The sequence below is a fragment of the Mytilus trossulus genome, chromosome 3 (assembly GCF_036588685.1).
Source record: "Mytilus trossulus isolate FHL-02 chromosome 3, PNRI_Mtr1.1.1.hap1, whole genome shotgun sequence".
In the NCBI taxonomy this organism is placed as follows: domain Eukaryota; kingdom Metazoa; phylum Mollusca; class Bivalvia; order Mytilida; family Mytilidae; genus Mytilus; species Mytilus trossulus.
In genome coordinates, this window is record NC_086375.1 from 62414992 (window position 1) to 62487080 (window position 72089).

Consider the following 72089-nt stretch of genomic DNA (forward strand, 5'->3'; position numbering starts at 1 on the left):
AAATGTTTTACATAAGCTATTATACCGTTGATAAGGGGGAAACTATATATATTGAAGCGTGTTTCAATAATGAACAGCCGTTTCTTTATAGGCGATTTTTGCAGTGTTCTATATAGAACTAACTCATGTGGTAGCTCTAGAGCATACAAGCTATTAGTAGCCCCAGGGCGTACTCGCCACTAGCCTAGATGCCCTAGATCGTACAACACGCTAGTGACTCTACTGCGTACACGACACTAGTAGTTATAGAGCATACAGTATGCTTGTAATTTTACAAACAACACACTTTTAGTACTAAATGAGCAGCACGACGGATGGATCACATAAAGCAGGATCTGATTACTCTGCCGAAGCACCAGTAATCACCACAGGTTTTTTGTGGGATTCGTGTTGCTCAATATTTAGTTTTCTGTGGTTTGTGCTTTGTTTACTTTTGTTAGTTTGTTTGTTTGCTTGTCTGTTTGTTTTTCTTTCATTTAGCCATGACGTTATCATTTTGTTTTCAACTTATGAGTTTAAATGTCCCTTTGATATATTTCGCTTCCCTTTTAGAAGCTATATAGAGTGTACACTACTCTAGTAGCTCTAGAGCGTAAACAATACTAGTAGCTCTAAAGCAGACAAGACACTACTAGTAGTTCTAACGCGTACATGAGAATATGTTAAATTATCATACTATACAATTTATAAAGTTTGGTCTAGAACGTCACGAGAAAATGTACTAGTATACCAAAACAACCAACATACTATTATATGAAACGTAAACAGCGTGGGTTTGTGTAATAACTCTGGAAACATGATGCATTTAAAGCACCAATTCACCGAATACCGCTGTGTACTTGAAGACATGGAGAAGTCGAAAGTATCAATTTACTTGTACCTGACAGACATAATTTCATTCATTAGAGAGCTTACAAATATCAAGTCAGAATTAACGGTATTGTGTGTCAGTCTAATTAGGGAGATCCGCCTTCGTCTCATGAATAATTTGTTAGTTTAACTTTTTTATGTTACATTATCCTCTCACAGTCCCTTATTCGTGACCCTCATATCAAAGATTTTCCTTGTTAGTTCTCATTCATGGTATATTAATGCGAATGGTGAAACTGACACCCACATACAAGTATTAAAACACAAATATAAGTAATAAATATTTCTGATAGTTAATATAGTTAATATGAAAGATTGTTGTCTTTAATCAAAACAACCCCCTTCCCCCGAAAGCAAAGCTAGATGTTAATTTTTAATACCGAGAAGCACTGCATATAACATTTAGGAGATGGGGTATGATACCAATTTCAACAAGTTACCAAAAATTACTGGAAGTTGGCAACTAAAGGCAACATTGCTGTCATATCAAGCTATTCAATGCACACGAAAGGTTAACTTTGTTACATTGTAAAAAATCCAATTCAATCACTAACATATTAACAAATTTTCGAACAGACCTTACCTCAACAAAAGGTAAAAAGAGGTTTCAAAATAACTTTGAATAACTTGGCATTCGGAAGAGCACGAATTAACCAATGACATGTTTGCCTCAGACAGAGACTTGTCCTGATGTCACCCACTAACCAATCATTCTTCTGGGAACCGATTCAACTGAGAAATATAAGGTAGGTATTAAAAAATCAATTTAAACTTGAAAGTCTTGACATTCTAGCGCTTCATATAATGTTGGCATCAAGCCCACATAGAGACGGGTTCTTTTCAGTAACACGGGACATTTAAATTCACGAGAATCGTGGGTGAATTATAGTGTGTCAGGGCAGCTGTTTTTTTGTTTAATAGACCACGATACAATCAATTTTAGGCAGGTTTAGTTTGTTTGATTTCTGATCTTTTAAGTCTCATTGGAAATCGTACCACATCTCCAGGCATTTTAAAAATATAAATCTAGGGTAAGTCGTGAATAACTGTATTGCCTATTTACAGCTCCAAATTCTTTCAATTATAACATATACATTCATTATACCCTTGTCATTTCTTTTAAATCTTTATATATGAATACTGTAGGGAAACTAAAATTTCCAGAATTAATAAGTATAAAACCAGGGCTAGCACACACTTTAGAGGGAGCTAGCGTTTTTCACAAACTGATTCCATATAAGACAAACGTAAACTAGCTTGTCCTAAGACAATAACAATCGAAACCAAGACGTAAACTCACAAAACCAAAAGACATTTACATCAACAGTTATAAATAATAAATACGAAACAATACAAACTTGTTATTTTTTTTTATTATTTATAAAATTGAGAATGGAATGTGTCAAAAAAACCCAACAAATTGACCAAAGATCTGAAAACAGCACAAGTTCACCAATGGGTCTTCAACACACGGCGAGTGAGAGAACCGCACCTGGAAGCGGTCTTCAGCTGTCCCAGTAACAAAGATGTTTTATTTAAAGGCATGATAATTGGGACATGCGCATAGTTTGCATACTAAGTGAGTAGTGACAGAAGATGAAGACACATTGTTTATTAAAATTTATACAATAATTTTCACATCTCGTCCGTTTTCTGACTGTCTGCTTTGTGTGCGTGTTTAGTTTTTTTGTTGGTTTTTTTTTTTTTTTTAGGGAGGATGGGATGGTATACACTTTACCTATCAGGTTTAACCCGCCTATGCATTGGGAGGGTTGATTTTTGGGGTGGTGTAAATGTTGTATGTGTATATCACTAATAAATTAGATGCAAAGAAAACTTCATGAAAACAAAATAAACTTTATTAGTATTCGAACAAAAGATACAGAGTTATCTAGCAAACAGCAAGTACAAGCTTCATTTCTTATTTTATCCAATATTGGTAAATAATAATTTTTATATAACCTTCACTTTGTCACTTATATAAATAATATAACCAGTAACTAAGACATAGTATTTCAGTAACATTTAATTGCTAATGCATGATGTGGATGATCGACAGAAGCGGAATAGCTCATATTTCCTTTTCAGTATATAATATAATTTTCATTCCGAAATTGATAAAAAATCTTTTCAGTTATATATTGAGTCACAGAGATAAAATTTCAATTAAGGTAACACAAGTCAATTCCATATATGAAGAATGTGTTTTATGTCATAATTTTCTGCAAATTATTTAAATCAATTAAAGTTACATAACTGTTTCTTTACAATTATTGTTCTGATGCCAAATTGGTTCTATAAAGAAGAAGGAATAAAAAAAGAAAGACAAAGATCACTTTGTGATATATTGAAAATATAGCAAAACTGTAGTCATGGTTATGAAAGAGAAGAACTGATATTGATAGCGATGATACACATCCATTTTTACTATTAACCTTCGTCACTGCGCTTGATTTTAACAGCATATGCATATAGTCTTTGAAATTCGTTCGAACGCATCAAGTAATTACATTGTATTTGTGATAATCACTCCGACCTGAATATTCCGTTGAACTATCAGTATTCGATTTGAAGTGACTAAAAATGGCATCGTTGATCAATTTCCAATTTTGATGTTGACATCAGAAATTAAAAAAGTCCATATATCGTAAGCAGACAAGTTTTCACTCGGTGTTGTAGGTAGTCACATGTTTATTTTAGTTTAATGATAATGACATCTATCTGCAAAAGTTTTTCTAATGATGTTGATATTATACGAATGAGCAAGTACTATTTACGATAAATTAACATGTGATTGTGAACAAATCTAAAACAATAAGGGCGAAAAATCCGCAAAACTTCTAAAATATTAGATAAATCATCAATAAAAACTATCGAGAAGAAAACTTTTTGAAATATTTTCCTAAACGTTTATGTATGATAGCAAATTTTATTGGTTGGCAAACGTAACATTTTCGTTGCCATAAATTAATTACGAACCTACGCGTTTAAATAATAATCTTGATTTGCATTCTTAACAGCTTAGAATTATGTCCCCCTGGAATATTTCAACTGGAATTCGATACACTTATTCAATTCCATTTCTTGTTGAAAACTCTAGAGGATGTCCAAATTGATATTTGACGGCAATCTGTCCATAGCACTCGTGTAAACGTCACCAATAATAAAAGTTATCTGTAAACAGCACAAACAAATTGTGGAAGAAAACGACACTTTACGTAATGAATTACGAACTTCATTAATCATCTACTCTGTTTTCCTACTATTTAGATACTTTTTTTTATACCTATGTATGTTCTTATCCAGTTCATTTCAAAGGCAGTTACTCTCGAGAATATAAAAACCGCAAAAATGACCACATCTAAAAAAATGTTTTAAATTTTATTACTTATCCTATTTGAGATTGTCAAAGCATAATTAATAATGTTTTAACAATGATGTGCCAAATATTAGCCTGTCAAAGCAAGACTGATTATCGCTTCCAATGAAAAAGTTCACACTTAAATTTTTTGGTTTTGCTCTTGAAAAAATAAAAAATCTTAAAAATTTCAATGTCTTGTTTTGTTTCAAAATTACTAACAGAATCAGTTCATTTTAGTCAGGTTAATGAACAAACGGAACTCCAACAGAATAAGTCTTAAAACAACTTTTCAGAAAAAAAATACTTTTATATACTTGAGTGTTAGCGACCTTTTTTTGGTTTAGATCCCTTAATACTTTTACTTTTCAATAAATTCAGTTTATAATAAATCTTTAAATTCACTTGGAATGCGACAATTATTCCCTTGACCATTTATCCTTTTTTTCTATTCCTATATCACACTATTTTGTTTTTAACAAAATAAATATATTTTTGATGCATTTTAAACTTTATTGTTACAAAATATGTTTTTCTGAAGATCATTTTGAATAATATATGGCATATATTGTGACGTCAACATTACGTCACACTTGAAGACCACCTTCAATCAGCCTATTCAGCATGAATTGTACATCGAACCACTCTTCCTGAGGCATTCCCATTTTCAACAATGGTCTCTCGTCACCAGTCAGTACTGCCATAAAAGCTTGATGAAGATTTTCTTCTGTTTGTGGGTCCATTCCAACCATAAGTTTTACCTCTTCCAAATCTGACGACACTACGAAAAAAGAAATTTAGAAATGTAAAAAAATGTAAAAAAATGTAAAAAAAAATAATTTTGGATGTAACGCGTTTTCTGATCGGGCTGACAATGTTATGTCTATGAGCTGATAAATGCTTTTTTTCTATAATTAACATGTTCAAAAGATGTCATTTATTACAAAAATGTAATAAAATGGTTTTTTTTCTCTGATATTGAAAGTCTTATCAATCTTAAAAAATGTTTTATCTAATTAACTATGTATTAATTTGGCAAATTGTTCTCTTATACGTCACGTACTAAATCAACAATTGCTATAATATAGAAAGCACAATTTTGAGATTATATTTATTTTGTCTAGCTAATTCAAATCTATCTGACTGAGTAAATAAAAGGAATATGAAACGAAAACACAACTTATGAGATTAGTTATATTCTGGTCATGTATCCGTCAGATAAATAACTATTTTATGAAAACTTAGGCAAAATAAGGAAAGAAATCTATAACTCGTTTCTATTTCCATTTTTATTAATATCACATTTCTGATAATAAACAATTCAGATTGAATTATATAAGATAAAAAATAGTTTGTCATGGTTTTAACATAAAAACACATTGATTATACCTAATTAATATACCAAATAAAAAATATAAGGCGAATACAATATGATATTGTTTTGTTGTTTTGAATTATCAGAGACGAAATTGAATACTGGATGATATGAAATTGAAAAATTACCATGCAAAATAGTCTTTTTGAAAAATTACCATCTCTACGATTTGTTAATGAAGAAAAATCCCTATAAATGTTTGAGTTTTAATATATATTTATCCTAATCCGACAATGGCCTAGTAATCGGTATGTATATATAATTTATATGCGGCAGTGTTGCGGTAAGTAGAATTTAGACAAATTTCCATGCTCTGCTCAGGGATTATAAGTTTCCACGTTCCAAGAAGTCTTCACAACTGGTTGGCCATGTGCGCACTTACTGGTGAATTTTATGTACAAAACATCATCACAGGGTCATCCTAAGTGATAAGGGATTATGCAATATTTTACATAAAAATATGACATATTTTAAAGAATTTCTCCCACAATACTTACCAACCAGACTATGAGCTACTAACTCTGGTGATGCTCCATTAAATAATGCAGGGATTATCCAATGTTCATTTTTGATTAGAAAATCCTCCAGATCTCCTATTGAAGGTCTTTTTTCTATAATGTAAACAATGAATTATTGCAATATTATCCAAATAGAGCATTGTAATACAACATCTTGCTTTAGATATACATCCTTTCGTGTCTTAAACTAGTTCCAAATTGATTTTGTAAATTGTGAATCATAACATGTGTATTTTAAGGTTAGTATGCTTCTTTCACACGCCTGTGGGTCTTTTCATCACGCATCTTATTCATAGAAAAAACAAAGCATTTGTAGACCCTTAAGTTTCGAGAGGTCTAAGTAGCGAATCGATATTTTATCTTCGCCGACCAAATTTCGTGTCTTTAAAACTAGTATAAAAGTCAGTCTTTCTGAACCAAGTGTTGTTCGTGTTTTTTTGTGTTTTTTTTTCAAGGAGTCGGTGTGTGTTATCTTTTTATATATTATTACATGATATAAGTCCTGCCCATCATGTTAAGATACATAAATGTGTTAACTGTAGCATGTAATCTTGCCACTATTACCAGAACTGATAGTTTGATTTGATGTATGTACTCTACGTAGAGAAACACCAACTGCTTTGCGTTCAAAAGCATCAGAATTCACCTAGTTCATTATTGTTTCAGTTTCATTGATATCTCAGTGTTTTTAACTGTAGTGTCTTCGGGACAATTTTCTTTTTGTTTGTGTTTTGACCTCGGTAATGCTGTTGTCTTTCCTTCTTCGGCTTAATGATGTTTGCTTTTTATTAGCTCTTAGTATCATTTTTGCCTTGATTGATCCTTAGGCCCCCCCCCCCCCCCCTCCCCGCTAGAATGAAATCTATAATCTGTTGTAGATGCAAGCCAACAAGGTCACCATCCGCAGAAAGACATGTTACCCTCCCGAACATATTATTCTGGCTCCAAGCCGACAAAGTTTAACAAACACCTTTTTGCAGCAGACAAGTTCTGCTCTTTACTGAATTAAAATCGTGTGACGGCATTTGTATGTATTGCGGGAGATGATTTTTCTGTCGACACCAATTAGAGAACTCCCTGTATGAGCACCGCAAATGTAAAATGTTGTTTACTCACCTGGAAGGATGTGTATATTTATATTTTAACCGAAATCTGGTTACTATACCATCATAATAAAGTCATACTAACCGAGGATCAAACCGAATCAAAATTATCACACTTCCATGATAGTTCGAGTAGCGCCCTGGTGGCAAAAGAAGTGAGAATAGATTGTAATAGTTTTATAAACTTACTAGCATTACATAAAGCTGGACTTTCATCGAAGCCATCAGGACATTGCGGAATAGAATCACACACTTGTTCTAAAGCTATACATGTTGGTGACGATCGACAAAGAAATGGTTTATCTTCTTCGCAAGGGTTACCTGAAAAGTCAAAATAGTGTTAAAATACTTTGGGATACAAATAGAAGAAGAAAAGCAGACATGGAAAACATGGGTTTTCACTGAAGACTATATTTCTTCCGCAACTTGAAATAGCATGTATACTAATACATAAAATAAAGGTAACAGTATGAGATAAGTGTAAACAATACCATATAATGTAAAATATTGTGTTTTCCTACAATGTATGTGGAAAGATCTGAACACAAAATGTTGAAGTGTATAACATTTATAAGATTAAGTGTACAGCATTTTTTTAACCAATTGTCCAGTAGATGCCGGACAACACTTTCTAACCAAGTATAAACAGTAGATGACAATACTACGCTGTATGTCATAATACGCCGCATCTAAATATATGACAGTCTTTCAATTTGAATTCTTATTTGAGTGTACGATCAGCAGCAATTGCAGCTTTACTTTCCTTTCATGAATATTTATCCTTTTTTAAGTCTTTTTTATATATATAAAAACGTCGACAAAAGCATAAAATCATTAATGAGGTGTTTATGTTTAAGAAAATACAGACAACACAGGAATTCGTCATTAAAATGGGAACTTGGGCATTAAAATGAAATCTTGCAATTTGTAAAATGCACCAAGTTAACAAAAATATTGTGTGTCAATAGTGATGACCCTTTTTTGAACTGTACTCCCTTTATCTAAGCATGTTTATTCATTCATAGAAAACATATCTGATAAGTTATAATGCCTGATTTTAATAAGTTCTCTTTTATAAAAGAAACCCATGAAGTTAATTGAAAGATTATTATCAGAATTTTAAATGTTCATCCTACTCTTTAAGACATAAGAATGAGTTCGTTTGGTAAAATAAAATAAAAATCTGGCTTCTCTTCAATTCACTAATCTATGTCACAGATTTAAAATATTTTTTTCCCACTGTAATTCCTGATGATGAATAGGGATTAATTCTTGAAATGAAATGGCGCGTGGGATTTCATTCTGTCCTTTGTTTGACGGATTAGAAGGTTTTATAAACTAGTCTAATAATTTTTAGAGAAAAATCATCAAGTTTTTACAGTTGTTGATGTGTCGTGGAATGTATCGAGGAAACAATTTGACAAGATTATTAGTTTTACAACATTAAACATTATTACTAAGAGGATAAGAAGAACCAATAATGAAGAAAAACAACAAGCAACTGGAACTCTCTTAATTGTTACTTTGTAATATTGTTGAAGTGATAAAATCGATTTAGCTGTAATGACTTCTTTCAATTTTCATTGAACAGGGAGTGAGAGAGGGAGAGAGAAAATGATCCGTAAGAAAATAAATATCTAAGGCCTTCTGTTAACAAATCAAATCATAAGGACCAAGATATATACAGATCCCTCCCTCTCAGATAGACAAACTTGGCTGCACTCCATATATATCTATAATAAATACTTGTTATGCCATTCATATTATGAATGGTCAAATAAAAAAGAAAGGAAAGACATGTCTTTTAAGAAAATCAAAATGAAGTTCATTCCTGCTATAAAAAATCATATAAATTTCAAAACCGGGCTACGATTTTTCCCTCATGAATTTTGGTCCAAATTAACGCATCTTATACTGTGTTTTGTATGTTTAAAGAAACCAAAAACAGAACAGTGAAGATGAAATAAAGCAATATATCTAACCAATGACATGTTATAATATTGATAAACACGATGTTTAATCTTGGTAAAGAATGATCTTTACTCCTAATGATGTTTATCATCCATAAAAATCATTAATTGTTGTCAAAGAGTATATCCCTACTTTCGTACAATATCAAAAATGAGTAAGTTAAACTAACATGAATAACCTTTAATATATTCCTGTCTGTCCTGAGTCATAGTTGATTCATGAGCTGGGAATGTGAAAAAATACAAAAATACTTATTGGCCGTCAAAAATAAAAACACTGGAGAAAACAGAAAAGACAGTAAGAACTGTTTATGACCATTAATGCGAACTTATTAAAGGCTTAACATTCAGAAATGGGTTAAAGCAATATATATTTGAGGCAAAGTTTGATGTTATCGGCAAGAGTTTCAGTTTTCGAGACAAAGCTTGTTATAATCCTGAAAGGTATAACTATAATCTATATACTATAAATAAAGGTAACAGTAGTATACCACTGTTTATTGCTGTTAAAGCAATATATATTTGAGGCACAGTTTGATGTTATCGACAAGAGTTTCATTTTTCGAGACAAAGCTTGTTATAATCCTGAAAAGTATAACTATAATCTATATACTATAAATAAAGGCAACAGTAGTATACCGCTGTTCAAAACTTATAAATCCATGGACAAAAAACAAAATCGGGGTAACAAACTAAAACCGAGGGAAACGCATTAAATATAGGAGAACAACGACACAACACTAAAATGTTACACAGAAACGGACAAACCATCAGACAAAATCCCACGAGAATAACAAATATAACATCAAAACCAAATTCATGAACTTAGGATAGACCAATACTGTGACACGTCTTATCGCAATGTGAATTTACACTAAAAAATAAGAGAAAACAAACGACGCAAGATATATATATAACAAGTTGTGTACTTTGGTTACGTTCTGGTTGACATTGATATGTATGAGTTCTTTCTATTGTGGCCGTGGCTGATATGTCTTTTCTACATTAAAAAAATGCGTCGTGCGTCACACTAAACGGGATGTAATATGAATAAGTGGAATGGCAAACGCAATTATTTGGTTGGCCAACGCAATTATTCGGTTGGCCAACGCAATCTATTACGAAATTGCGATATTTCTATTGGCTATTCATTAGACAAATGAACGTATCGAAATTATTCAAGAACAATAAGAGAAATAGATTAAACAACTCGTGAGAATTTGGTATCTCTTGATACCAACCCTTTAGACATCCAATTCTCACTTGTCACTAATCCTATAATTATGCAAGGTCTCCTTCATAAATAACTGTTTCCTGTACCTTGCTGTCGAGTTAGAGAGCGCTTGTTGCATAAATATACAATAAAGAACAGTTAAATTGTAAATATTGTCTCATTTCAGACTTGTTATTCATCTAGGACGATATAAATTGTCGAAAAAGAGAGAAGAATATTTTTTAAATTTCAAAATGTATGGTTGATCTTAAATAAAACTTTTTTGTAAGCATGACTTATCATCTGGACACCGACATTGTGTCACCGTATTTGTTAAGTGACACGTTATCATTTCATTTTGAGGAGTGGTGCTGAAAATAGCAAAGACAGTAACTACTGATTCATGTGTCGATTTAGGACAAAACATGGTTGCCAAGTATTATCAAAGGGAATGGTCAGATATAATCCTGTTTAAACTTGTGGTGTGGCATATAATTCAGGAAATTAAAGTCTACAATTTATCTGAATAATCGATTTATACAAGACATTATCTGATAATGAACAAAAGTATGAAGTTCCGTTAATGGCGACAGTAGACTCAAGCAAGATCACACACAATAATGAAACTTTTTGTACTTCAACGTCAACTTTTACCAATTAAATCCATAAATTTTGTTAATCCATTAGTACTAAAGTTGCTTGAACTTTGTTTATTCTAAGCCAGAGTTGTAGATTATTTTATACGGCGAAGAATTAAAACAAACCATCAATTACATTTAAAAAAGTGTTTATACATAAGAGATATTAAAACATAGACATATTTCACAAACTGTATGCAACATTAATATCTAGACATTGCAATAGTGCACACTTTATACCATATTCCCATCAGTGTAACATCTTACGGGAATGAAATTACAGATACGAAATTAATGAGCGAGACAACACGCACCACAGACATAACCCTGGTTTTCTAGACAAGTGTAAGTGACAATTACAAAATTAATAACAATAAATAAACGTTAAGGAAGATCTTCAGACACTATTAATTGTTTGTTTTGATAACAAATATATAATGTGTCAATATAGGATACAAATAAAAGTGAAAACGAGGAAGAGTTTTAAGAGCGAATATTAGCTGTCTGTAACTTGTTATAATGTCAAAATTTCCAAAACAAAATATAAAATGACGAATTTAGATCAAAATCATACATTCTAGAACATCAGTGTGTATTCTTATTGGTAACTTTTGAATGACTGTATAGAATAAAGTCTAGTGAATGTTTTGATGTCTTTTAATTTTATTGTATTTCCAAAAGTATGATATCGACATTAATTAGATCAGGATCAGCCATCAAATTTATAATTTTAAAGTGCCATACTCGACTACTAGACACCTGCAGAACCAGAAACTTTGAGAGTCAAGGTGCATTAAGAAAACGGAAGAAATCATAGAAATTGGTTTTAATAAAACGACACAAACTGATAATTTTTACTTAGTATGATACAACAAATAAGTCAGCATTAAATTATCACAAGGCAAAGTGGAAAACACATACAATGTACACTATACCATAATGAAAAACAAAAAGACAAACTGTTTTAGTTAATAAAGCAGTTTACAGAAGAACTAAAGACACACGAATAGTACTATGCAACCATTTTTGTTAGGCAGTTTCTGCTCCACGAGTGACAACGATTGTATGGCTCAAGACAAATTCAAATTCAGTGTTTAGTCGAATGCAGTTAAAAGTCTTCATAAACGTAAAAAGATATTGGTTGATTCTACAACAAATGGACATTTTCTGATACACAAATATTATCTTACGTGACCAGTCCAGACATAAAGGCATTCATAAATCGGTAAAAAAGAAACCACACGTTTGTCAACTTAATTTTTTCCCCCGCCTAACAGAAATTCTCCTAGAAACATCGTTATGAACAATGTCAAGATAATGTTCTTGATGAACGTTCGTTAATGCTTTAAGCAAACACAAGGTCATATTCTTCTCTGTTTATGACACGAAGGCCATTGGATGTTGGAGGTGTACTAATTGATAATTTAGTCTTAGATTCATGATATTTTGTATTAGTTGTTAGTGGCTTTGATCTAGTTGTCAGAAACTGCGAGTGCTCTCAGATCAGTACTTAGTGTCTTTTTATGTTTATGTGATATACAAGTACCCAGCCACGTGACGTCCACCTTGAGTTTTTGTTAGATGTGTTTCTGATATGATATGATATATTTCTATTATGGATTACTATATACGTTGAACCACAAACGTCAAAATCATTCAATCGCGTAGTGGTATTAACTATTTTTGGATTCTCATAAATTCTACCTATAACTTTTGGACTAGTTTGAATATCGGTCTATTTCTGTAATTTATTCTTACATACTTTTGACTTTTTAACCCTGTATGCTTACATTGCCTATGTAAATTTTAAAACTGTTTGTATGCACATTGAATGACAAATGTATGTGACGTATAAAATTTTCTGACGTCAGACACTCAAATCAATTAATGTGTTCGTAAATAGAAGATGTTTTTGTGTTCGGTTAAATTGTCCCCTTTTAAAATTGTTATACGATGATGACTGATGTACCCATATTTTAACTATTTTATTAATTGTGACTGTTTATTTAACGCATCATGTAAATATAACGGAATTTGATGAGACTGTTATTAAAGTGAGAGGGTTAGCGCTATAGAACCATGTTCTCCTATTTATTTGTATTGTAGTCCTGTAATATTATGTTGTCATTACAATGTTATATTTAACTTTGCCATTAAAGTGCGAGGTTTGGCATGCCATAAAACCAGGTTCAACCCACCACTTTTATTCCCCTTTAAAAGTGTCCTGTACCAAGTCAGGAAGATGGTCATTGTTATATTATTGTTCGTTTCTCTGTGTGTTGCATTTTAACGTTGAGTCGTTTGTGTTTTCTCTTATTTTTGAGATATTGAGATAAGACGTGGCACGGTACTTGTCTATCCCAAATTCATGTATTTGGTTTTCATGTTATATTTGTTATTCTCGTGGTGTTTTGTCTGATGCTTGGTCCGTTTCGGTGTTGTGTCGTTGTTCTCCTCTTATATTTAATGCGTTTCGCTCGGTTTTGGTTTGTTACCCCGATTTTGTTTTTTGTCCATGGATTTATGAGTTTTGAACAGCGGTATACTACAGTTGCCTTTATTAATCCACCATTTTCTACATTTGAAAATGCCTGTACCAAGTCAGGAATATGACAGTTCTTGTCCATTCGTTTTTGATGCGTTTTGTTATTTGATTTTGCCATGTATTATGGACTTTTCTAATTGATTTTCCTCTGAGTTCAGTATTTTTGTGATTTTACTTTTTTATCTATTGGTATCCATCTGATGAGTTCAGCCTTTTTCTACTGATTTTTATAGTCCGTTCTTATGTTGTACTGTTACAACACTTTCCCAGGTTAGTATGACAGTTGGGATCCTGCTAAAATGTTTAACCCTGTCACATTCTGTTTTCAAAAAAATGTATGTCCCATTCAAAACGTGCAATGTAATCACCGAGCAGAAGGCGAGTGCAGCACGTGGCATGTTATGTGGTTGAAAGCTGTACCAAGAATATTTCTTTTAGGTCTTACCGTTTGACAATAACTACTCATCAAAGATGTTATTTGTTTGTTTCCCGATGTAATACCCTTCTCAGGTCATAGAATTTATTGACTTTCCATCATATTTAGTCAATAAGCACATTTTCTGACAGTTTAATTCCGTGACTACTGATTAATTGCTTTCTTTTTATAACATCCAGATATAGTAAATTACAACAAAGTAACTTAAGTATTCAGTATTCAACGTATATTTCCCAAAATGACAGTAATGGTAGAAATATCTACACTTGTATACAGTGTAGCACGAGATTTGAACATATTTTGTCAGTCTGGTCATAAAAGGTAACATTACGACAGTCATCCAGACAGAATATAAGAAAAACAAAAGCATTATTGCACTTTATGTATGATAATCTACTATTTATTCATTTGGATATTTGGAAATCGCAATTTGATGTCCATTTATTTCCTTGCCAAGTAATATCAGCTACATCAATGTAGATGTGACTGAAAGCAATAAGTTTTGCTTTTTGCATAAATTCACCAGAATCTATTAATTCCACCACACTCTGTTAATTCCCTATAACTTGTCATGGAAATTAATTAAAGCTAAAGATCGCATTAAAAGATTCTTTTGATTTGCACAATCATACCATATAGCAATTATTTTATTATAACTCTAATTCATATCAAAAGAAAGGTAAAGATTAGTATCATAAGGTAAAATTCGAGACTATGAAACAACAGATTGTTCGGAATGTTTTAAGACGTCTCTTACAGTTGTGTTAGTTGTGTCAAATATTAGACCTACACAAGTTTACCAATGTTCAAATTTCGAAAATCGTAAATGTTGGTCCTCAATGCTCTATAACTTCGTACTTTATTTGGCAATTTTTACTTTTTTGGATTCGAGCGTCACTGATGAGTCTTTTGAAGACGAAACGCGCGTCTGGCGTATTTACAAAATTTAGTCCTGGTATCTATGATGAGTTTATTTAGAAACATAAATCATGGTAACAAACAAAAACTGAGGAATATGTATAATTTCAAAAAGACAGTATTGAATTTGATGAGACTGTCGACAAAGTGAGACGTTTAGCGCTATAAAACCAGGTTTAATCCACCATTTTCTACATTTGAAAATGCCAGTACCAAGTCAGGAATATGACAGTTCTTGTCCGTTCGTTTTTATGTGTTTTGTCATTTGATTTTGCCATGCGATTATGGACTTTCTGATTTGATTTTCCTTTGAGTTCAGTTTTTTTGTGATTTTACTTTTTTTTTGCATGTCAGAAATAGCCTAATGACATTATAATTGAAAGTCCTGCGATAATGCTTTTATTTGCCCCTTCTTAAAATTTTTTTGGTGATATATCACTGAAATATTATACAATTCATGATCTTTTTTTTAATGTGTTGATATAAAACTACATTCCCATGGTTTCCGGAGGTCTATGGAGGCCATCATGACTTTCTTTTCAGTTACGGATTATCTCTGTCACAGATAATAACTATAAATATGTTCCAATTTTCGTTACATTTCCTTTCCTCTAAGACTACGTGTCACCAAATGTAAATGTTGTAATGTTTGTCTCGCCTTGATGTCGACGGCTCCAACACATTGTCATATAGTTTGTGATTATGTTAGTAAAAGAGAACCACTAATGGTTAATAAATGATGTTTGGTAAACAGTTGTAACTCATTTCCATAGATTTCATTTTGACCCGCCACATCAGTCAGGAATGGTAGACTATGACGTTTGAGCATGGGTATACATGCTACACAGACGAAGTATGTCTCTTTGTTAAGAGTTTAATTACATAAGTAATACGACTGATGTCTCTAGCGCCGCTATATGCCTACTATTTGACTGGGAAATTTTGGTGAGACTCGTATATAGCAGTTTTATGTGTAGTGTTCTTCATATCGGTTTCTTTCTTTGAGTCAGGTTTCCATCTTTGACTTGAAATTTTCATTGCGTCCATATTGATATCGTGTTTTTTTTTTTACATTTGTATTGAATAGAATATTTGAAAAATAAATACCTTTAAGGAAAAATCATATCTGTTAAATTGAATAATATACCAAGGCATGCAAGGAGGTTGTATGATCGCGCTGATATTACCAGTAAACTTTCTGATTTTCGGAATTTAAGATAATTATAAAACAAGTCACTGGAGTAGGAAAACAAGATTATGGTTAAAAAATAGATTTAAAAAAACTCAGATGTGATTAAAAGAATACCTTGAAAATAAGAACTCACCTGAACATTGATTATTTCGCTTTTCTATGTATGGACGTCGAATTTGTCTTAATCTGGAAAAGTCTATTTTCATTCCATATACACATGCACACAAAAGTCCCAATAAATACACTATTATTTCCTGCCGCCCTAACAATCGCATCTGAAAAAGAAAATTAAACAATTGAATAAAAAATACAATACAAATGAAAAAAAAACAGCATTGAGTCAGATAACTAAAAATAGTAGCTACTGAAACAACAACTACAACAAGAGCTGAACTACAACATACATAAGATAATTTCGATGGCACCATGATAAAGTAAATACACAAATATGCATTATACATTTACCATTATCTGTTACACTTTCGATACACAGAGCATAAATAACTTTTTAGAGACTACAGTATGAATTTCCCCGAAACGTTTTAGACACTGACAACAAACAGCAAAACAACTGCGCATTCTAATTAACTTATAACCAGTGACATCGTAATTGCAGTGGTTGGCTTATAAATTATTAAAACATTTTAATAAACGAGTTTCAGTATTGTTTAATGACATTGAAAATATGAAATTGCATAAATCATAGTTCTCATGAACTAGCAAAGCGTATGCATATATATTTGAAAAGTGCATGTGTCGATATGAAATCTAAAACTATTATTTTTAAGCACGTGCAACATTTTTGCAAATCATGGCCCTAAGGCATACTTAATATCATTTACAAGAATATGGTTTATGAATTGTCAAATTATTCCTTCCTTGACCCTCGAATCAATTGCTGTTCGAGCGTTCTGGTGAAACTTCAGACAGGGAAGTTAGCTTTTAAATGCGCTTTTCCTGTCCTGTTCTAATTAGTTATCAAAGGTACCAGGATTATGATTTTAATATGCCAGACGCGCGTTGTCTACATAAGACTCATCTGTGGCGCTCAGATCAAAATAGTTATCAAGCCAAACAAATACAAAGTTGAAAAGCATTGAGGACCCAAAATTTCCCAAAGTTATGCCAAATACGACTAAGGTAATCTATTCCTGGAATAAGAAAATCCTTAGGTTTTCGAAAAATTCAAAGTTTTGTAACAGGAAATTTATAAAAATGACCACATAATTGATATTCATGTCAACACCGAAGTGCTGACTACTTGGCTGGTTATACCCTCGGGGACGAAACGTCCACCAGCAGTGGCGTATATCTAGTGGTGTAAATAGTTATCAAAGGTACCAGGATTATAATTTTAATACGCCAGACGCGCGTTTCTTCTACATAAGACTCATCAGTGAAACATTGGCAATTTACATCATTTTGATAATTCTTTGAATATAGCATTACAATTTGGGAATTATCTATTTTATGTATGAATATTATAAACTTAAGGGGAATGGTTCAATACAAGGGAAGGGGTTTAATTGCTGACAAGACATAATTTCAAACACCTAAGCAAAAAATACTAAAGATGCCATGCTTGATAGTTAAAATGTTTAAAACTAATTAAATGGTGAAATTACATTTTGTGTTTTTCATTGTTGTTTATATGTATCAACTTTTAGCACTTTAAAATTGGTTTCATATTCAAATTTCTATGTTTGCTTATGATGCTGAGAATTCTGATGACATTTGCATACCTTTGTATATGATTGTAACACACTTGATTAGATACCTGCCAGACTATTACGAAGTGTTTTTAAAAGTATGTTAAAAATATCAACTGACTAGAAAGTGGAAATACCAATGACAATTAAGTTGTAGTGAATCGACAAACTAAAGTCAGGAAAAAAGACAGCGATGGTCATTTAATTGTATCATAAGCATCAATCCCATATTCCATCTCAATATGGTCAGTATCTGACCATTATGTTGATAATGTCATTGAAACATTAATTACCAAAAATGCCTATGAAAAACTGCATTAAAGTATTGATGGATATCAGATACTTTAAGGTCTTATATTTCTATCAAGCTATTTGTGGTTTTCCTCAACCAGTAATAATGACATCAACAATTCTCGATCTTTCATTCATGTAGAGAAAAGTAATGAGATGAAAGTTTATTTACAGCCTCAATAACGAAATAACAAGACAAGGTTATATATAAATCGTCAGGGGACACCTTTTCAAGCTTTTGTAATTGTAATGAACCCATTATGACGTCTTCTAAATGACAATTTCTGCTAAAATGCACGCACAAGAAGAATTTAGAATATGATTAGGATAAGTCCTTTGCATTTTCTACATCTGTACCAAGTCAGGAATATGACAGTTGGTTGTTTTTTTGGTGTGTTGAAGCTTTTGATTTTGCAATTTTCTCAAAGACCTTCCGTTTTGGATTTTCTATGAAGTTCGGTATTTTTGTTACTAAAAGTATTTCACTTTTGCATCATCAGAAAATAGTTAAAATGACAGCTGTTTTTGTTGTTTACATTTCCAATCCCATTGGTTTAATTGAGCTTGTGTCATTTGATCTGTATTTTAACCAAATAGAAAATGATAAAATGTTTTTCTTTTACTTTTCTTTATTGTTTGGACTTGTTATTGACACTGCAGTCCATTGTCTTATTCCTAACAACTCTTTGGGTTGGTTTATTAAATCTACTAAAAAATACAACAGCGGATATTAAACTGCAGACAAAATGATTAAATGAGCATTTGCATTATTTACAAACAATAACTTTATCACCATTTGACATTAGGAAATTGATACTGAAGAATTCGAACTGTCAATAACATGTCATCAAATATATATTTTTGCAATATAATGTGTGAATTCGAGGCAATCAGTATAAAGGGCTCTCAATGTAAGACGTTTTAATAATTTCAACATCGGAATATTCTAATTCAATCTGTTGAGATATCAACGGTAACCCCACCGCCTGCACTATATCCCATTCCGTTGATAACTCGATCAACTATAAAATATGGATGTTGTTTTTCGGGTGATGACTTTCTCCTTTGGCTTAATTTAGGACTGTTATATGGTAGATGAAGTACAGATACTTGTGAAGCTCGTCATTTTTACAACACAATGTTACTTCTGTCCATCTGATTTACAACATACCTTAAAAGATGGCAACATCATTGGCATATACCGTCACTTTAATTTTTAATGGTTAATTTTTATTTTAAGTATAAGTCATATAATGTCTGATCTGTGATACTAGAATGAACCCTGTCAGTTAAAGGCACTGTGTTTTGTCTTTGTTATTTAATTTGAAATATACCCATCATCAACCCATGCATGCATACATACTATGTTGATTCAAAAAGTGGGTAGATTACAAGCAAATGAAAATGTCAATTTCCTGGAGAAAACGAAATTCAAAAAATATTAATATTGAATTACATATTTTTAAGTATAGCATAATAAATTTTATAGGTGGCAACTGATATTATTTCTATTAATGTTTCATCATTAACCTTTAATTATACAACGCATTTTGAGGATGTATGTCTCATTACAATATCAATTTTCATATAAATCTTGCCTCGTGTTCCCCAGAGTATTTGATCAGAACAACTGCTGCCGAATGGAAGTTCGCCAATGAAAAGGATAACATTGAACAATTAGATGATATGTGATATAGTTGTATCATATGTAATGAACATGAAGCATACTTCAAATGCAATGTACCGCTTTCAATAAACAACTTGATATAATCTTTTGACGTTTGTGAATTATTTATCAAGGTTTTTTGAAAATTAAATTGATTGTTTGATTTTTCTGTTGCATGCCTATATTTAAAAATCCAATGTTATTTCAAAATTGAAATTTAAAATCAAAATTAAATGTTACCAAAAAGTGAATTTACGGAGCATTCTCTGGAGTTTGGAAAAAAAAACTTTCTGGAAGGTGCCGATACCCACATACTTTTGACATACAGCTTGTAAATAACTCATCATAGATACCAGGACTAAATTTTGTATATACGCCAGACGCGCGTTTCGTCTACAAAAGACTCATCAGTGACGCTCGAATCCAAAAGAGTTACAAAAGCCAAATAAAGTACGAAGTTGAAGAGCATTTGGGACCAAAATTCCTAAAAGTTTTGCCAACTACAGGTAAGGTAGTCTATGCCTGAGGAAGAAAAGCCTTAGTTTTTTCAAAAATTCAAAATTTTGTAAACAGTTAATTTATAAATATAAACATATCAATAATAATTCATGTCAGCACAAAAAGTGCTGACTACAGGCTGGTGATACCTCGGGAAATAAATCTACACCAGCAGTGGCATAACTTTCAAACAAGGAGAACTTTAATATTGCTTCGTAAGTGTATGTGATCCTTTGTTTGATATGAATAACGAAAAATATCAAATATGTTTGAAGGTTAAATAAATCATGAAATATTAATGACTTGTGGGTGGTATTGGAAGAACAATAATAAAATCAACACCAGAATTTTAATCTTTATAAAACAATAAAAGATGCAAATAAATCTAATCGTTATAATAAAATTCCAAAGTAACGATGAATTATCTGATATTAGTCAACTACGTTCTGGCCTTCCATGATAATTTAGATTTAAACTTTAAACAGTTCAACAATTAATAGAAAAGTTCAATTTAATTACTGAAGACTTGTTAAAGTTAATTAGATTGTTTTAGAGTGACGAGGTTTATTTCAATAAGCTTGGATAAACACGACTTTTCCAATAACTGTATGAGAATTTTTCTTGGATTCATTTAAAGTTAAAAGGGAAGAATTTTACCATTACCTCACCGTCATTTTGTGAAATTAAATGGCAATGAAAAAAATCTTTCATCATGTCAAACTGGGTATCATCACATGCACTTACGAAAAAGAGCTTAGGAATCTGAAATAGCCATACTAATTTTAATTCAAATTGAAAAAAATACACAATATCAATTATGTATCTTTTTGAACATTTCGCCTTACTAAGGGTTAAGATTAAGAAGAGAGCCGGATATACGTTAATGTGATTGAAACGACTTAAAAGAATAATCAAAAGACATATATAGGTGAACCATACAGTCCTCAACTGTCAATACTATATGTAAAGCGGAGTCGTACATCTTTTTTTTTTCTTTCTATTCTATTCTTTATTTACTTTAAACACTACAGTTTATCAGTATACATCCAACAGAGATTTCAAATGATCGATCTAGTTTCAATACCAAATACTTCAAAAAAACAAAACATATATTGCATAATAGAAATCGACGAAGACTACGTTGAAGCAACAATATTTTGCACATTAATAGTCGAATTTGGATTCTTTATAATAAGTTAAGTGATCTTTATATTTGCTTACCTCCCCTTTTTGTTCAGATTACTTATCTCCAAGACATATACTACTACTTTAATACACTGGTTCAAGAAACTTGATATTTAACAGAACTTTTCGAAAAATTTAATTATAATCTTGAAATGAAAATTAGTTGAATAAGAATAGGTCCAATTTTCGATTCTATTTATCAATTAGCTTTATTGAGGGTGGGCTGAACAAAATTTTCTATAAAATTACTTTATTTGAAAATTAAGCGGGATTTGAAGCCAATTATAAGGTTGATGATGACATACAGGCACTCGATCTGTACTTGTTTCATATTCAGCAATTACTGGTAGGTATTTCGGTATTTTTCTATTGATCATAGCGACATTTTGTAGATATTTCATAAATCATATAATTCTATCCCATATTAAAGACTTGAAGTCCACACAATTCAGCATTGGCATCGAATCTAGCATGCCATTTGGTGGAAAACTTAATTTACCTTTAAAGTACTATTATCTGTGTTGCATTTGCTGTTATAATCTGCAACTTTATTAATGCAGTGTTTCATTCAGTATTAAGAGCAGTTATAACGTTTAGGTTTTCATTCAGTTATAGTTCGAGTACCTATCTAACTGGTTTTAAAATGTTCTGTTAGGAATAAATGTCCAAATTATCAAAATTAATGAAAAGGCATGCTGTGGGATAGAAGAGTAGGGATGGAAATGATGACAACACTTTTCGCTTTCTTCTTCAATCGTTTGTAAAAGGCCATAAATGACTTCTAACACAATTTACTTTACTGTAAAACGGACGGATAATGAAGCTGCTATTATACGCTCAATTATTAAACAAAAGATTTATAGTTTAACAAAACACATGCGAGTTAACCAAGTCTCACAACACTATTAAATGATTCACACAAACACCGAACACGTCTATGGTATTCAGGTATTATATAATATTCAAATTTAATAAATAATTCACAAAATTTCCATGAAAATCAATAACCCAAATCGCGATCTGGATAACAAGTAAAGACTATACAGACAAGAGAACATTGTCAAATGAAAAATCGCATAATAAAGAACGTGCATACCAGAAAGCATTCAAATACTTTTCAGAAAATGTTTGTACCTAAACCCTTCCTCCGAAAGAATGGAATGCTAGTACTTTATATGTCGCACGGGAATTTAATTATCCAGATAAAAAGTATAAAGATATAAAGATGTGGTATAATTACTAATGTGACAACTACGTCAAGGTACGTCCTTCATCAATGAACAAAACTCATACCGAATAGTCTGCAATTAAAGGCAAATTAGGAAACGGTTCGACAAAGAATGCAAGCAAAACAGTGAAAGAAAAACAAAAAACGACATGTTTCTTTCAATATTTTCTTTTCGCCCAAAACGAGCGAGACGGTGTTTGTGTCTTTTAAGGCTTATAGAAATCCAAATAGGTTTGATATTAAACATGAAATTTTGGCATCCTTATAAGTTGTTTGTATCTACCAAGGCTGATAGGTATCAAAATAGGTTTGATTTCCTACAATGATCGTACAGGATGCAAAAATTTCATGTTTAATATCAAACCTATTTGGATGTCTATAGTTGTTACTCACATTGTGCGAAAAGGAAAAATTTAAAGAAAAATGCATAGTTTAGATTCACATGAATAAAATTCTCAATAAATCTATGTGTTTCCGACTATTTAACACATGTTACACACACCATGCACATTTCTCAATACAATGATCAGTGGAAGCTACAAACGTACGGACACACAACGATTACTGGAGAGAGTAGTAAAATTCCACTGTTTTATTTGTATACAGTGTATCCAACATTAACATTTATTATCATTTGACTTTGCCGTTTGATTAGGGACTTTCCGTTTTGAATTTTTCTCGGAGTTCAGCCTTTTTGTGATTTAAATTTTTATTGTATTTAGAAACATACATCTGAGATCCAGCACTATGGAAAATAAAATATACTAAGAAAGATAATATTACGTCTGCAAATCACCGTTAGATTTAAAATCTAAATAATGGGTTTATAAATATTTTTGCATAAGTTGTCAACATCTTCAGCAATAATAATCGCTACATTGTAAAGTCGCATAATTATCCTGTATCCATACATTAAAAAATCTATTAATGATATAAATATAAAATCAAAGTACTTTGCCAGTCACTGACCTAGCAGCGGAAATATCACTAATTCAATCAGTCTTGTCTGAAACTCACAGTGACTATAGCGTCAACTCACATTTTACAACAATGTAATACAAATTGCTATGTCTTCAAAAAAGGAATATATAACGAGCTACTAAAAAGCGGACACTGATTTCTTAAAAATGGAAAAACACGAATACGTGCACAACCTCAGACGAGGTTCTTTACGTACGTTATGTAGGTCCATTTTGTGTATTTCAGTACATGTTTGGGGTAAAATTTCAATCCTCCACGTTTTATCTCGATCAGCAATGATTTTTGATTGGTCACCAAAGAAAACTTTATGACTACGTTATCTAAAAATGGCGTCTTTTCCAGTTGTTTTAATTGTTTAATATGAAAATAAGGAGATTTGGTAATAGTTCACCATAATCTGATATCTTACTTAATTGAAAATATCTTTGGGACAGAAACAATTCAAAGTAATGTAACGACATGCTTGCATGGGGTCCCTACTTAAATTGTTTGACATACTACATTTGATTATGATATCAAGGGTAGTTGATGAGCAACAGTCTTTAATCAGTGTTATCTAAAACAGCAATTTTATAACTGCTAAATCGATTGAAAGTGTATTTACATTTTTTCTATTTAATATTAATTAAGCATTCGTCATGAATTGCACCCTGGTTTCTGTTATTCAGTGCAAAATGCAACGTTATTAATAAGGATAATAGAAGCTTTAATTGTGTCAATCTGGCATATTGGTCCGTGTCTCTCGAGGGTTGTCGTTTTTTCTATCAGAGGAGAGAACTTATGGTTTGCTGCTTTTCATCTTTTTTTATATGTCACGCTGAACATTGATGTCTATCGTTTGTACAGTGTCATGTCAGTATGTAGTTATATGCTGAACTCATATTTTTTCTTTGATTTACCATGCAGAATTAACACGAATAAAAAAGTATAAGTATCACTTTGATTGAATGATTGTTGGTTGCTTTACTTCCAGTGGCAAATATTTCATGCATGTTCAGGACGATTGAATCAAACTTGGACAGGGTTCCAGTACAATGGGAAAAACTGCAGTATTGTAGTCCACTCAAAATTGGCAAAAATATAAGGAATAGATATTCACAGACAGCCACTATCTATCTATTTATTTAGTTGATTTAGAAATGAATATTACCATTGTTTATATTGCAAATGCACATGAAATTGAACAGACATTACAGATGGCTTTAAAGGGACAATTGTAAGTTTACTGGCCTGCTATTACTCTTTTATTGATACTTAAAAATTCTATTTGACATTTAAATATTTGTTAAAATGCACATAATAGTAATACTCCAAATATCCAGATGACTTGCAACCATGTCATTATTTGTAAGTTACTGAATGCTCTTCGTTTGTTTCGAATTTCGAATTGACTGTTATAAGCGCCAGTGACGGGATACTATAGGGTTAAGAAGTGAATACGATTCATTTACTTATTTTGATACGATTAACTTGGGTGCTTTCCCTTCAAGAAGACGATAATCTCTATCAAATTCAAGCGTGAATTAACAAATATCATAATTTAAAAAAATTATAAATAATACTAGTTATAGAAGAGTTGAATGGCAAACTATACCTCACATTCAAATAGATTGGTTCAATTCCAATTTGCTTAACATTTTTCATGTTAGAATATAAGAATGCTCGTGCCTAATTTACTACTGAAGTAATGCTAAGTAAGGTCAGTTGTAACGCATACATGATTGCTAATATAAGACATTATTGACTTTCATTTCTCAAATCTCATTAGACTGGACATCTAGTGTGTTGACATCATGTCGACAGCTTGTCCTGTCTACCGATTATCAATATTCTTTTAAGCCCTAAGAACCCCAGACGTTTGACTTTGTACAAATCGAAATCATATGGTAATTACTTTATTGTCCTTTTGGTTTGTGACGGTCTTTAACTAGGAAGGAAAATGTCCTTTATGTATCGAATGGAAAAGCAAAGAATGCAGATCTTTAAGGCATCAGTAGGAATGTCTATCAATGATCAAAAGGCTAGTTAGACCACGATTTACAATTGTCAGAGTGATTGTGTTTACTGTTAAAATTAGAATTTCTTTGTCGCATAGAATACATTTAGAGTTATATCTAACGATTATTTACTCTTAAAAAGGCATGCTTTTCAATGTTGTTAAGAATTTTCATTGTTTCTTTGATTTAAGATATAACATATTGTTATAATGCAAATGTTCCTATTTCATTTGGATATTTCTTATTATGATATATATCCTACATTTATTGCCAAGAGGTGAATAAAATATGGTATTTTCACATTCTAGATATATATTAGCGATCTATGTGTTGTTTTATTCTTGTCCGGACTACGGTAAAACTATACATGCCAAGAATGAGCAAAACGTCAACGTTATTTTTGTTTAGAGGTAGCTTTGATAAAACATAAAAAAATAACTGTAATATTCTGAGATCGTAGTCTAAAGCAAATTATAATTTACTGTATCTGTTAACACATTTGAGGGATGATGTTCCTTATAATTTTTGACTTTACTAGTTGTCGTCACAATTAAACTAACAAACAGAGTCTTAATGATATCCTTACTTCCTGTCATAATATCAATTTATGTATTGTTTTTACAATTCAGTTATCACAGCCAGTCCTCTTGCACACAAAAAGGACGAAAAATATAACATTTTAACTTATCTCTTTAAGTAATTGCAATGAAAAAAATATTATTTGAACTCGGATTTGAATAAAAATACTAACTTAAAATTTATTCTTCCAATTAAGTTTAAGGAAAAAAAGGAGGCGATATTATTCCATGATCAAAAATTCGTACATGTTGTGTCCAGTTATTATATTACCGGCTTCCTTATTAAATTCAACACTAAATATGAATAATATGATCGTTTTACCAGAAACGTATATATGTCTCTGGTTTTACGCAAACGAGATCCGTGATTTTGCGTCCAATTAGTTTGATCTTAAATCAAAGGTTCTGATTACCTGACAGTGGGCACAGTTTATATATAACTCCTGACGGTGATGTTGTTAAAATGTAGGCAGCAAACCATTTGAAAAACTTTTGTTTTCATACCGCAATTCTTGTTTTGTTTCTTAAAAAGTGTTAAGATAGTGAATTAATAATTAAAGAATACACTTAAATTGTAGGTGGGTTAATCTTCCGTAATGTCATCTCCTATCCGTCATTTTATCTGTAATCAATAAATATTCACCCCATCCCTGTTACAACATTGACCTACAAGTGACCAGTGACATATCCATTTATATCTAGGAAAGTTAATATTTGTTGTATTATTCTTCCGGAGTAACAGAAATTGGACTGATCGACTAATCTCTAGTTTAACCAATAAAGTCTGTTGTTTTTACGATTGATTAATTTTGCTGTTATTATGACGGTCCCTAGCGGATTTCCTAGCTCAGCTAATTCTATTAACTCTTCCAACATCTGAAGTGATTATCACTATTAGCTAGCTCAACTCGAGTCAACGTTACTACTGGTGTCATATAAATCAGCCTTTTCCACGGCTTCTTCTTGTATAACTATTTAGAATAGTTGGAACATTGGGTACCCATATATAGGCTTAAGAAAATATATTCTATTTAACGCTAGCTATTCGGTTAATAAATAATGTAACTTGTATAATAAACAACTATCTATTCAGAATCGACAAGGTAACTGAACTTTCGTAAAATAATGACACCGATACATTTTATTTAGGTATTTGTTACAACAGATAGGCTAATTTTTGTATTAAAGAAACGTTTCCGTTTAATGACTTATGATCAGTCAATTAAAAAGAAAGTAATAGTTATATCAAAACAATAACAAATCAATTAAACTTTGTATCTTTCAGTTCATTGATAATATTTCATCTTTGTGACGTCCAACTAATTACAACATGCAGTTCTCTGTATTTCAACAATATCAAATAAATTGGTTTATTTCTGTTTTCTGTAAAAGGAAAACTGTCATTGAAAGGTTTTAAACTCATTGTTTTCTATTGATAATGATTTTGATGCCAAATTCGAAATCAAATTACTAAATAGCATTGAATAGTTTTGAAATATTGCAGGGCTATTTTAATAACGATGAAAACATTTAAAAAAAAAACCAAGATTGTGTATCTGTATTTGAATCGTTACTTCGAAGCTATCAATTCTGGCTACAATTCCACTGAAAAGCGGGTACCAATTGGCAGTGATGTTTTAATGCTCTCACCTGACGTGCAGCGCACTAAATCTTCTTCTAGCAGGTTTCAATGAATTACAACCTTAACGAAGAATGAGTTCTTGAATTGTTTGGTTTTGCAGTTTGTTTTACTTTACTTTTACTTTATCGATACTTTCAAAGTTTTGAAAGCGTAAAGGGTTAAATAATCCTTTTGACTTTTAACCAAAATTACGCCATGTTTGTTAGCTGAGAGCGAACCCCTCACCTCTTTTTATAGAAAAATCAGTCTTGACTTGTTCTTTTAAACTACAGACTTTCTAGTTCAAGGCCGGTAAACATTTTGGTGACCGATCCTTCTTCTTTAGATTTAAAATCCCCCGAATCACGGTACTTTACGCGGGTTTCTTCTTATTGTTTGATGTTTTTTTGTGGTAATATATATGAAAATTTTAGATAGGTTTTTCTCAGTCATTATGATGGATAGATACATCTTGTACTGGCAGTAAAGAAGGCATGCATATATACGGGGTATATATCTCCCAATTGATACGATATTCCCGTGCTTGCATTTCCTATCATGATTTTCTTGATAGAGGGTTACTGCTCACAAGGAAGCTATTAAACCAAGAGTTCCAAAAGGTGAAGTTGAAATCATTCCTTCGTAAATTTTACGGACGCCATCACGAGTTGGTTGACCGTTATGGAATAACCGTTTCACAAATGATATCGGATATGTTCCTTACGTCGTAACTACAACCCCCTTCCCTTTCATGAATGTCCCCTACCGAATTAGACTATTTACCGGATTTGTAAACACATAATCAACACGACGGGTGCCACATGTGAAGCAGGATCTGCTTACCCTTCCGGAGCACCTGAGATCACCCCTAGTTTTTGGTGGGGTTCGTGTTGTTTATTCTTTCGTTTTTTATGTTGTGTCATGTGTACTATTGTTTTTCTGTTTGTCATTTTCATTTTTAGCCATGGCGTTGTCAGTTTGTTTTAGATTTATGAGTTTGACTGTCCTTTTGGTATCTTTCGTCCCTCTTTTAAGAGACACATTTCTTAAAAAAGTTTTAATAGAAATATCTTTTCTAAAAATAAATTTCTTTCATCCTTTTCATAAATAGACTCTAAAGCATAACCTTGAATCTAACTTATTTTGATTTATATAAATGCTTTTCAAAAGCCATGAGGAAGCGCAAAACGCATTAATGATTTAAGGAGTTATCTTAACAGAGGTCTACCCTTATTATATAAATGTACAAGGGAAATGTACAAATGAAAAATCGATTTCCGTTGGTCAATTCCCGGAAAGGAATAACGACATGATAATGAAGCAAAACTTATGTTAGCGTGAGGAAAGGATGTTATAACTAACCATCAAGCCGTTTGATTAGCCAAAATCATGTCAAAGTAAGAACACAAAGAAGGGTTTAATACAGAATTCATAAGTTCAATTAAGTCATATCAAATTGATGCGATGTGTAGACAACATAAGATGTTTTAGTACTAAGTATCGTACTGTAAATTGTCTAATATCTATAACGCTTCATTTGGTTTTGTGATGGTTGACGGCCATATTCATTGAAGAAAAGGTTAACAAGTTGCCTTAAGAGGAAATGTAATATGATACTTCGAAAGACCTGACTCGATGACATTACAATAATTACAGTACATAAATTAAGATCCAAAATCTCTTTGTATACAGAGCTAGATATCAATAAAAATATCATTTATTGGTCCACTAGTCAAGGATATGTCCTTGTTCATATGCTACATAAAAACTTTCCTTCAAATTTTATAGCACGATTGTTTTTAATGTATTTTAAACTTTATATATGTCAAACAATTTATAGAACTCATTAAGAAGTACAACTATATTGTATTGTGAAAATACAACTCATAAATTTTTAAATCACTTAAAAATATCTTTAAAACTGATATCATCAAGATTGTTGTTTTTTTGTTTAATTGACATCATATTTATTATGTTTTGTTTTTTGTTTGTTTGTTTTTTATTTATTTATCAGACAAGCAACATTCCGACGGGAACCAACTGTGCCCCTCTTCTCATCGACTTGTTTTCTTTTACGTTTACATCATTTTTTTACAGATGGTCTTTAAGTGTCTTTCATTTTTACAGAAATTGACTTTGCCTGAACGTGGACCGCGAAGAGGACCATAAAACGTTGACGTAACAGTACTTTTATTCCGTTATCAACACAGAAGCAGGATAATAGGAGACTTTATTTGTAATATATATACTCTATAGACGAAACAACATAAGGTGTATAATAGTTATTTGTATAATAGTGGGCGCAATTCGTGATAGGAATCTTTTCATAATGATTTTCTTTTCTGGTAGTGATATTTTATTGGGAAGTCGTGTTATTTTTACTGATAAACCTTTGTATATCATCTTTTCAATACTTTTCCATTTTCAATACTATGTCGCTAAATGAAAATCAAGATGTCTTATCATGATATTCTAACTTGGGACACGACATGCTCATTCACATTACGGCTGTCTGACTTGTAATTAACAAATTCAAATATATCTTTTAACAGCATGGTAATTTTTTTTTCTTTTCAAAAGAAAGGGGGACATTACATGTGATATCCTGAATAATGGTCTGAATGTTCAACTTTGAGAAGGTCAAGAACTGTACAATCGTAGAATTATTTAAGCTGAAAAGACTGGAATATATTTCGATAATTATGACAAATGCTATTTCTTCTAGAAAATTAATAATCTTTATCACAGCGTGTCAATTACATGTTATTTTTCATTTTGTTATAAATTGTTCAATTATTGACTTCCGGAATAGAGCGTCTTCGATAATATATCACATTAACTACATATTGTTTTGTCAGGAATTTGCATTGCAATACAAGGCGTTATTGAAAACAGAAGACTTTTCAGACACTGAACCCCATTATCTTTAAATTTCCGGGGTTCAAAATTATCAGCCTACTTATTTATATAGATGTTTTAAATTGAAAAAGGTACTAGTAATTACCTTTTCGCTGCGATACATATGGTATTTATGCTAAATCTGAAAGATTTTAGCAAAACATGTGACATATTAAAGCAGTCTAGATACCACTGATAATCAAACTATATGGAACCTCTAATCCTTTCTTTTTATTTCATATTGTTAAAATATTCTATACAATGAGTTGATTGGTTGAGTTTTGGTGTTTGTTTCAGATTCTTTCTGTTTCCCCTTCATATGTCAACTTTAGTCACTACAGATGTGAAGTTCATTCACGCCAAAAGAGAAAATAGTACATTCATTCTGTATCGCTACATAATTTTTAATCGATCCTTAATGAAAATAAATGTAAATATTACCTTTTATTTTAAGCCATTCCTTCAATGCTTTCAAAGAATATTGCACGAAGGCGGATATTTGCTCGGAAACCTTTTGTTTGTTGTCTTTTAAGTTTGCGTACGATATTAAATTTCGTATCTGTTTTAAAGCCATTTAATCCCTGAAATCTATTGTAATAATTTAGTCATCAAACATACCAGTTTATGGTTTTTTCAAACTCATTTTGGAGTTTTTTCTAGAGATGATGTAGTCTGCAAGTGTCATTCCAGTGCAAACATTTCACTTGCAGCTGAAATGTGACACCAAACATATTTCAAATATTGACAAACTTAGACAAAAAATGCATATCCATAGAATTTCGGAAAATATTGGACCCAAACAACAGATCTCCTCTTAAGGATGCCAATCTTTGATCATGACATTTTGTACCTCAAGTGATATAGTCCTTGATCTTGAAAATGCTTATTTTTTTGAAGAAGGATCCAAAATATCGTCCACTTTGAAAATTTCCCTTAAGTCATTAGCGACCAACTTTTATCTTACTGCAAATTTTTGCTACTTAAAAGGAAAAGCTGACAAAATCATTTTGAATCTTTATAACTTATTAGGTATTATATTAACATTTAGAAAATAAATATATATGACAACTTTCTACTTAAACGATGTGTAAACCTAAAAAATTATAAAAGCAAATAAAAGTAAGAAAGAATTGGATTGCATTTCGATCTGTTGAAGTCCCAACAATTTCCTTTTCGATAAAAAAAAAATTAAACTAGTTGAAATAGTAAAAACAAAAAAATAAAATAAATATTTGCGCAAGGTAACAAGCTATATTTGATTAACAATTATTGCATACAAATCATAAAAACGCTCACTGTTTCCTTAAAAACAGCACCTACATGCATGTAACGTTCTTAGTACAAAGTGCACAATAGTAAAAAGACTGTCCAGACAAAACGATTACTTACATCGACCGGATGTCAATTCTGATATCGAAAGATATTAGACATAACGACGTACGTCCCGATGAGATTTGATCTGGTGCTATAATAATGGTTATCCATTTCTGTTTCTGACAAAAATAACGACAAATTTTGTAATATGAAGAGTTTATATATAGATGTGTATTAATAATTCAATCAAATTTGAGGCGAAATGTATATAGTTATTATTCAGTTTTTCATAAAATTAAGTATGGATTTCTAAAAATAGCACTGTATTCCTACATGTAAGAATATTTCCGTTTTTATGATAAAAAAAAATCACAAGGGCTCCAATACCAGCACCCCTCCCCGCCCAACCCAATGCAAACGACAAAATAAGCGTAACATTGTGTTGGCGTATCACTGCCGAATCGTCGTTCTATAGATATAAGCCTATAAGCACGATATCAGATTCTTGCCTTACACAATGTATTCTGAACTTGCAGATGCACAACCAAGCAGCGATAAAACAACTGATTAATTAATATAATGGATTGAAACATTATTTTATGACGAGTAAGGTAATGTTTATCCGATTAAATTGACATTACTTGGCAATGCATCGAGTTAGTTAGTAATTTTATTCATGTTAATTTCTTTTTTGGCGGCCAAAAGACTTTCTGGTTTATGTAATTCTATTTGCCATGAACTTTTAGGAAAATCACATGAGATTGCTTTATTGATTGATTGATTGATTGATTGATTGACAAGGCGTAACTGGTTTGCCAAAAAATATGCTTTTAATGAAGAGAAAAAATTAACAACCGATTACGCATGAAGAGTTCTACAAAGTGAGTAGATCGAGACAAAGAGAGTATCTGGAATTTCATTGACAAGGGCACTAAAAGGGGAAGTTTGTATTCTTAGGGGCTATGCACCAAATTTTACCAATACAGATAAATGAAAATGTAATTGATTTTTTGTATAGCATAATATGCCATTTTTAAATGGAATTTATTACTTTCAATTACCTGATAACAAGTTTCGGGTATTATGTATGCCATTTTAAAAGAAACACTTCTGACCAAACCTAGATTGACAATGGGAATAAGGGTGGTCAAAACTTTTTGTAATTTTCTTTTTGCAGACAGCATGACAAATTCCACAGAAAAAAAGTATAAACAAAAATACCCAGTTCCAAGGTAAATTCAAAACGGGAGAAGTCCATTAAATTTTACAAAATCAAACGTTAAGATTAAATGAAACAAACGGAACGAACGGGAAAAGTACCCTCTTTTTAACTTATAGAGGTGTTATTGCAAACAAAACAACATAGAACATTTTCAAGCAATAACTTAATAACTGTCATTGTTTAGCTAAACAAATGCATTCATCTATTAACAGCAGGTTACATTATTACGCTTTTCACATGTTTAGTGTAGGCATACATCCAATTCGATTAAAATAAATTCAATTGTAAAGAAGAGCTGAACAATTTGATTTTAAAACTATCACGACTGTTGCTATTCTACGACTATAATTTAAGATCGTTATACTTTTACGTTAATTAGATTCATCAGTTAGTGCCTTGCATTCGAAATTTCAATTCGCTATGTTTGGTTTTGCACCTCACACGGTTAGGTTTCAATATCATCAACTCTTCAACTTATTGCTGCAAGGTTTTCAAATTGGATATTTTTATTCAATGTCAAAAATCTAATTTCCAGGGGACGTTTTAATGTTTAAGACAACTGAAAGCACGTGGAAGGATATAAACAACACCTCTGTAAACTGAGGCTTTGGTAATATGAACTGTCGTAATAATGACAGGAAATATCGGGTGTCAAAAATGTTGAATAAATCAAAAATGGTCCACATGAAGTACTGCTTTTGGACAATCACAAGGGAAAATTGAGGTATGAAAAATGAAGATTATAAAAGAAAAATGACTTTTGTTCAGAACGTTTACCAATATTATTAAAATATTTAAAAATATCTCTGAAACATCTAAAACTGTGAACACATTTTGTTCGTCCAGAGATCTCTTCTGAATTAACCATAATCAGGATAGTTCAAAGTCAATAAATCGAAAGCAAAGGGTGTAGCAATACCTGAATACTTGCCGAGCTTTATCATCCAATAGGACTTAAATCGTATAGCCAACGCCATTGAAGCTTAACTGTGAATGTTTCACTGTTATTTTCTTCTTTCTACTTTTTTTATCAACGAAGAAAGTCTGGAATCAATTTCACAAAGAAACTTACGACTATAGAAGTCGCAAGTCATGAACAATTCAGTATACTAACGATCAATATTATGTCTTTTTGTGAACTTCTGAGCTAAAGATACCATTGGTGACTCCCAGCCACCGCCAGCGGTATGAACTTGGTGTTAAAGTGTTGTATAAACCATAGTTAGCATGACAACCATTTTAGTTTAATTCAAATTCTTCATTTAACATTTAACATATGATCCGATTATATAACCCTTCCTTCTCATGTCTTTAATTAAAGTAAGGAAAACGCAAATGTAAGAAAGGGAAATAATTAAGCAATAGATCAATATCATTGTAAACATTTAAATTGAAAATGTAACCACAACAGTTGATAAACTGGTAAACACCATTGATTAATTTACGTTTTAGGAAGTTTAAAATTACGTCATTAATCAAAGAAATAGCGTTAAATGGCATCTGAATTTTGTTAAAGCATTGTAAAATTGAGTCTGTAACTGACAGGCACAACAAAACATTTATACATCCTCAATAAACTCTAAATTTATTGAACATTACAAAGGACAGGACCGTTCGGTATCTTTTCTAATTTTAGGGAAAAAAAGCTACACCATGTTTTGTCTGAAATTATTGCATATTATCAGCAATGTATTTAAAAAATTATACGCATTGCTGAAATAAACGCAGTTGGGTGATAAGTTTCTGTGAATGTTTTTTTTGTAGCTTAGTATAATTTTAGCAGCCAAAACACAACTAGTATATATACATCTATCATGCGATACATGCATGTTTATGTTTAGGAGTGGCGTAAATATCAATAGAAACAAATAAGAAAATAAAGTTAATGAAATTAAGTTCAGTGGCAATAATTTAGTTTTTGTATAGACAGTCATTTATTGATTATACAAAGTTCCAACAATGAAAAAAAACCATACCAAGTACAATGCTTAAGAAAGATAACAACCTAAAATAGACAACAAGTTATTAACTATTCGCTCCTGTGATTTGCATAAAATGTTGCATTTAAAAAATCTAACTAATAAATATGTAATTTGTTAAAACATTGGACCCACTAGCCAAACGGTAAATGCGGGACTCGACTAACAAAAAGATCTTACTAGTAAATACATACAAAAAAGTCACAAGCAATTTATTGTAACAATCATTTTGTTCAATAAACGACTAATATAAACGTATATAATAAGAATAAAAGAGTGTTATTTTATATTTCTAATTAATTTCGCTTTTGATTTGTTAACGAAACGTACGTCCTCAAAGAGTAACGAATTTTTATTTTTATGTCAAACACCTTTATTTTTTCAATCTTACAGAACAATGAGAACTTCTATCAAAGAACATGAATATAGTGTGTCAACGACGAACATTATGTAATGTTAAAACCAAACACTGATGAAACCTACATGTAATTATCTAGTGATACTTATAACTGCAAATGAATGAACAGTCCTATACTTATCTAATAATCCCAATACCAATTGTACGGGTTTGCATTGAAACAAATACCCATTTACATATATTATTACTTTTATTCTTGTTAAACATAATGAAAAGAAGAACTATTGATTTTCTATCTGTTCTGAATGACTAAAAACACACCGCAACACATCCTTTGACGTCACACAAACGTTGTCCCTTACATAAAATTCAGATTTTAAGCCGCCAATGTTGCCAACTTCAAAAGGATTCTGTTTAATACAGCATTATTTTCTTGTATAACCAAGCATTCGTTCTTCCGTAATTTCCATATTATATACTTCTTTACACCAAATGAACATCCTCTTGGCTTTAATACATACATTATAGTCCTGTATTGTTATGATAATTGTATTATAGACTTATTTATTTAACCATAAAAACCTTATTCGTAACCAATACAGAAAAACAGATACATTGTAATTTAGTTCTGTATAGCAGGGTTAAATCTGTATAGTGTCAGTAAGTGAATGTCAAGATAGCAATTAATATTCTTTGGAAAAGAAAAAGTGAGAGACGTATTGTTGGAATTGAGGAGTATGGAAAACTTCTGAATGTGTGTTAAACTCTATACTCATGATACTGTAACTTAAATCTTACGTGTTTGCTACACTAACATTTGCATCTAACGCCATAGAAATCTTACCAATTATAGCATGAATTGAAATTACAATTTACATTATTAATTACCTATAAAGTGCAGGTTCTTTCTATTTTGATAATATGCATGTTGCGTATTAAAATCACAAACAGTTACGACTTTGTTTAAATTGATTGAAATTATACTTAGTGGCAGCATGTCTTTTAATAATCAGTTCATTTGGTAAATTCAGGTAAAATATCATCATACTGCTAATTTGAAAGTTCAATTGACATTTGAATTCTTTATTTGTGAAACACTAAATTCTGTCATCATACTCATTTCAAATTCTTATTAAAGGGAAATAGGATTATCACAACAATCTTAAGCTGGAAAAGATGACACACAACTGTTGTAAGATATATGTATTTTGTAGTTCTGAAAGTATATAATACAGAAACAGCTTCTTATTTTGTTAAAAATGTTTTTCTTTACAATAAATATCGTACGTTTCATACTGAAGATGATTTCAAATGGTAGAGGTCCTGACCTTGCGAGTTTTATGAATAATATACATCGAATATACAAAATAATTGAACAAAATATGCGCAATTTGTATGAAGAAACAAACTTGCTTTGATACGATGAAAGGTTTGTGTGTGCTTGCTTTCTCGATAATAACTATTTATAAGAGCACTTTGGGAAATTTCGTACGACAAGACTGCAATTTTCATCCCATTAGTACTTATCAGGCAAGGAAGACTTATTGTTGTCACTAATAATTTGAATTTTATCAATAATAACTGCATTTAATAATTCCACGTGACCATCCAATGTTTACTCCCGAGATACTGCTGTAAATGACAATGTGTACGATCAAAAACTGAACTTGCGGTTAAGTATCTTACCATACTAAATATCAAGCTTCTACTATTGAACATTTTCTCTTGACAATTACAACAGATAAGAAGATACTAAGTCTTTCGTGAATACTTTTCAAAACTTGTTGTCAATCTTTTGTAAATAAACGGATGAATATCCTATACATTTTTACTCAAATCGATTTGTGAATATTATATTAAAAACGCACAAAAGGTCAATATCATACGTAAGTTTCGGCATAACGAATATTGCAACACGACACAAACATAAACCCATAAAAACGAATCAAATGATACACAAGTGTGCAACTTTAAAACACTAAAATTCACTCAAGACAAATAATGAAATAATATTGATTTAACAGAATTTTCTAAATAAATGCAATCAAAATCAAATGTTTAGATAATGATACCCAAAAATCCTGCAATATTAATAGCAAAACCTTTCTCTGGTTTCCTGACATTGGAATAGTAAAGGTTTTCATAGGAGAAGGCAGTTCACTATAGGTACGCATGGCCTTTTACAATGAGCAAATCCCATAACATATAATTAAGATATCAACGACTCCAACATCACAAAATAAAAAACAACAACAACACACAACAACACCAAAAATCAGCTCAACAGAGAAAACTAGCACCGATTTAGGCAAAACAAACCCAATCACAACAAAAGTAAATCACTGAATTGAAGACTTCTGACTTGGACGAATACATACAGAACGTTACATTGTTAATCATGTTTTTGAACTCAAAACCTATAAAAAAAATTATACTCCTATATACATTTTGTAATCTACATAAAACATTTCCTCACACTCCAATATATCAATTAGATCACATTCAGCAGATTTAATGTAAATATGACATAAAAAGTGTAAGATAAGCATGGCCTTACACATTGCCATACAAGTATCGATAGTATGTTAGATTATAACTGCATAGCAATACGTATTTAGCTATGTTTTAATTTATTGAAAACAAAATCAATGTTTGTACCAATAAAACAATAAATAAATTCAAAGATCTTACTACAATGCCAAATTGATGATCTTGAAGAATAGATTTGTTCAAAAGATAGACAATAGATTTCAAAGGGACATTCATACTCATATGTCGAAAATAAATTTGCTGAAACAACATGGCTTTCAAAAAGGGCAAACAGACTTGTTAAAATGAGTAATAAGTTTACACGGATCATACACTTTACGAGCTCTTCTTCGATGCACACCTTTAAACAGTTTTGCTGAGTAAAAAACATTGAAAAAAATGAAAGCATGAAATGTTGTCTCCTTTGTCTTCAATAGAAGTGTCATTTTGAATATATTCCCGATTTAATTTAAGCTTATTTGACTTGACTTGTCATTTACACTTATACAAATTGGAAACCGCTAAATTATTTAAATTGTAAAACACATAAGGTTGCAACACACTAAGTCGAAATTAGCCTTGAATGGTTAATGAATATCGTTTAATGAGGTCCTGTCTGGTTATACAGCTACATGTAGTATTTTTAATGTTCATATTTAGTATCTTCAATAAATTCCGTGTCAGAAAAGTAAGTTTTCCTGCCTTTTGGAATGAAAAAAAAAGGAAATTTGAAACCATGTGAATTTTTGCAAAACTGTTTAAATCAAGTCGGTTTTCCGTCTAATTCGATTCGACCAAAACTTGGCATACCATGCCACCTCTCATCCTACGTATATACATACAAAAATTGCAATTTCCGTTGAATTCCTTTCATTTTCATTTTTACCTTATTTGTTATAATCATATTGCTGACGATGTAAAACGTGCACAGTAAAATAGTAAAGAGGCTCATAAAATGTGAAACCATACTTCAAAATGAAAACGTATTTGTGATGTATTGTAAAAGACAAATATAAGCCTTGATATTGTAGAGATAAACAAAATGATCAGATGTCTAGATTTTGACTCCATTATCTTGTTTCCATTTATTGTACATCAGAACAAATATAGAATGGTTAATACCAATATTTGTTTAGATCATTGATCGTCTGTAATGTTGGATTTTTCAGTTTACATTTTTTAAGAAGAGTTTGTTATTTGTGCCCAGAAAATGCTTCTTTTTTGTCAAATGATAAGTAGAAGTGTCTTTCTTTCTAAAAGATAAACATTCAAAAGTAAAATTTTAAAGCAATTTTTAGGATGAGATTTTACAATTAGGAAGATTTATATATTTTTTTTTCTCATTAAAAACAGTCCCTGATGATTTCAGTGTCTCTTTGAATAATTACTAAATGAAAGCTGCGCTTAAAAATAAATTAAAAAAACAGAGAGGGAAAGAACTACTATCTTTAATTTACCAAAACGCAAAACTATTTCACTGCATATATTTATTCTCTTTTTAACGAGTTATACAATATAGGTAGAAGCAAGCATTTCATTTACTAATGATTTAGCCCTTTATTATAGTTAAGATATAGCTTTAAAAAACAATCAGAGAATTAAGATTCATAATATAGTATTCTGATGTATGAATGTTAACTGTATATAGATGAAGGAAGATGTGGTATGAGTGCCAATGAGACAATTCGCCATCCACATACCAATTGTATACATGTATTTTGTTTGATGGCCTCAATGAAAATTAGACTAGTTCTAATTGAATCACTCCATTTAAAATTAAAACAATATTATGATTATAAGCAAAACTTATTAAAGTTTTTCCATCCCTGAAATTCAAGTACGTTTTTGACACATATTTATCACGTAGTGCATTAACAGATACGAAACATACTAAATGGCTTACTTTCTCAAATGGACGGATTAAATTAAACTAAATAAGACTAAATAAGACAGTCTATCAATCAATCTGTAATGACTTTTTCAAAGCTTTTTATACAAAATATCTCCTAAAATACTTTTAAGATTATCGTTTTCTGTCTCGTGTTCAGGAGCAGAGAATAATGTTTTAAAAAAAACAATGTTGTCTAAAATTAAAATCTTTTCATTCCGCCTTGGAAACCTGAAGAAATCCATTATAAAGTTGAATGATTCCAACAGATTTATAGGAGATTTGTAAAGGGATTAAAAGATCTATTTCTTTGGGATAGTCAAATTTCACACATGACATATACATGACAATTTCGCTTTAAAATGAAATCGACATCAGTGAAAATGACAGATGATAGATGTTACAACGATACATTTACAAATTATAAAGGTAATTGTGAAACAATGTTTTCTCAAATACTGTAAATTACTCCATGCTGATTTCCATTTGAAATATTATAGATCTATTTAATGTGGACTTTCGTTCCACTTCACAAATAGAAAAAGAAGCTTTTATTCTAAATCTCCAATGTTCTGGGTGAACTGAGCTTGCGTATTATGACTGCATTGAAATGGAAGTTACAACTGGGATAGCAATATTCAAGGGTAAACATTTCAATAAAGATATGAAAAAGGTTATTCATAATTACATTTATATCATAACCTGAGCAAAACAAACCGATCCTATTTCTGTTAGTACCAAAAGAGGTCGAAAGTGTTTGTTGTTTTTAAAGTTACAAAATAATCTTCCATCACTTACGTTTTTACCTAATTATATACATTTTAGATGTATTTGATCAATGCTTCTAGAAAGGCACGGAAATGTAATCTGACATTCCGTTAGTCGAACCTAAACTGGAGAGATAATTAATTTACCGAACCTATTTAACAAAATCTACGTTGTCAGAGAACTTTTCCATACCAAAATCTAGAGAAAGAAAAAATGCGAGTAGAACGCCTGCCTATGAAGATTCCAATTACATGTAGGTTTACGTAAGCGCTTTTGTTGTTTTTATTGGGATTTAAAATATGTTTTAGATCGGATACCAATAGAGGATTACTATCAATGAATCAGCTACTGGGTGACTCAATACAAATTTATTAGACATCAGAATAGAAAGATGTCACCCTTAGTTGTATATAAAGCCCTTTACATATAGAGTAAACTCACAATTTAGTAGTAAATGGCAAGCATAGGCGATTCCAGATGTTACATCAGCACTGAATTTCTCAATGAACAAAATGTACAGAGACATCTCATTATGCATAGCATTTTCTTGACTGTCTTTGCCTGTTTGTCATTTTCCTTTTTGACTATGTTATTGTCTGTTTTTGTATTGTTTAGTATTTTATATTATCTCGTTTAGCATTTGGTAACCGCCAAGCAACTGACAGACGGAGAACAACAATAAAAATATTGTTCTTGAAAAAATTGTATTTCCAAGTATTTTTAGACATCGGAGAATAAAAAAAAAAATCTTACTTGCAGTTCATAACACAATCTGTCATATGGTCTCATAGGGGGTCACCACGTGACGGCGTTAAACTAATCACAACGTGATAATTTACCATCGGTGCGATAATCTGTCATATGTCTTCCAAATTAAGCTAGTGAATTGCTACTGCTTTAAAAGGCAACGGTATGTAACCTCTGAATAGTCTGAGAATGACCATCGAATTAATAAGAAGGTGTTAGATAGAACCAACAAACAACAAAGACCAAAGGACATGGATACAAAAACGCAGGTCACCTTATGGCCTTCAAGAATGAGTAAAATAACCCTTAGAGTGTATTTAGTAAGTGATTGAAATCTCTGGGATGACAAAATGGGATACAAATCAAACGGATTATACCGAACATTATAAAGGAAAGCAATCATGGACAACTTGAACAGACAGTAAATCAATCCTAGTATCGGACCCAGATTTTTCAACTGAAAGTCAATTTTAAATGTCAGAAATTATTTAAGAAAAAAAGTAATGTCTTGGTGTTATTGGATATAGGTACAACTCATAGTTTTTACCTAACTAGATGCACAGTTCAGCAAATTATGTCTCTCTAGCGATATTCGAGTCCAATATATTCGAAAGTTCAAAACTTGAAGCACTGAGCTGATAAAACCATTATGCTTTTTTTGTTTAACTTTTAGCTTTTTAGACAAGAATATTTATGATATATAAATATAAAGATGCATGCCATCATACATTTCATGCATTGTCCTACTCCTACTACAACATTTTTTAATATCTTCAAGTTCCATTGTGATTTACTATATATACACGCTAGATGTCGTTTTTTGCATCGTTTAGTCCCATTCTCAATGACGTATACATCAATACTCCCTCTATTCATATAAAAATGTTTAAAAAAAACTTGAAAACAAATGACTAACACCCACCACTTACATTAAAAAGTTAGTTAATTGCTTAAGTGACGATGTTACGGGAAATTTGAAAAGAGTAAAAGGGAGGGGGTGGAGTAAACAAGAACATCAAATCGTTCGATCACTGTTTAATTGATCTAAAAAGGAACAAAGCAATCTTGGGAGTAATTGACGCAGAGGCTGGAGATTTTAACACGTACACTCAGTTTTTCAAAATGTTTTAAACTCGCATCAGGTATATATTGGTTTTGTCATGCAACCTGTCACGTAATTGTCAAACTTATATCCGTCAATGTTATGAACCATATCAACACAAACATAGATTTTGAGTCCATAACCCATGTAAAGCTCGAATTAAGTAAAATTATACTGCTGTACCCTGATTTCATCATTAATCACTCCTCGCAACTTTGTTTTGTTCACAGGGAATATTGCGGATATTGGCTTCTCACCCCTGGAAAGTTAACCAATCAAATTTTACAATTAGCTGAGATACTTTCGCTCATGTCAGTCCATTTTCAGTATATACCACAACGTCTGATGTAATGACATTATAACTGAACAAGACTAACTTTGACATCATTTATATGTGTGGTATGCGTCAATCTTAGGGAAAACAACATTGTTTTATACCAAAAATTAGTATTTAACATTAAATGAATCGTTTTAAACTGTTAAAATCTGTGTTGCGTTTCCTTTCTTTCAGTTTATACTACAACGATGTCGTTAAAATACATTTCTGGTTGGACAAGAGATAAAATATTAAGGATGTACACCTCTGAGGAGCCAAAAAATTTACCATGCTGTCAATTTTGTATTTTTGTGATATTTTCAGTTTTAAGAACAAAATGCATATTATTTCAACTTTTTTGTTATAAATGATTAAAAAAAAAACATATCTAAGATATTTGAAAAGAAATTTCAAAATATTATGGGATGTACATGATTCTTGTAAAATCATTTTTTGTATCCCTAACCCATTTTATCAAAATTTTGGCTAGAAATACTGACTTGATTGGTTGTAAAATTTGAAAACTGGATTACTCAAAAACCATTCATTGTAAATACACAATTTTTTCACAGAGTTAGGTTTGATTATAATATTTTTAAAATTCATTGATATTTTCCACTTGTATCACATGTTTTCGAAATTATTCAAGAACGAGATTTCAACGAGACTGAACGAGACTGAAAAGTCAGAAAAATACACCCTTAAAAGCTGTTATAATGAATATTACAGTACCACTATCAGAGCTCAAATATATATTCCTTTTTGCAGTTCATGTATTTCAATAATATGCATTGGAATTGTAAAATAAATATCCCAAACTTATATGTGTTCAAAATAGAATTTTACTCATAATATCTGCATGCTAGTGTTTAATGTTCCATAACCCAAAACAAAAGGGACAATTTATAAATTATCTATAATCCTTATCATGATCGTTTGATATTGTTTATTTTTTTCGTAATATTATTTAAAAATCATCACAAAAATGAAACACTTAAGAACTCTGAACCTAGATAGAAGTATATATAGTCAGAGCAAACAAATGTGCATCTCTTAACACTTAAGATTACTTTTCTAGAATGGACAATTATTCCACACTTCGAGTGTTCAGTGAAGTTTATTTTTCTTATCTAAAAAAAAGTACAAATAAAATACATCTAAAACAAAGGTCGAATATGTATTCTGAAAAATTCTGATTGTTTAAAGTAAACGGTTTTATAAAAATAAAAAATGAAAAAAATGAATAAGTATATATCTTAAATTCAGTTACAAACATGACCCTAACTATAAGGTCATAATTATCAAAAAAATACTTGTTAAATTTTTCACTAGTCTTTCGATATCCATATGAATGCACCAAACATCTCATCTTCATTTGGAATTAGCTAGTTGCAAGTTACATATACATTGGTGTGGGTGATCAGTCAGAAAAGAGGATAATATTATTTCTCATTCAATAATATCCCACTGTTATTCTGTTGAGACCAGTACATATTTTCATGGTTATTAAATATTTCATGAGGTAAATTCAAGTTAATAGCCATGTCTTTAACGTAATTAAATATTTAGAAGGAACAACTTTCCGCAAGGCAAATTCACACCAAAGAGCAGTGATGTAGTTGCTGTGGCAAATGGAAGTGAAAACGATCTCTTATATTTCTATTCTTTAGGGTGAACAGTAGAAATGACAATTTATTGAATAATTGGTAGAGATCTGATATTGCTCGAAGAATAGTTTTATCGCCATATGGAGTTACTAATTGTTTTTGAGAATGGTAAGTTAGTAACCGTAAACTAATTCTGATCCTAGCTCTAAAACATTATTTTTATCGATCTACTTATAATCTCTTGTCAGCTTTAAATAAAAGCTTTCATACCTCCATAAAATGATGATAAATGTAGAAAAAAATCAGATGAGAACTTCCGGAACATTACTGGAAATACGACGATTTAGATTCTTGTTTTAAAACTTAATTCATCAGAGCTTTTAAACAAAAAAGGTAAACAATACAAATAGCCAGAAAATCGTTTAATCATTCAAAAATTTCAATTAATATCTGGATTTTCGCGAAAAATATCTCTCTGTAAATTGCTTGTATATTAACTACATTACCTCAAGTATTAAACGGGTGAAAGTTTAGCGATTAGATTGATCTGCAACTTAAATCTGATTTTATAGGAACATGATATATAATGATATTTGAACTGCCAATATAACGCTACCCATCATGGCTATGGCATTAAAGTAGCAATTTGAATCTGATTTTACAAGAATTAAAATATTCCAATATTGAATTCCGTAATTAATTTATACTCCACCTATTACTTTGCTTTATGCAAATACATAAGGTATTCTAAAACCGCAATTTAAGATCATAGCTGTTTTAAAATTTAGTTATGATCTATGATACTACTGCACAGAACAATTAATTTAAGAACTATGAATTTCTAAGTATCTTCTCGTCTCCAGAGAAATTTGTTGAATCATTGACAATGAATTCGATACGATTAATTTAAACCAAAATGAATCCCTGGTCGACTAAAAAGTGCATTTAATTTCATTGCTTCAAATATTTATGGACAAAATTCCATAAAGTTCTAATTGACAAGAAAAAGACTTTATCATACTACGTTTGTATATGAGTGTATCTGAAATGTTGTGCCATGGCTTCATTTAACAATTATCAGAATATGACCATATTTTTATATCATGTGAACACATTAGTTTCTACGGGTATATAACAAATGTACAAAGTTTAGCATACAAACATCTACTTGTTCATGCAACCTACCTTTTGATACAAAGTCTGTAAAATATATAGAAATGTTTATCCTCGGAAACTTAAAAGCTTGTTTTAACAGTGTATCCAAAACAGAAATTTTCTTCTAAATATTTTTTTTTTATCCTTTTTTAGAATTAGTATTATTTTCTCCGGAAAAGAAGAAGTTCTGTATTTTCCCCGTCTTTCTTTTTCTTCGTCGCTTATTTGGTTCTCACAGAGTAATTTATGAAAGACAACTCCATATACGTACAGCAGCAATCGCCTACACTGAGAGATTATGAATTATAAATGTAACCGCCCAGTCAAGCTTGATGGATGTCCACTGAGGAAAGTGTAGTGAAATGCCTACTCGATATTGTAATTGTGTTAATTTATCGTTAAAATTCAATCGCATACAAGATATTGAATATGATAGACAAATCATTCACGTTTACCTTTTATTTACTGATTGAATAGATATTTTATTTATTGGCAATAATTTGATCCTATTGGATAATAAAAAAAGTAAGATTTCTGAGAATAATGAAATGAGATGATCTTACCATTACGGAACAAAATTAATAAAAATGGTTACGGAAGCTACTATATACTTTATCATATGACTGAGAGGCAGAATTGATAAGTTAATATATCACAGCGAGTGTTCACCTAGGGTTATTAGTTTACTACACGACATACTGTATATTACTATAATGCAAAATTGTTAATTATACTTCTATGGTTTATGTAACAGGAATGCCGCATAATTATACCTTATCCTGGAAAATAAAATATACGTTTTGCATAAAAGTACAATGCAACCAGATAATTTCTATTGTTATTTGAAAATTACTTAGACGATTAATAATAAATACATGTAATTAATATGCCCTTCCTTCTGAGGCGCAGCAGTGCATAAGACAATAAAAAAGTGTTATGAAACGCTTGTTAATATATAAAAAAGTGCATTATGTTAAGAAAATGAGAAAGTTAATGTTCAGTTTCATTTAAGGGCAAACGGATAACAGTCACCATAAAGTAGTATTCAAATGAGATACGACTTTAAAAAAAGATTGAAAAATAAGTGTACACTTTTCAAAAAAAGTTTCGACAATTTCGTGATTTCCAAAATGAGAACAAAGTTCAGTGTGTGTAACACACATTGACTTTAAAATGATATACACGTTTGACGCAATGTTTATATTGCTGTGCATTAAATAGAATATGTATGATTAGTTCTCATCCCTCCCAATTTTATTTAACAAAAGTAGATCATACATGTAAAATGGTTGGGGAAGAAAACCCACAAATATGACGTATATATATATTGTATGTTTTCCGTTTCCGTGTAGAAATATTCATAATTATGCATTGTATGTTTAGAAAATAATGTACATAGTTAAACTTCAAGATTATTAAGAGAAACATATTTGAAATACGAAGAAAAGGGGATGTGAAAATATTTAATCTGAAGGAAGTGTATTTTAAATGCATTAAACTCTTACCGTTTTAAACAACAAGAATATATAATATATTAAACGTAAAAACATCGAAAACAGTTGTCCGAATGTCCGAATCGTTTTTGTTCATATTGCGTTAATATCATAACATTAGTGGTATACTATTTTAACCATCCACACATTGTTTAGATATAAGGCGTTTAGATCTATGCATCAAGGGGTTTTAGGGTCCAAGTACACAGAACCAAACTACATGTCTTCCATTTCAGCTCCTTATTGTAGCTTGTCAAACAGGCATGTAACCCGGAATTGTTTTCTCTCAATCAATTTATGACCTTTGAACACCAGTATACTACTACCTTTATTTAAATATATATATATTTTTATTTTGATAAAATTTACATTTGGCTTGTTTTCTTTAAAAACAACAATAACAAACAAACAAAAACAAAGGTAAGTCAGTAACTATCAATCAATTATCCAAACCCCATTCAAACAACTACAACAACCAAATAAGAAATTATATTCAGTCAATTAGACCATAACATCATGCCTGCGCTAGAAATTAATTGCCAAAATTATGACGAAATATGCCCCCAAAAAGTCAATCACAAAAATATCGAACGCCGAAGAAAATTCACAATCAACTGGCAAAATCAAAAGCATGAACACATCAAACAAATGGAAATCATCTATCATATTCCTGCATTGGTACGGATATTTTCTGGTTGGATTAAACCTGGTTTTAAAACTAGCTAACCCTCTCACCAGTATGACACTCGCATAACATTCCATTTTGAACAGAATTCTGGAATCAATTGTTACCTGTAATCTATACGATTATACTTATACACATAAAATGTAATACTGCTTTAAACGTAAATTTGTTTATTTCATTTAAAATTATTCTGAATAGTTAAAGAAATTATACAATTAGAAAAATTGAATAACATTGTCTCCATCTATAAAATCACACTGCGTTTTAGGGCTTTACATTCTAAACGTAGACGATTTTGATTCGATATTAAAAGTTTGCATTTGAAGTATATAGCTCCAAATAGATACGATATCACAAAAGCTTGCATTTCATATCATCATAATTTCACTGATAGAGGGTTTCTGTTGACAAGGAATCTATTAAAGCAAAAGTTCCAAGTGGTAAAGTTGAAATCATCCATGCGAAAATTTTATAGATGTCATCACGAGTTGGAAGACCGTTATGAAATATCTGTTCCACAGATGCCGACAGTTATGTATTCACATTCCCATCCTCTTATCCAAGGTTTGTACACGACAGATGCCACATGTAGATGAGGATGTTCTTTCTCATACAATTTACTTCAGACCATTCCCTGAGTTTTAAAGGCGGGTTCATGTTGCTAAGCCTTTAGTAGTCTATGTTGTGTTTTGTAGACAGGTTTTTTGTTAGTCTCTCGATCAATTTATTGCTTTAACCATAACATTGTCAGTTTGTTTTTGACTTATGAGTTTGAATATCACATTGGTATTGTTCTCTTTTTGATAATTGCACCGATGCAAATCCTTCATTAAAATGGATTAGTTTTCATCCTCATATAAAAATGCACAGCTTTAATTTTGATATATTTAGTTTTTTGTTCAATTCTTTGCTTCTTTCCATTTTTAAAAGAGCGAAAATTTGTCATAACATCAAAATTGCGGCTTCAATCATCTTTTGGGTGCATAAGTTACAAGTCAGTGGCTCAATTTGAGGTTCATGAGTCAATGCCTAAGCACAAAATCAAAGATCGCAGTAGTTTCATTTCGGCCCCTAGTAAGTATTTTACAACTAAAATTTCATTGCACTAACTAGTTCCTTATTTACTAGCAAGGAAATGGTAGGTAACTTTTGAAATAAAAGCAAACCATACACAAATAGTAGAATTAACGTTTGTGGAGTGTAAAAAAATCATGACTTATTTTAAATTAATTACATGGCTTTGATGTTTCTTCACTGTTTTTACACTTAACAATCTTATCAAACGAAAGTAAAACAACATGAAGGGAAAATGGTCTTACTTCATACCCCTAGAATTTACAAAAAGGTATAAAATATCTCTCTTGAGAATATACAAATGTTATTAGGGTTTTTGTCAAAATCCATAGTAATATCAACATATATTTGTTTTTAATTTCAGGAGAATTGATGATGGTCACTACTGTATACTGCAGTAACGTACATTCACAGAAAAGTTGTACTTTTTAATTAAAATAACTCATGTTATCAGAATCAGTTATCCTATGAGGACGCGGTGCGAGTATAAGATCATCACAATGCCCGTATTTTAAACATGCATCCTTATGACAATCCTGATGTAATTTCCTACACACATTTTTTATTTGCGCTGCAATCATTCAATGAATTGGTATATAAACACCAGGAAACGGAACAATACTATTATACGTCATAACTTTAACCTATTAACCTCATGATATATTTTCATAAATAAAATCGGGAGTGACGAGAACTCCTCGTGCATTTCTATTGTATGCACAGCAACATGAACATGGCCTCATACACGTATATCATTTTAATTTCAATACTTGTTACACCCGCATTCCTCATTTTATAAATGAACGATTTGCTCGTTGCAATAACAGCAGAATTAGTTGAAATTTATTTTACATATGTGTTATGTATTTTAAGTATTTGGTCAAAAGTGTTAATTTGATTTGAACTGGTCCGTGCATTTTCTTTCTTTTCTTGTCGTGTATTAAAAAAGTATTATTAGAAGTTACAGTACATGTGTTCCGTATTGTTTCTAAACTAGATTAATTATGAAAAAACGAAATGAAATTTGACTTCCTTGTGCTGGGAAGTTTAATACGATTAGAAATTCAAGACATGGATAATGCTATCTGGTACGGCTTTAATGCAAGGTGCAAAAGATTTAAAAAAATAACCATTTATCTAAAAGGATTAACTGTTTTTATATCTAGCTGTTAACATGATTTCTTGTGGACAATTCAGGTGTTCAGTTTTTGCTGGTGTATTTACACAATTAAGTTTTTACAACATTTTAATATAAGTTAGGTTGTGTATGATTATTATAGAGTATAGATGTAATACAATCATAATTGTTCAATCCCTTCTAATGTCCTTGCAAAAGTATTAGCATAAGAAAATTACCTACCCAATTGTATTGTTTTTTGTTCTCTTTGAAATGTGAACCCACACGTAGTTCAATCTGGAAAAATTATAGTTCTCAAAACAAAGTATGAATGGTTTTGCTCAATTTTTGCAAGTTTATGTGTCTTGAATTACAACGATTATAAATGCAATGAATTAACATACTTTATATGGTCCTTTTAAAGCTCTTTGTTTTGTTTTCCATCTTGAGCTGCTCTTTTTCAGATACCATAGTCAATGTGAATGGAATGTTTCTTTATAAGTTCTTACTACAATTTTAATTTTTGCTCTGACTCAATATTCAATATAATTGCAAAGACATTCATTATAGAAGACATTTAAAAACATATTCTAATTAGAAACCAGACAACGTAAGAAGTTATGCATTGTTCGTATGATCCTACATAGATACTCTATCATACCAATCATTTTAGTGTCTATTCTTAATTCCAGTTGACCATCCCCAGCGAAGGATATAGTGTAATTATAAATCAATAAAGCGATCAACCTCAAATTAATAACGATGGCTTAATTAAACATGCCATATTTGGGCTTTAAAGTCCTAACCAACGAAATTTGCATTCCATAATTTTTTTAAAATAAAATCTAATTCAAAGAAGCTTTATTTTTTTGGTGTTTGATTTCTATATGAAGGATAATCCCTAAATATGAAAATTATATTTAAATTAAAATAATAAGGCAGTCTGTTACAATGATTGAACCTTCTACGAGACAATTTTTAAATGCATTTCAACAGTAGATATCGCAATTATTCACCGATATACGAGGATACTCAAACATTAGAACAAATAAAAACAAGATACAATTATCCTCGTGTTTTATGATTCAGTTGAAGAAACTGACTTAAATTTTCTAAATACTTTTGCCATGCTTCAACTTTATGAACGGTATCATTTCAATGCAATCTGCTGAAAGTGCCAAACATAGCACAACTAGGATATATTGTTAATATTATTTGACTGAGTGGTAGTCTTTTGAAAATGTAAAAAGAAATGAAAGCAATGCATTCACTATCAGGATTTCCTGACTGAAGGCTATTACTCATTCAACCAAGAGTTCCAAGTGGTGAAGTTGAAATCACTCCTTCGAAAACTTTACGAACGCCAGCACAAGCAGGTTACCGTTATGGAGTATCTGTTTCACAAATGACGACAGATATGTTCTAGTTGTTGTATATTTAAATCCCGTTACTTTTTCGAATTTGACCTGCCACATATAGAGCATGATATTCTTAGCCCTCAAGAGCACATGGAATCACCCAAGTTTTTTTTGGTGGGTTCTTCTGCTTAGTCTTATGTTTTTTTATCTGTTTTGTAGACTGTTAGTTGTCTTCTAATTCGTTCTCAACTAATGAGTTTGACAACCCTTTTGGTATCGCTCACCTCTCTAAAGTAAACATATTGACTTCAACATGTTGCTACATCTAAGTAATATCACACATAACGTTTGTGTTTCTGATTTTATCATTGTTTGTTTGTCCTTTTTTCTAATAATTTGAGCTGAAGATTGATAAATTCGACTTTTTTGGGTTTTTTTCAAGATAAAAGCTGTTATCATACCTTTTCCTTTCCTTTTGAACGAAGAAACCTGAGTTCACACTGTCTTTCCTATACAAGTCTTACTATAATCATATTAAATTTATTTTTACCCATCTGAATACTCTTGCATGACTATTATCTAGTTTTGTGAATTAATTCCGGTAGATTTAATTAGTTCGTTCCGTTCCAAGATGTATTAATTTCAAAGTCGAGGGATCTTCTTTTTATAAAATTGAAAAATTGAATAAAAATTGTAATTGATAGCGTGACAACGGTAATGAATAAGAAAAAATCTTTTGATGAGAAAAAATCTTTTGTTAGAAACAACAACGATTTTTATATAATATATATAGTATCCGGATTTATTAACCATGAACTTAGGAAAAAGATGCTAAAGCTCAGACAAAAATACAACAGCTCTTTGAACTGTACAGTGGATCAAAAAAATGCCTCATTCGTGATTAAGTCCTTATCAAGGTAAGGGCCCGTTTATACTTTGGATCGAACATAACCTTTTTCTCCGATAGTCGACAACCGCTGTTTATGTTACAACATATTCCCGTTCATTTTACAATTTCCTACTGACAACATTTTAGCGTTTCTTTAATTACAGAAAAAGCACAATGGTTTATAACACGTGTTTCAATATAACTACAACAACGATTAAAAATCATTAACGAAAAATGAAATATCTATCTTATAAAACTAAAATAAAATATGCCTGTTATAGCTGAAAAAATATTGATATCTAGAATTGTCATCTAGTTAAAACTATCGACCGAACTTTTATTATCAAAAATAAAGTAGCCTTTGTTGAGATAACGTGCTGTTATGAGAGCTCCCGAAAATTGTGAATATTATTCAAATTGCTTCACTATGATCACTAACTAATAGTTATATTTTGAAGACAAATGCCTTTTCTTTAATTTTTTTATCATTAAAATTATTTTCATGCTTTTATACTGATTAAAGTCATTGTCTGGTTAACTGTTAAACGAAGTTGAAAAGTTCAATAAAATACTATTTGTATTATATAATAAAAATAAAAATACTCATTGTACAATGCAATAAAACAATAGCATTTTGGAGCTTATAATATTTATTTCTTAGGATCATCCTGAGATCATTATATGTTTTGCTTATTGTTGTAGTCCCTACGGTGGCTACTGTTAATTTTTATGTCATTTGGTTTCTTGTGAAAAGTTGTCTTATAGGCAATCATATCGTATCATTTTTGAATTATTATATTTGTTTTGAAATAAGAAAGATGGACCAATAAACTCAAGTCCGTTTATTCTGGGCGATTAATTAGCAAAATAGCTACGTTTAACTCTTAATTGAAGCACTATCATATCAAGTTTTTCATGATTTTTGCGATGGAAGAAAAAGAGTACATTCCTTTATCCCTTTAATCTTGATGGTTGGTTCATGTTTCCTTACATCTCCGATTAATCTTATTATCATGATTACTTTATAAATAAAGAAGGTATTGCCGTACACGTGATACCCATTCGGCTTAATACTTTTGGCTCTGGTTAACACTTTTAGCGTCATAAAAGATTTGAAGACACCTGCTATGTTAGCAAAGATATAGGTCGCTAAAACCTGATATGATCCTGAGACGAAATCTTTTGTACACGAACGAAAGTTAAAGTGTACAAGGGTTATCATTAACAGTATAAAAATTTACACAAGAATAAAAGCTTATTGATTTTTTTTATTATTGTCTAGTTGAAAATTGTCACGCGTGTACAGTACGAGGGCTGATTTACAAAATTTCAATAGAAAAAGGTGGTATGTTTAGACTGCTACCGGAAAAAGGGATACTGGACAAAAATAGAAATTAGCATGTAACAGGTCACCGACGAATCCTGCATCTTGAAAGGATTTCTTTACGAACAAAAAACATTACAGTTTCCTCTAAACAGGCTTTTGATTTAGCATTCTTAATTTTGAAGTCACGAAATTGCATATTTTCATAGTATGCAACTTCAGAGGAACGAGCTCTTTGGCATGGGACTAGAGAAGTACACTTTACCATATCAAATCTTACTTATTTATTGTACTGACACGTTCCATGACAAAATTGTCACTGGACATTAAACAACCAAAAATCAATTGATAATTCTGCAATCTTACTTACTAGTATTTAACGCTTAAAAGTTGGAATATCAGCACTATTTTCACATATATACAAAGGTATAATATATTCGCATCAATTGAATACAATTTTCCTTGATAAAACTTTTACAAACAGTTTATTTTGGTAAGAAATCACAGTAGATACTATCTTTTAAGATCTATCTATAATGGTTTCAAGAAAAACTGCTAGACTCAGTATTATAATCTTCCTCAACACGGTCGGAAAGGTTGTCCTGCGAGAGAATGTTCTGTCCTGAATGTCCTAATTTTGTGCTGGTACGATTGAAAACAACAATTGTGTCGGTTACTCTTTCACAACTAACCTATATGTAATTATGATTTAAGTCTCTGATGCATACTGTTTTTTAAGTGTTTTTGGCTTTTAAGATGTACCATCTTTGATGAATATTTGGTACGACGATAGGTTTTCACTTCCGTGAACAACAAATGTGTTGATTTTGTTTTTAAAAAAACAACCTTGTTTGCTTCCATACATCAAAAAAAAGTAAAATCACAAAAATACTGAACTCAGAGGAAAATCAATTTGGAAAGTCCATAATCACATGGCAAAATCAAAAAACAAAAAGCATAAAAAACGAATGGACAAGAACTGTCATATTCCTGACTTGGTACAGGCATTTTCAAAAGTAGAAAATGGTGGATTATCCTACTTGAGTTTACCTGTGCACATAGTTTTATTTGACGCCGTTTTGTCCCTTGTTAGAGGTTATTTTTCTTACACTGATCCTACATTTTGTTTTCATTAATACCCGTAACATCTATGAATGAAGGCACAAACGTTTTGAAATGTGGAAAGTTGAGTTAAACATAAAAAATCAGTCTATATTTAGGAGGGCAACAGTAGTTAATATTTGAACTCGTGAATCCAATATTGGAATTGACAAATAGAATAAATCGTAGCGCCAGGATAGGCATATTCGCGATTTTCGCATTGAATGTTCTAATATGAACAAAAAGTCTCTGATGAAATGAGACACAGATCAAAGTAAAAAGGAACAACAGTTTCAATATCGTTTAAAATGTAGATTCATTTTTTTTTAAAATTAGCACGTAATATACTTTCGCAGAACATCCTTACCAACCGTATTTGAAGTGGTGAAAATGAGATGTTAAAGATTTTAATTGCGTATATGTTGGGGCGTCGTAGACAAAGTCACATTTATTCTTATTTATTTCAATATGTTTTATATTGTTCATAATATCTACCGTAGGGTGAATAATAGCGCAAATTTCTCAAAACAGTTATTTCTGGTTGGCCTTCTGTATCTTGCAAGACAATTGAAGCTGTTTTTGATAATGGAAACCTGTTTGGATGTTTGAAATGTATAGATACGCAACAACGTCGTACATAACAAACTAAGTAGGAAATATTTGGTAAAAATGTATTAATTTTCAACATGTTGTTCAAATCTTATAGTACGTACCTTTCAAGATTTGGAATCACTTATTTTCAATGACAAAACAACGACCGGGCTTTTTCAGATCTGATTTTTTTAAGTACACTGACAATTGTAAGATGATAACAACAATAACACAATTTCAAACTAATGTGTGTTGTTTCAGTCAACACACCCTGTTTACCAGTTTAGACTAATAATTAAATAGTTAAAATTTAATAATCGGCTTACACAGCAATGGAAGGAAAGCATGTCAACATGAAGTTTGAACATTAAGCTGTTGGAATCTTAATTAACGCAAAAGCATTGAAGACATTTGAATCTTGAGGTGTGCAGTCAGAATGTGCACTACGTTAACACTTAGTTAATTATTTTACACAAAACTTTGAAAGCAATAACATTAGTTTGGTTTAAATCGGATTATTAATTTCAGAACAGGAGATCTCTGAAAAGGTTTTAGATAAATAGAAAAATAATAATTAAAATCGTCATTAAAGGGCAATAACTCCTGCAGGAGTCGTCAAATGTTTCGGTCTTTAAACAGTTTTGTTGATCTTGTATTGGTGATAATTTTGCATTTACAATTTCTATCTGTCTAGTATTGGTTATCAGTTGCACAATATAACTGTATACAAGTTAATCCATTAAAACACGCACAAAGAACCTTAAGGGCGACAGTAGTTTTCCGATGTTCAAATCTAAAAAGTCGATTTAAAAGAGAAAATCAAACAAAAACTAAGAAACATGATACAGAACGGCGGTACAAGATTCGTCGACTGGGTAAGAGTCTTCTGTTTTGCATGCTTCATCACCCATACGAATTAACACTCAGTCAAAATTTCATTATCAGGAAAAGTACACAATCGGGTTGATTACCAATTAGAACACTAACTAAGACCGCAAAGTCGCTAAATAATGGTAACACAGACACATCGTATCGTTCAACTTGTTATGGTGACCATACAAACGGATTTAGTTTTGATTTCAGTCGGTCTTCCTCATTACTCTGTAAGAGCTGTTCTGTGTTAGGAGCAATCACATATTATTGAAATTGTAAAGTGTGGATATGCAAGAGCAATGTATTAACTGATATATGTTAAAGGTAATCCGAAGGAGCGGAGGATATTTTACTTCTGAGATATTGGTAGTTAACAGTTGGAATATTGAAATCATCACGTTTTTCATTGGTTCCAGAAAGTCATCAATCTGTGTCATTTTCGAGGATATGATTAAGATGTGTCGCGAACCTTCTAATTTCGTAATATACTTTATTTTAAGGTCACTTCTATGTATAAGATTGAAGCACTTACTAGTGTTGCTTATTGCGTGGTGCATTGTCCTTGAGAAGGTTATATATGCATTCAGCGTACAAAACAGATAGGCAAGAAGTGGTGCACATAATATATTCATAATGATGGGAATATGAGATAATAACTAACCAAACTCAACAAATAGGTTGGCGATAAAAAGTTTTTGATTTTAATGGTATCATATGCGGTGTGTTTGTTTTGGGAATCAACGTGGTTATTTCTGTCTTGTGTTCAAGGATTTTACGTTAAAATCTTAATTATTAGTCAAATGAGAGTTGAAATGACTTCACTGAAATACTATTTGCAATAACGAGGAACTTCAGTGAAATAAGGGATGAATTAAATGATTTTTTTGCAGGAAGCCAAGGAATCCAAAAACCAATGTGTGATAAAAATTCCAAATCCACATATGTTTACAATTGACAATAAAAAATAAATTCCAGGACAAAAGTAGGCAATTATAAAATCATATCCGTCGCAGAATTGTCACGCAGAAAATAAACTCATAATAGATACAAGTACTCAATTTTGTATATAAGAAGTGTTTTTTTCACCATAAGGATAACACAAGTATTTTATAAAATGTCATCAATATGGTAATGGATAGGATTTTTGTCCGTTTTTGCATCGCTTATTTTTCTAAATTGCAATATTAGTTATCCTTATTAAAACTATAACATTCTTTTTTTCTATTTCATTTCAGTTGTACGTTTCACACCATTTGAGAAACAATTCTTCAAAGCAGTAATTGGCTGGCAAGTTTCATTATTACTTTCACACGTGGGAAAGTTTCAATTTTGGACATTTTTAGGTCAACTCGCCTACTCGAACGCCAAATCATGTGTGGTTAATGGATGTGATTGGCCTTGTTACTGGTTTGCAGGATATATATAAGTAAGACAAACGTAAAAATAAAACAAAAAGTTATTTTGATCTTTTCATTGTGAAATGGACATTATATCAGTTATTATGGTCGACAAGTCGAGTTAGTTTGCTTTCATATAACATGAATCATTAAGAATGTATTAGCTCATTTATCTTTAGCATCTGAGGGACGTAAAGATTTTCTGTATAACAATATCAAAATTGTTTATAAAACTATAAGCTATAATTTTTTTGCAGTGAATATTTATCTTTGTAGATTACAACTTTATGAACCGTAAATACAAAGCCGAACAAATTGGGGCGGGACAAGCACTTTTTTTGTGGAAATATTTGGATGGGCCAGATTTTTTTTTTAATATGTAAAGTGGATGGGCCAGAACCTGTTTTATAGGTGCGTAGTAAATTCCTTTTGAAGGCACACAAAACATAGTCTCAACAATAATTCTCAGTTTCGGCTAAATCCAGATAGTCATCTTTTGATTTTTTTTAGAACTTTTTCTAATCAACTTTGATTTTCATATAACTCTAACATTTTCTCATTTATATATTGATCTTACAAAATGCCAGGTTGTTTGGTAGTTTGGTGTATTGCTGTCATTCTTCTGAATTTAATAAAGAGTTAATAAAAAAAAAGGCCAAACAAAATCAGTTTAGGCTAAATTCAGTCATCTTAAAATTTTGTTATAATTTTTTCAAATCAACTTAGATTTTGATCTAAATCTACAGCTATCTCCCTTTTATGTTGATCTTATAGAATACCAGGTTGTTTAGTCCTTTGGTTTGTTGCTGTCATTTGTACGGGTTTAGTTAATACTAGTAGGTGAAAAAAGCTACAATTTTCAGTTAAGACTAAATTCAGATAGTAACCTTTATTTTTTTATATCTTTTTTTCAAATCAACTCAGATATAACAGTACAGCTGTCTAATTTATATATTGATCTTACAGAATGCCAGGTTGTTTAGTACTTTGGTTTATTGTTGTCATGTTTATGGATTTAGTTAATAGGTAAAATAAAATAGGGACGAAAGATACCAAAGGGACAGTCAAACTCCAAAACAAACTGACAACGCCATGGCTAAAAATAAAAAAAGCAAGCAAACAAACAATAGTACATATAACACAACATAGAAAACATAAGAATAAACAACACGAACCCCATCAAAAACTAGGGGTGAACATAAACTTAAAGCTACAATTTGTAGGCTCAATTTTAGGCTCAATTCAGATAGTCAACTTTAAATACTTTTGCAAATCAACGTATATAACTCTACAGCTTTCTCATTTACATATTGATCTTACAGAATACCAGGTTGATTGATAGTTTGGTGTTCTGCTGTCAAAGTTCGGTATTTAATATAAAAAAAGCTAAAATGTTCAATTAAGGAGCAAATCAGATAGTGATCTTTAAAAATTGGTATACATTTTCAATTCAACTTGGATTTTCAGGTTGTTTGATAGTTTGGTGTTTGCTGTCAAATTTCGGAATTCAATTAATAGGTGAAAAAGCTGCATCAAAGTCAAAAATATATCTGCCTAAATTGCTTAAAAACGTAAAAAGAGATACATATAACTGTTTCAAATTTAAAATGACCTTAGATTAAAAAATAAAAATAAGTACATTTAATGGTATGGTATATATTTCTTCATGTTTTATGACTTGCATGAATATGTTTAGCACTTCTTAAGCTAGCTGATATAGTATGCTATTACGTAAGTCTTGATATTTAGTTGTGATATTGTATATGAGGCTGAACATATAAAATCAAATCTATAGATACAGGAAGATGTGGTGTGAGTGCCAATGAGACAACTCTCCATCCAAATAACAATGTAAAAAAGTAAACCATTATAGGTCAATGTACGGCCTTCAATACGGAGCCTTGGCTCACACTAAACAACAAGTTATAAAGGGTCCAAAAATTACTAGTGTAGTGAAACAGGAAAACCAACTGTCTAATATAAATAAAAAACTAGAAATTAGAAACACGTATAAATTACATAAACAAACGACAACTACTTGTACATCAGATTCCTGACTTAGGACAGGTGCAAACATTTGCAACGGGATTTAACGTTTTAATGGTACCAAACCTTCTCCCTTTTTCTGAAACAATAGCATAACATCACCACAAAGAAAACCATACAATAAAACATCAATTGGCAGGCTTAACTCCATAAAAAAACGTAAATTAATACATGTATATTCATACTGGCTTTAAAAACAATAAAATGTATGCTTCTAATATATCGATACACACATAAACATATTTAAATATGTTGGATTAACTAGCACCCTTTGAATTTTGTATTTACACCAAAGTATATTCTTTAATTTCCAGACATAAACATGCAAACTTTAAAATAGAAAAAGAACCTAAATCATTTTTGATTGTCTTTAAGTTTTAGAGGGGCATGGACTTTTTTATAGAATTTTTTAGAAGGGCAAGGACTTTTTTATAGAATTTTTTAGATGACCAAGAATGTTTTTTTTTGGCAGACTTGTACAGGATGAGCATTTTTTTAAATTTTAATGAAATAACATTAAGAGTGCAATGGTCCATCCATCTGGTAAATATTGAACGGTCCCTTAGACAACAAATTTCTTAAATTGTCTATTAGATCTGATATTAAAAATTCTTATTTATGTAACGGATAAGGGAGTGAATGAATTGACTTTGACAGCAATCTTGATGAAGGGTCCTGTTGTATCGTGATAGTAATGTTTATTGTAGAGACCGAAAAGGAAACTTTTTTGCATTGACAGATCTTTGGTAAGAATTGCCAGAGTTTGTACAACCATGCCGGTACAACAATGAAAAATATTGTATTCAAATCTGCTACCATATAAGTTTGGAATATGAACCATAATTTATATTTCAATATTTATAGTATTTGAACGGATTGCTAATTGCAATTAAAGTATTTTTTATGTTTTGCTGAGTATCGAGCTTGTTTCAAGGATGTTAAGTAATTTGATTGTTTCTTTGATGTTTCTTCAATGTAACGTCTTGTGCGACTGGCGTACAACATCATTAGCATTGTGTCATTGCAATTTTTTTTTCCTTTCACAAGTTAAACATATGAGAATATATATGAGGTACTTTTCATACATTTCGTTTAAATAGTATTGGAAACTGTTCCCTCTTCTTTCTTTTTTAAGTCATTCGATCTAATTAAGAATGTTAAACTCTTTATGTTGAAGCATCTAAATAAATAGACAGAACGGTGTAAGATAAATTTCGACTATGAAAAAAGATAAACGGTAGAAATAAAAGTCAAATGATACGAAATATACCAGAGGAAATGAAAACTGACAATATGGCAAACATCATTCCACAAAACAAACGATTGAGTAACACCAACCCGACAAAAAATAACTAACTAAGAGGCAACGGAGTGTACTCTGAAGTGTTCCTGAAGAGTAAGCAGTTCCTACTCTACCAGGAGCAGTCAGAATGATGATCATGACAAGTTATCAATCCGTAATGTCACAGTAAAGGAAAATGGTCGAAATTCTTATTTCTACAAATTTAAGGTACTCAAAGTTGTATTTGACACATATATTCCATAACGTTCAATCAAATCATTGTGGTGTTAAAAAATAAACCGAATGGGAAATTTAACGATTTGGAACACTAGGAGTTCAGCATTTTTGTAATTTTACTTTTTGTTTCAATAGCTTGCAATAATTGAGGAAGAAAATGATGATAGGAAACGCATGATCTTGTTGTTGTTGTTATTGGTTTTGGAAGGCGGCTTACTTATGTAGTAATTGCGCCTTAAATTCATATAACATAATTTAAGATATTATGTATGTATGCTTTCAGTCTTTAACTTATTTTTAGTATCACGTTTTGCGAGTAATCTTATGAATCTTTGACGAACATGGTTGCTGAATTACTAGGAAATACATATATGTTGAGAGACAAAAAAAAAAAAAAAACACATATCAGAAGGTACATGTACTATGAAAATGAAAAAAAATCAAGAGCAAATGATAGTCCCTAATGAAATGTACATTATTAATTGATAGGTGTCATAAAATTGTTCAGAAAATTTATATGGTTGTTCACCTTTGTGTCGTCTGTGATATACTTATATACATGTATATAAAAAAAGTATGTTTGGAAACCGGTAACAAGACATGTGCTTGTTATATGCTACCAATGTAAGCGTCTCCCTCGATTGGTGTAGCAAATAAAGAATCCCTAAGAACAGGTTTGGTTGTAGTTTTTCCTTTTTCATAATGGTAAGTTGCATCAATTTTTTCCAAATAAATTGCCAAAGACATACTGGTATTTAGTGATTCCTCATTCCCTGACAAGAAAAAAACCACTTCTGTCATTGAACGAGAAATCATCCCTACCTATGCCCTTAATCGCCTATTTAGATTTATATATATATACAGTGTATAATATATAAATGGAGCAAAAATAGAAAAATATGAAAAAATTTAATACCAGTATATTATTTAAACAATGACATTGTTTGATTTTATTTTTAGTACAGAGAATGCCAGCGAAACAGAAGTGCTGGGATGTGCATATATATAATTATACAATAATCTGTGTGTGTTTGTCTAACTGACATCCTCTAGTACAAATTTTAGAATTTATCATTTTATTATCATAGAAAAGGATTCAAATCTAAGACTTGTTTCTATTCTAATAGTGTATGAGCGTAGTGATTGTGTTTGTTTATTTTTCTTAAACGCATGATCTAAAATATAGGTCCAGCTTAATACTCCCTCTACGACTAAAAAGTTAAATCACAAAAATACTGAAATCCGTGGAAAATTCAAAACGGAAAGTCCCTTATCAAATGGCAAAATTAAATGATAAATCACATCAAACGAATAGACAGCAACAGGTTCAATACACCAAACGTGTTGTTTCTTATTTCTTATTTATAATTGTTGATGTAAATGTCTTTTGGTTTTGATTCATCTTTTTGTCAAACAGGTTAGTTCTCAATCGACCCTTCATTGTATATTTCAGATATAAGATACGAAAATATCTGTATCTGCTGTAAACTTTTAAGTAGCTTAGTAACAAAACTTGGAATTATTCAGTGAGAGAATACCTTATAAAAATTGGAAAATAAAGTGAAACGATAACGCCAGCTGTTTGCCATTCTTCATGTTACACCCTGTGTGCCTCTAATGAATAAAAAAAATAGCCAATAAGAAGAAGTGCACGATATGTTCATTTTAAGAAAAGTGAATTCTGACTGTCTGTTGAAAAATACATCATCCATTAGAGGCTTATAAACTGTCAATGAAAACAAAAACACTAGAATTAAACACTTTAATTATTTCAGTATAAGAAAATATTTTTCTTATCAGTATCTTATAATGTACATTGTATAATATTATCAAAATAAGAAACAAAAGAAATATAAGGAACATAAAACAAACCTATGGTTGTCTAGGATTCATCTTTGAAAAAAGTAGTTTGGATAAATTTTAGGTCTTTTGAGTCCATTGTCAATATCGAATTCGCCGTATGAGTCAGGTATGAATGCACTACGAATCAATTGTGGTCTCGGACTAATTGCTGACTGACAATTCAACTTTCAAAGACCTTAATATCTATATGTATCTCTCCTTCCTTCAGGACAAATACTTGCGAAACAAATAGTTGGTCCGCAGGCAAATTATGATACAGGACTGTTGTCAATTGTAAATCCCATTCATTTGCAACTATGACAGTCATAATAACGTTCGATAACTCTGCATGTCACTGGTTCAATTAGGATTATGTAAAATTTACTTGTTTACATGTACCTGATAAATGATTTAAAGAAAACTGAAAAAATATATTTATTTCACCTCGGTTTATATCCATTCGATGTCTTCTTTTTTAATATAAAATAAAATCGCAATCAATTTAATTGATAAACATGCATAGTTATTGTCAAAACTAACATCGTGATTAGGTGCCATGTTTGTTTTCTTTGATCACGTTGATGTTATGTGCATGGGCAAAATAAGTGTGGAACATCCTCTACGTTTGAAAATTATTTGGTCGCCATTTTTCAAAATTTTCTAAAAATAACAAAAGCATTTTTAAGCTTAATCAAAAGGAACCAATGTTCGAGTATATGCTGCTTTAAGGTAAGACAATGACTGAAAACGCGAGCATCCAACAATTATTTGATTTCATTGTATAAATCTTACAAATTATATTTTTACCATGTCGCCACACGCTGTCAATGTGTTCGCCATCTTGGAAAATGGCTTACTTTTAAATCAATTTGGAAGGGACATAAAAGAAAATTAAACTATTCCATATACGATATTTCAAATATTTATGAATATAATAATAAGCACATATATTCCCACAATTATTCCATCTGTTTTGTTTAAATCGCCATTTAAGGTTTAACACGACAGACAATTCAATATGTATCGTAGTTGTATGATTTAACATTGTGAACTATCTAGGCAACAAGACAAATTTTCAAAAGCATTTGGAAGGGAGAAGATCGAAATTTAAACTTTTCCAAAAGGCATATTTATATTTCTAAATATATGAGGAATTACTATATATTCCCACACTTTTTGTATCATGAACTTAAATTAATGTATTTCATCGATCCCAGAAAGCCCCTATGCATTTCTATACATTTTACTTGGGCTTGATACGGGTGATGTGTGACGTCACCAAAATCACGTGATGACTGCTATAGTTGGACTTCATCGCCTCTTACTCAAAATATGGACAATTTTGTGTTTAGGGTGTCTTGAAATCTTTTGACAGCTTCAGAAGTGCTAATTTTTAACCTTTTCAGCTGGACAAAATCACTACTTTCCTGTAAAATTCTGGACCCAAAATATTTTACAGTGTAATGTCACCCCCCTACTTACAATTTGAGGCATTAAACATGGAGAAATAAATTTGGAAGGGGTATAACAATTATTGGCAAGTAACCCACTGTTAACACTAGGGACTATATTTGTGAACAACGAAAATCAAGGGAAGACAATTGTGGTCTCGGACCAATTAAGGGCTTTAATTTTATTATCTTTGAACTCTCAACTGTTTTTCTTAAAATGTCCAGTCCAAAGTCATGAATATGTCAGTTGTTGGTTTCCATGTATGTTGGCGTTTGTCTTTGTTCCCTTCAGTGTTTCTGTTGTTCTGTTGTTTCCCTTCTACAGTTGATGTGTTCCCTTGATTTAAGATTGTAACGCAGATTTGTTTTCTCTCAATCGATTTATTGATTTATGAACTTTTAACAGTGGTATACTGCTGTTGCCTTAATTCGTACATGTGCATAGTCGGTTTCACATTTCATTTATTTTCTAAAATATAATCCGCGTCATTCAATACTAGTTAAAAGTTTTGTTTTTAGTTGTTAATCGATTTAAGGTTAAGTTTTGTTGACAACGATAACGTAACCAGTTATAAGGTGGCAAACCAGACAATATAACAATTGAGATCTTGCACATAATCATGCAATTCGGAGGCTAGGACTGTAAGCGGTCAAAATATGAGACTTTGCAACACATTTTTGTAGTTAAACATGCTATTATCAATATTATGATATAAATATAAAGGATGTTAAACCAAAAGCTCAAACACATCAAACGAATGGATAACAACTGTCATATTCCTGATTAATTTTCATATAATATAACATATAATTTTAGTATTTCTATTTTTAATATGATGATGTTTAATATCAGCAATTAAAAAAACCTGTACCAGATGCACATTTCATCAGTAATGATCGGGGGGAAAATATTTTGAAATACAAAACTAAAAAAAATGAATGCTTATGAACCAAAATTGACAAAAGAGTATAGGAAAAATCGGGCACGAAATCAGAGCTTTGCATTGGAAATTACTAGATTTTACTAGGTCTCATTTTTGATATCATACAGGTGCAAAACTAGTTAAACACGAAAAAACAGTAAAAAGTGACCTTAAACTTTTTGAGGAAATTGCAACCAAATATGATAGAATCAGCAGGAACATATTTTTACATAAGTTTTTTTTTTATGAAATCTAAAAATATGTAGGGACAATTGACCTTCGTCCTTCAGAATATGACTAAAAGCAAAATGTCCAAAGTAAAATACACACGTTGCGGGTTTAACATATAGAGCAGGAGACCGATGATTTGTTTTCTAATCGACTAATGAGATTTGAACATTGGTAAACTACTGAAGCCTTGATTTTACAATAGAAGTAAAACAGCTATAAAACACACTGATATACAGAAGAAAACATCTGCTTGAATTCAATACAACGGTTTAACCATGTAGATGCAAACAATACGATTTATTCAGTTACATTTGGAAAGTGCTACCGGCCTCTTGTAATTTATTAACGTATTTGTAATTGGTTGTAAAACTTGTCCTTGGATTTGTTCAGCTACGTCACAAGTTCACTTTCCATGCAGCTACTGTAGTGTCTAAATTATAAATGAAAAATAACGCCTTCAGTAAAACCAGATTATTGCACTGATTCCTAAGGGAATTTCTTGTCATACAAATTCATGGTAGATTACATTGAATGGCACATCTGAACACCAAATGTATCACGAAAAATATTTCGGAAAATATTCTTTGTTTATTTTACTCTAACATAATTTTAAATGGCAACATATATTGCATGCAAACGACAGATGATAAGAAACACAGAACATTTTATGAATGATATGTTGTTATCGGGTCTCATGTCTTATTAACTTAATTGTTTTCCTTATTTTATCTCAATCGTAAATCATAAAATTATCAAAAATGTCATAAGATAGTCAATTGTTACAATATATATCTTTTCTGTAGATAAGTACAAAATATCTAATTATCTTCATGGCCATTTGATATTTTTTTACTTCCTTGTTTTGCAATAAGTAATCTTTATAAACAGATGTTTAGAACTAGTTTATAGAGCTAAATGCAACACAATTTCTTTGATTTGAAGAAAAATGCTGAAAATCTAAACTTATCTAACCAGACTAAAAAAGTAATAAATGACTTGATTACTTTTGTAAGGTTATTAAGGTTTATGAAGTAGTATCGGTCAACACCAATACATGATTAGAACATAAAAATGTAAATATATATAGTTTATAAAATATACGTTGATATTACTTATTACTCTGTTTAGCGCATACAAATTATTTTAAGAATGAGCGGCAGAGCGGTAGTTAAACTTTGGTTTGTCAGTATTATAATTGCTATGCAACTCATCTCTAAATAGAAGGACACGAGAAAATGTGATGGTACATAACTATTTATATCCTAATGTATCACGATGCAGCACATGTATTGTTTCATGAATACTATATTATCTTACTAAGGACACGAAATCAAACTGTGAACTGTGTGATGTTTCTGTAATTATTTTCTGCATAGTCGTTAATTCCACTTCACTGAAGATGATAACGTATTATACATGTCTATAGTTTACTCTTTGTTAGTTTTGTTTAGGCAAAAAATGAATTGCCTTTTCGCAAGTAATTCCTAACATTTTTTGTACTCTCTTTTTTAAGGAGGAAAATCAGACTTTTATACTTCAAATCGCAACAGTTTATTTCAAGAGATTGTTAAATTGTTGTTGCCAGTGTAAAAAAGGTAATATCACGAAAATACTTAATTCCGAGGAAAATTCAAAACGGAAAGTCCTAATAAAATGGCAATATCAAATGCTCAAACATATCAAAAGAATGGACAACAACTGCCATATTCCGGACTTGGTACATGCATTTTCTTTTGTAGAAAATGGTGGATTGGACATTGTTTTATAGCTAGCTAAACCTCTCAATTGTATGGAGATCGCATCAAATTCCATTATAATGACAAGAATGCGTGAACAAAAAAACCCAGACAAAATAGGCAAAAATGTCCAAATAATGGTACAACAGTCAATATTGTGTTATAATCTCAATCGCTAAAAAAAAATATAGGCACAAATAGGAAAATATCAAATTTAAAAATCTCATTTATTGCTGTTTTATTATACGATTTTAAGAACTGGGACCGAATCCTTACCTTGACAGGCACAGTTGTTCAGTCTGTAAACGTCACACAGGTAGATATGAAATGATATTGTCGTTCAAAGTATGAACATAATATAGTCTATAGTTCTTTTAAGCATATCCTCTGCAGAGTATTGAACTGATGAACAGTTTAAAATGTGCAATATCATGCCTTTCCATCTAGGTCATTCTCTTTTTCAAATCTCGTATGAACGGGCAATTTTAAAAGTCTTTAAATGATATTAATATCGGATTATAACGGTTTTGTATATGTGTAGAAATCCACGCATACTAAATTATTTGTATTAACACTATTCAAGAAGGTGTTTTCACAAATAAAGATCAGAAACGGGGAATGGGTGCAAGATTCCCTATCCTGAACAACGATGTGAAATACACAATACGTTTCTAGTGCCCATTACGCTTTATTTTTTTCATGCAATAATTATGGTGAAAATGCTTAAATAGTTCTGTTCTATACTGACCGACCAAATAAACCCAAAACTAGATTTTAATTCTCATTTTCAAATATACAATTTTTGTTAAACAAACTTATGAAAAGACACTTGATTCATTACTTCATTCTTTAAAAAAAAAAAAACCCATTGCAGTTCAAAAGATGAATGGATTATGTCATTTTTTGTGTTCAAATGTAGTATACACTGAAACGCTGGTGTCACCGTCGAAACGATGACTGCCTGTAACAAACGCCAAAATTATTTTGAAAAGGTCAACCAATTCGGTTTGGCATGTTTTTTGTTCTGTTTTGCAACTTCTGATTTGCCCTTGTTCCATCCATTACAGTGTATTTTTTCATTTATACGGGTAAAATTTGAAGGCATCGAAGTTTTTCTGCATTCGATTCTTTTGCATTTCAGTTTATGGTATTATGGCATAAATCTGTGTACAATGGCATTCGACAATTTGATTAGCAAATGACGATGTGGCCGTTAACATGTCTATTGACATTGCATTGTCACAACATGTTACTCATCTGGTCATTGCTGGTCATCAACAAATCTCATCTGCTTGTATCGTTGTCAGGAGGACTAAAGGACGAGTTTCTTACATCAAATTGACTGGTTACAACAAAGCCGTGTTTTCCTGTTTGCAATATTCCCATGGGCTGATTCAGATTTTTATTTCTCAGTATTGACAATATGGAGAGACAACATGTTGAAACTTTTTCAAGTGTTGCCATGGATTAAAAAGACTGTTTAACGAAGAAAGAAAACCTTAAAAAAAATATTTTATTGGTTCTTAATTTCGCTTTGAGAATTTCGAGCGACATCACTATCCGGTATAACCACAGGAAAGTCAGATGTTTGTTTTTTTTCTGAAGAGGAAGAAGTATGGTAAGCATGAATGAATAGTAGTTGTATAAGGATTAAACATGATTTGTTAAAAAAAATCAACAAAATGAGTGTAACGTTTTTAAAGTTAGTCAGTATATGAAGGGTTCTTAAGAATAAGAATAGGATAAAAGTTACATGTAGTAGATGATGTTCTAGATTTACAATAAACAACCCACCTTTAATGTAATATAACATCAGATGAAAGAGAGAAGATACAAAAGGTCGAAGAAACAACAAGAGTCAAAGAAAAAAGAAACAGAAAATTCAAAGTTTCGACAAACCACAAATAACAAAATAAAATATACGAAATGCGGAAATGATTGATTTGATTTGATTTTTTGTGTTTTAACGCCACTTTTAAGCACCGCATTTAGGCTATTTCGTGGTTGTCAGTTTTTATTGGTGGAGGGAGTCAGAGTGCCCATATAAAACACCGACCTTCGATAGGAAAACTGACAATCCTAGTCAAATACGAACTCACAACCTCAATGTTGACTGGCTACTAATTACAGCAGTGAATGCGGAAATGAAATAAAAAGAAATAATCCAAAATAATTATAGTACATTCAAATGTGACAATGTCAATGAGATTTTTTAAACACTCATAGACAAAATTAAGTAGATTTTATCATCCATTCCTATTTTTGTAACAGTTTTTAATAAAAAAAAAATTATCGATGTAAAACTGCAGAAGCATGGCTGGTCGAACATATCTATAGTTTCTATAAGAAGAAATTTCATTTTAAGATCCAAATCAACGTCCAATTACAATTATGAATTGTATTGAATAGTTGTTGTTTTAGAGTTTTAAATTCAAGATTATCCTCATTTTCGATCAAATAGCTATTGCTTTACCATATTCAGTCAGGTTTCGAAGTAGCTATCATATATAAAAAAAAATGAAGGACGAGACTTCCGCTGTCTGTTAATTATGTAATACACGTAATCGCTATATGGAGATCTGTCCCGCTTGACCCATGAAACTGTTTCGTTCGAACTTTTGACGTCATACAACAATCACTTTTTCATTGTGGCGTCAGATATTTTCTATTATGACGTCAACATTTTACTTGAACTTTTGTTATGACCGTTAATGGCGGAAAATACCGATAAGGTGTTTTGTCACTTTTTTTAAAATATATTGATAAAACATTTAACTGTCTGTCAGTGCTAAGTAATGTTGTGCTTAATTTTTTACCTGAGGTCATTATATCAAATATAGGAATTGTTAATTCTTCTTGATATTTTAGTACAGTACAAACTTTGTCTTGTTTAAACATGTTGAATTGATGAGTTTCATAGAAACTAAATTTATTGCTTTTTCATAACACAAAAACAAGGCAAATCATATCTAAAATCGTTTGTTTCTATTATTTCTAATGATTGTTATCAAATTCATTCTTTAAAACCGTTTTAAACTGCACACTACTTGTTTACATTAATTTTGAACATTAAGACATTTTTATTGTTTTAATAATTGCTTATCCGATCATTGACAATTGTTATTCAAATTCGAAATAGCAGGGATATTTTATGATCACTTTTGAAAGAACAACATAACAACTAAAATCCAGGAAAACTCATCCTTCCCAACATATCGGAACTCACATTTCTTCATATTTATGGTACTTTGCATTATTGATGTTTAAATGATTTTTCAAATTCATTCTGATGTTAAAACAACTCTATTTATACAGGTTTCATAGCTTTGTGTATATTGCATCATTAATGTATTTCAGAGCATGTTACTTCTTTTAATGCTTTAAGAATAATAAAAATTACAATTTGATAAATCAACACATGGAGAAATAAATTTAGAAAACTTGTTTTTAGAAGTTTTTATATGTGTTTGAGCTTTTGATTTTGCCATTTGATTTGGGACTTTCCTTTTTTAATTTTTCTCGGAGTTCAGTACTTTTGTGATTTTACTTTTTACAGGAGAGTATATTGTCAGATATTATTAGTTACATATTGTAATAATGAACTAATACGATATTATTATTTAAATGGTGTGTGAGTGACCTAATACGGTATAAATATAGGCAACAGCAGTATACCGCTATTCAAAAGTCGTAAATCTATGGACAAAAAAAAAAATCGGGGTTACAAATTAAACTGGGGGATACGCATTAAATATAAGTGAAGAACAACGACACAACATTAAAATGTAACAAACACAGAAACGAACTAAGCATTTGACTAAATCTGATGGGAATATCAAATATACCATCAAAACCAAATACATGAATTTGGGATAGAAAAGTACCGTAACACGTCTTATAGAAATGTGAATTCACACTCTTGTAATGTGAGCTTCGCTTCGCTCATTCACCCCATATGGAATTTATTGACCCCGTATATATCGTATTATGTCATCAGCACACTATGTAATGTAAGCAATAACTCCAAAAAGGAGTTGACTGACGATTGCAACAAGTAAAACGTATTATTAAATATTATCTTCGTGATAAGTTTTGCTGTTTTTATCTTTATATCATAGTTTTCAATATGTTAGAAAATAACTCCGAAAATTGGTATTAAACACCATTAAAAAATAACTAGTCTAGAGGTTTTCCGACAAGTTTGGTCTTTTGCTTCTCTGTGTGTGTTGAATTGTCGTTTGGTTTTTTGTTGCACTTAGTATTTCTGTCGAGTCGTTATTTTCCTCTTGTATTTGATGTGTTTGCCTCAGATTTGTTTTCTCTCATTCGATTTATGAATTTCGAACAGCGATAAACTACTGTTGCCTTTATCTATGTGCTTATTTTTAGATCTGTTGCTGATGCATTTTTCAATGTACACTGAATCTCCATCTTCTTTAGGTTTTGTTCAAAAATGTGTCAAATATCGTCATTTAAAGACAATCAATCAAATGAAGTGTCTAAAGATTTTGACACAACATAACCGATTTGAAGAACTGGTTCTTATTGAAATTTTATCTCTGTCTTTTAATGTATAGAGGAACAAAACGAATATAAAATAAGATTATCAAGCTGATAGATTACGTCTTTTTCGTTGATTTTTATTTTGACGTTTTAGATATGAAGT

General features: G+C 31.0%; 1 protein-coding gene across 2 annotated transcripts; it reads right to left on the minus strand.

The window, feature by feature from the left end:
• Positions 1-2711: 2711 nt before the first annotated feature.
• LOC134712052 (neuropeptide prohormone-4-like) lies at positions 2712-47491 on the minus strand. 2 transcript variants are annotated; one of them, XM_063573187.1, is made up of 5 exons: positions 47279-47491; positions 16270-16411; positions 7414-7545; positions 6101-6214; positions 2712-5009 (listed from the first exon to the last, which is right to left on the minus strand). In XM_063573187.1, exons 1-5 carry the CDS (start codon positions 47321-47323, stop codon positions 4816-4818), a joined length of 627 nt encoding a protein of 208 aa, XP_063429257.1. In that variant the 5' UTR covers positions 47324-47491; the 3' UTR covers positions 2712-4815. The 2 variants fall into 2 exon arrangements, with proteins under 2 accessions (XP_063429257.1, XP_063429258.1); XM_063573188.1 differs by lacking the exon at positions 47279-47491 and adding an exon at positions 45804-46186.
• Between the last annotated feature and the right edge of the window lie 24598 nt (positions 47492-72089).

What these genes read in the sequence shown, in the direction of transcription:
- LOC134712052 (XM_063573187.1), bottom strand. Translation starts at nt 47,323, where the DNA reads ATGTTTTTACGTTTAATATATTATATATTCTTGTTGTTTAAAACG. An exon ending in GCGAAATAATCAATGTTCAG is followed by an intron (nt 7,546 to 16,269) that starts GTGAGTTCTTAT and finishes TTGACTTTTCAG; the next exon opens with GTAACCCTTGCGAAGAAGAT. An exon ending in TCCAGCTTTATGTAATGCTA is followed by an intron (nt 6,215 to 7,413) that starts GTAAGTTTATAA and finishes TTTACATTATAG; the next exon opens with AAAAAAGACCTTCAATAGGA.